Here is a 60,948-nt window from a genome sequence, read left to right as displayed (position 1 = left end):
GCCCTGAGGACAGACCCCCAGGGGAAGAGGCTGCGCTTCAGAACCGGGACTGCCCTCGTGTCACAGTCCCGCAGCTGGAACCGCCCCGGGAGATGGGGGGACACTGACTTAGGTGTGAGGGCCTTGCACGGTCTGAGGCAGGACAGGTCTCCTCATCCCCAAGCACCTCCGTCCCCCCAGAGGGTCCAGCGCATGCGCTCGCTCCCATACAGTTACTGGCTGATGATGCGGAGCGCACGCAGCCCTAAGTCCGATCCACTGTCCTTGGGCCGAAGGGTCGCCAACGCTGCCAGCTCCCCGGCTCATTGAGGGAAGGGGTCGGTCTCCGGTCCTTAATGGCACTTGATAGGTGTGAGAAAAAGATGATATGAACTTAACGCGACGGCCACAGAGTGATGTTCTAACACTTTCTCTTGGACTGTTACCTTTCTATTTTCATAATAAAAATGATGATTTTTATACTTTTGAGTATCCTGCCTCAAAACACAAGCCAGCAGCGTTCCCAGGTTCCTTTCCAAGGTTGTAACAAGAATCTTTGCTACTGTGATTTCTAAGGGCAAGCTTGGTCTCCAACCCCCCTCACAGTTAATGCGCCCACCGAAGCTCCTAGACGGCCAGGCCCTGTCTTCGTGCGGTTACTAATCTTCGCAGCCGCCCTGCGAGGCTTCAGTAGTACCCTCTGTTCTACTGATGAAGAAGCGGGGCCTCAAGAAAGCCAGAATGCCCTCCTCAAGGTCACATGGCTTCGAACCCAGTTGTGTCCAGAACTGTGTCAGCACTCGACTGTTTTAGACACGGTCTCATTTGAGCTAGGTGACTCTGTGAGGTAGGCTTACGTTTCAGAAAGCCGAAGAAATAGCTGAACTTCTAAGAGATTAAAAAGGGTAAAGCCGGGCGCCTGGGTGGCTCAGTCGTTAAGCGTCTGCCTTCGGCTCAGGTCATGGTCCCGGGGTCCTGGGATCGAGCCCCGCATCGGGCTCCCTGCTCTGCGGGGAGCCTGCTTCTCCCTCTGACCCTCCCCCCTCTCATGTGCTCTCTCTCTCTCAAATAAATAAATAAAATCTTTAAAAAAATAAAATAAAATAAAATAAATGAATGGGGGCACCTGGTTGGCTCAGTCGGTTAAGCGACTGCCTTCAGCTCAGGTCATGATCCCAGGGTCCTGGGTTCGAGTCCCGCATCGGGCTCCCTGCTCGGCGGGAAGCCTGCTTCTCCCTCTCCCACTCCCCCTGCTTGTGTTCCCTCTCTCGCTGTCCCTCTCTGTTAGATAAATGAATAAAATCTTTAAAAAAAGATTGTATTTATTTCTCCCTCTGCCTGCCGCTCCCCCTGCTCGTGCTCTCTTGCTCTTTCAAATAAATAAATACAATCTTTAAAAAAAAAAGTTATTAGAAAGGGTAAAGCCAGGCCGTGTTCCAACCTGGCGGAGGCAGGAGCACCCCTTCCGCGGGCAGCTCTGGTGGGCTGTCGCCCAGACCTTCCTCCCCTGGTTTCAGATGGGAATGCGGGCACCGCTTTCCCATGAGGAAGAGTCACACTTTTTTTTCCCCCTGCTATTACGAAGTTTAGTTTTCAACATTGTCAGGCAGCTTGCTGGGGCGGCTTCATCAGCATCCATGTACCAGGCACAAGGAGGCTCCCGCTGGGCACAGGTTCTGAAGAGCCTTATTTCAGATTTTTTTTTGACCTATATGGTGATACTCTGCATGGACTCCAGTATCAGCATTCTAGAAAGACACCACCTCACCAACTGTGTTCTCCTGCTTCACACCGGAGAAGGGCTGGAACAATGAAGGTAACCTTGAAAACACTGGGTTTATTTATTTAATTATTCCGGCAGGACTATTTTTTTGTACAACATGAGCTGTAGAAGATCAGAAATAAATACAGCTTAAGATTTGAACCACGTCCTGCTGTACTTTTTCTCAAGCCTGAAATAGAATTTTCTAACACCTTTTGTGGTTGGAAATACTGAATTTAAATAGGACTGCAGATATAAACAAAAAGAGCAAGATGTGGATTGATGTGCCTATTTCAGTAAAAATGCAGCCACATTATTTCTGAAATACAGATACAAAAATTGACAAAATGACAAGTGGAAAATACAAAAATCTGGAGATGTGCACTGTAGTGATAATAGACCTTTAAATAACGCTATTAGGTACTAATAAAAGACCTGAAAAACGAATAACTTATGTTGTTGAGCATCTCTTCAGGTCATGATTTTTTTTTTTTTTTAAGATTTTATTTTATTTATTTGACAGAGAGAGACACAGCGAGAGAGGGAACACAAGCAGGGGGAGTGGGAGAGGGAGAAGCAGGCTCCCCGCAGAGCAGGGAGCCCGATGTGGGACTCGATCCCAGGACCCTGGGATCATGACCTGAGCTGAAGGCAGTCGCTTAACCAACTGAGCCACCCAGGTGCCCCTAGGTCATGATTTTTAAGATTAATAATTAAAAACCCCATTTCATTATTATTGATACCAGTGCCAATGACATGGGTAAGTATTCATTTTTCTTTTTAACAAAAGATAAAGCTGAGAAATCAGAAAGATGAAATAACTAGGTAAGTCTGAGCTCATGGTCAAGATTCATTTTCTTCTGATTTGTGTTAAGTCAAATTCCCATCTACCTCTAACATGCAATGTCCTTTCCAAACAAAGGACCCAGGTACCTCAGTATTATTGTGGAAGTCCCTGACTTACATTCAGTTTTGCAAACCGTTACTCAATGGTGCCTTCACTATCTGGATTAGGTGACAATCGATGTAAATGTCGTTGAGTTAGGAAGCCAAAAGACAGCAACATTTGATAAATTTAGTTAGGTAATGGTAAGAATTTATATTAGATGCCTAAAATTAAACTCTTTAATTTTAACAAAGGAAGATCTACTATCATCTACTTTTGTAAGGCAAACAAGTGAAAGTGATTACCCATTAATGGAAAAAATACTCAGTAGACAAGAAAACCAAGTATGTCATCATCTTACAAACACTAGGGTTCAAATAGGAAAATGCAGCACCACAAAATGAGGTCTAGTCAAACTGGGTCTTGCTGCACAGATAGGAACCTGGAAATGGGTCAAGCACCTTACTTACAGTCATTTGGATTTTGAGCTATAAACCCAAACACACTACCTACGTAAGCCCGTCATATGGCTCAGGTCATATTACAAACTTTTCTAAGAACTTACAGGGCTGAAAATGTTCGTTTTACATCCTTGCCAGCGGATGTGGAAGACATCTAGGAAGGAAAGTACTGTGACTTTTTCTTCCCTCGGCCAGTTTGGTCAACAGATCTACACTGAAGCCAATTACAACCTCCGTGAATGTGGCTTTAGACTCAGACAAGCTATTATCCACCACAAAGAGGTGCATCAAAGACTCTCTTCTGTGTACCCTGGATTATTCCCTCAGCGGTCCCCAGGGTGAGGGGCGTGGCCTCCACAGTGACCCGGTTACCAGGTTACCAGGCACAGCGGTCGGGGGTGCGGGTAAAACAGCCACACCAGCTGAAGCGCCCGGGGCGCCCAAAGGGTGAAGCAGGCAGGGGACCGGCGACACTGTCGGGCTGTCGGGAGGAAAACAAGACAGGACTTTTTAGTGCAGCATTATTTTCTTATTTAATGGTGCACTGTTATTTTATTTATTTATTTGAGAGAGACAGAATGAGAGAGAGCACATGAGAGGGGGGAGGGTCATAGGGAGAAGCAGACTCCCCGCCGAGCAGGGAGCCCGATGCGGGACTCGATCCCGGGACTCCAGGATCATGACCTGAGCCGAAGGCAGTCGCTCAACCAACTGAGCCACCCAGGCGCCGGTGCACTGTTATTTTAAAAACAAATTATGTGTGGCTTTAAATAGCAGAGATGATGAAATAGGTTAAGTCATAAATTATTGATAAGGGCTGTGGAAGAACAGGAAGACTTTATAAAAATTACAGAGGGAGAAATAATACGATTTAGCTAGAAAACAGTGCTATAAAAAGCTTTTTCTAGAAAAAGCTTTTTTTTTTTTTTTTCTTTCTTTCTTTCTGGCAGCTTTAAAGCACGGGTCATACCATTGTTCCAGCTCAGAGGTCAGCCAACTTTTTCTCTGGAACTATTTACTATCTGACAAAGAGTACCTAATTCGGCCTTCGTGGGCCATATGGTCTCTGTCTCAACTCCTCGACGCCGCTGTTGTACCTTGAAAATAGCCACGTGCCACACGGAAACCCACGGGTATGGCTTTACTCCATTTACAAAAACAAGTGGCAGGCCAGGGCTGCAGTTTGGTCTTCTAGACCAGCACTGTCCCACAGGAAAATTACAACAGCCACATGTGTAATTCACAATCTTCTGGTAGCTACACTAGAAAAATCGAATCAGGTAAAATTATTTTAATAGTCTATTTTATTTAACCCCAAGTATCATTTCAACATGTAACGTAAAAACTATTAATAATACACTTTACCTTTTCTTGTACTAAGTTCTCAAAACTGTTGTGTGCTGTATGCTCAGAGCGCACTAGTCAGGTTTCAGGTGCTCGACAGCCGCACGTGGCTTGTGGCTGCCAAGTTGCAGCATTATGTTCTAGAACTTCCATGCTGGGATTTCTACAACCAGTCTGGTGTAGTGACGAAGTACTGGCATTTGCTTCTTCAAAGACAGGGGACAGAATTATGTTGCCTCGAGGGAGACAGGCCAAGGGATTACAGCTACTGGGAAGAGGTATGTGGCCTCAGACACTCTAAGCTGAGGTGGCCCAGGATGCTGGGGCACAAATGGGTAATTAGAGCTATGATACAGTCAGATGATGTTAGCTTCACGTGTCAATGCAACAAACAAATCGTATTCAAAAAAAGTATCTGATACAGACCACAAAATGATCAAGATGTGCACACATCACTCCAATTTTTGGCCTTCAATAAAGAATGCTAATTGTCCTTAACACAGCTGGTCTTCCGCACTGTCCCTGTATCAGAACTGAAAGTGTCTAAAAATGTGATTGGGAAGATAAAATGGAGAACCGTGTAGCAAGGGGAAAAAAAGCTTCGAAAGTAGACTGAATTTTTAAAATGATTAAAATGAACTAAGTGCTCTTCCATTTTTGTGTAACAGGGTTTAATGCTAGTTGGCGATAATTTAACAAGTTACCAAACGGTAATCTTTTTTTTTTTTTTAAGATTTTATTTATTTGACAGGGGGCAGGGAGGAGAGCGCACAAGCAAGGGGAGCAGCAGAGGGAGAGGGAGAAGCAGGCTTACCGCCAAGCAGGGAGCCCGATGTGGGACTCGATCCCAGGACCCTGGGATCACCTGAGCTGAAGGCAGGCACTTAACCAACTGCACCACCCAGGTGCCCCCCAAAGGGTAATCTTAAGCCATAATCGTAAATTCAACCCTTGGGAAGTTCGTCAGTATTTGAACCTAACTTTCCAAGTGACCAAATCAACATTTCTAAGATAAAACCGGATAGAACTTTTTGGTAATAAAACATAGAGGCAAGTGTTTTTAACAAAAAATTTATTACCAAAATACAATATTAAAGTCAATACATGACAAACTCCTGTAAAGCAAAATAAATTATTCTAACATTGTACAGTATTTCCAAAGGTAGTTAAAGAAGCACTATAGACCTTGCTTCACTGTTTGTTGAACAGATAAACTGTCCTACCATGAACACAATCCTAGAGTTTTAGGCTTTTAAGGCATGCAGCTCGATGTGCAGGATAATTTTACAAAATGCAAATCATCCTATTTTAATAAGATACAGTGTCAGAATTAACTGTAGTCTTTACATGTCAGTGTTCCAGAAATTTTTAGACTTTGGCTATAGAAGCAATGCCATAGTGTTACACAATACTCATTTTTTAAAAAAATACATGTATTCATGTCCATGAATATCAAACTCAAATTTCTATTAAATATATTTTATAGAATATTACTTAGAGCACCTTGCTGTACAATAAAAAAAGATTAAATAAGTGTCTATGAAAACTAAAAATATAATAAGTCTCAATAGAGAAGCCTGCTTGTCTTTGTCAAGCCAAGTACATTGTGGGAAGATACAATGTAAACATGGGTGCCCACCATCTGCTTTGTGAGAAAAGACAAAGAAAATAAAGAAGCCACCAAGAGCTACCTCGAATAGGATGAGAGATCTAGAACAAAGGCTTTTGTTCCGTCAGTCTCCGTATACCCCGCAGGCCGGACACGGAACTAAAATCTACAGGCAGGGCACTGGGAGAACACTGGGGCTGCCCACCATCTTCTGGGTTATTAGAGGAGGAGCGAAAATGTTGGCCCCCTGGAAAGTATTACTTATAATGATCAGAATGCATCGTCTTGCCCCCTCCCCACCTTTGCCTCACATCCAGTATGTTTCTTTTAAAAACTATTTTTACTATCAAATCTTAGAACTGTGTAAAGTGTTCAGAGTGGGAAACAAATACTATGAGCTTTATTATGGCAAAAGATCTACTACAAGTAAAATGTTATTCCTACAAAGATAATTCCTACTGATTAGTGTAATACCTATCTCTTCTACAATTAAAATTGCATACTTAGCCTTCATTATTACTTTTAGAAGTGTTCAATTGTTCTTGGTAGAGACAGTGGTCACTTAAGGCTTGCCACGAAATGGTAACAGGAAGGTACAGAACACCCATGGTATATGGTTCCTCCTACAGCCCCGGGGAAAGCGTTTGAGGATATTCTAGGCTAGGATCAGATGAATGTTTAAAGGTTTTGAACCTCTGGGTTAATTTTTTCTCCATGAGTTAGGTAAATTTTAAATCCATGATTCCAAATGGGAAATTTATGTAACAATCAATGGAAGTGGTTTAGGGAACTGAATGTAATTTAAAAAATTCACTATTGATGTTTTTGGGATTTTTTTGGTTATTAATATATTCCAACTGATTACATGAAATTAAAACCAAGGAAACTTTATAAAACAAAATCCTGCTACTAAGGTTGTTAATTTTTAGAATGAGTGATAAAAATGGAACCATTTAAAATATTTAAATTTGAAACGAAGTATAATTGTGTTTTAATTCTGAAAACAGGAGAAAATATATATCCACATGCAGTGAATTTGGGTGATATAATTTAGTGTATATATATAAATTCATTTTATCTTTTTTAAAAATCACCTATCAGAGTGGTATTAACTCCCATAAATAAATTAAAGCTACCTAAATCAAACAGCCACCAAGTTACAATCAATCGTTTGTTTAAATATCATCATCAACATTAGATTTAAAAAAAACCCTTAAACAATGTTTCAAGATGGCCTGGCCCCACTTAAGTAGTTCCTGATGCGACCTTAAAAATACTAATTCATTCAATCCGTACCTGGACTTTGGGAAGGGAATTCTATCCTAAAATATGTCTACAAAGTAGTCCACTCAAAAAATTCTGTTTTCAATGTCTTCTAAGTTTATCAGAGTCACAGCCTCAGCACTAGAAGATGTTAGAAATCAAGTTCAGAAAGAGCACCATGAAGATGGTGCACTGCATGGTGCACCGGCCTTTTGACTTGTACGCAGAATTTACTTTGACAAAACAATGCAAAAATAAATGATCAGTACAACAAAAGCCAAAACAAAAACAAAAACAAAAACACCCCTCGTCTCTTCGCTTTGAAACACATTATAATACAAACTGTGTAATTAATGAGAAGATCACATGTATGCGATGGCGAGTTTTAGTGTGAAAGCACTGGTAGTTGGTCTTCCATATGTCCTACTGCACACTGACAAAATGGAATAACCTAGATAGGAGAAACCCTGTGGGCTTGCCAAATGTTGTTTGTTATTAAAAGTTTTATAAACAACCTGAATTTTTACTATAGGTTAGCCACATTTGATTATACCTCTTATGCTAAGTACAACTAGATTAATAAACTCCCGGAAATAAAATCTCCACAGCAGTACTCATTCTAAGGGGCTTTTGAATTTCGCCCCTCTTCCCCCAAATGATTTTTATTTAAGAGTTCCAAGTACTTCCAAGGTCTGATGATCAAATGCAAATTTTCATACTTTGTTGCTTGAATAGACCTTTGCAATACCACGCTTGGTCTAGTTTGGGAGAGAGGACTATAAAGCATGTGTGGCTATGGAGAAAATTGCAGTGTTCTGTCAAACACTTTGAAAAGAGCCTTTGGGAATGTGCTGTGCTAAACGAGTCCCCATTTTCACGAACCTTCCGATTTGGTTTGAGGCAGGTGGGAACTCACCTATTTTCTCCTTTGCTCACAAGAAATTCACTGTAAATTTAAGACAAATAATGTACTTCTTAAATGCCTATTTATACTCTGGATTTGGATTCAGAGGTCTCTTTCTTTTTTAATAAGTAATGTATCTTAAAAAAAAAAGTACTGTACCTTAGACTGAGTATATGATTAAATCCTATCGATTTGGGGAAAGACTGATAGGTAGATCATTTCAAAGCCCTCTGGTATCTTATCCTTGTTGACTCTGTTGGTGATAGTGAAAACCCCTCAGACAGCAGCCCCCCACCCCTCACAAGAGGCCCGTCCCTCTAGAGTTGGCATGTCCAAGCTCAGAATGAAGAAGAAAACTAAGCTCTGTTTAAGACTGTGACACTTTTACAACAAGAAGTTTTAGAATAGTTCCAGAAAAGCTCTTTCTTAATTCTTTTGCTTGCATTTCTACACTATGATAAGCTTTGAATAATAAATACACTCAACACTAAGAAGAGGTAACAGGGTTAACACAGGGTTACATCTTTGCTTCCTCCTCAACCCACTTCCCCTCACTCAGAATATTTAAATATCATTACCGTGTATCCACTTGGAATTTTTTTATTACACTGCAAATTTGGTTCCAAAGTCACATGCATCTCTTCCTCAAAAAAAAAAAACCACCAAAAACCAAAACCCAAACACCACACCAACTATTTCTCCTGTGTCTAGTAAGTTACTTGATAGCGCAAAGGTGAAACCGTGGTTTAAAGGATTTCTCTTCTACCGTGTTCCTCTTCAAGTAGTTATTCAATCTAATTTGTGTTCAAAGTGGTGCTGTGGTCCTTATTGAGGATGATGTTTACGATCTCACCCTCATGCTCTTTCATATGATCCAAGAGATTTTCTTTGCTGGTAGATTCGAAGCCACAAATGCAACAACAGAAGAGTAAAACACAATACTCCATGCCGGGAGGCGCCAGACTGGAGTTTTTTTCTAAACTATATGAGGTATTACTTGTAGGGCTCAGTTTCTCATTGTCGTTGCAACCTGCAACTTCACCAGGAGCCTGGGAAATCAGCTCTGAGGATGATACCAAATTTCCCGAACTTCCAGTGACAGGATCGGCTCTTTCCTCACTGCTGTTTAAGAGCATCTTTGCAGGGGATCTCCCCAGAACCCTTAAAAACAAAACAAAGCACACCAAATCCTCAGTTGGTTATAATGTAAGGCTAGCAGGTTTAACCCTCACTTTGGTTTACGTACAAAAAGGGAAGGGGTAAGGATCAGATACCTGCCACTCTGTGAAATGGCATCATTGATAGCCTTGTTTACTTGTTCGTAGTTGTAATTTTGGTCACTTGCATGCTTCCACATGTGAGACTTCAAAGAAGGAGGATGGCTGCACACATACCCACACAGAGAGCATCTGAAAGACACAGGTGAGAGTCAGAGCGATCCTGTAGCCTCATCTGAAGAATTACAGTGATTCTGTAACGACTATGAAATTCCTTCTCCGGAAGCCTTATAAGACATCCTATTTCACTAAATCTAAGATGTTACTCATTGTAAAGAGACGTACTGATTTCGGAGGCTAAAGTGTCCTAGAAGAGGTATCCTAGCATCAATAAAATTAAGTATTTTCTGTCATAAAAAATTTATTAGCATCATGACAAACATCCCAGATTACCTGGGCTATCGCAGTATTTGGAAAGATTTCTAATATAGTAACATACAAAATCTTTGCTCTAAATTATTTAACCACACACAGGAAGAAAAATATACAAAATACATACTCTATACCACTTTTTTTTTTTTTAAAGATTTTATTTATTTATTTGACAGAGAGAGACACAGCGAGAGAGGGAACACAAGCAGGGGGAGGGGGAGAGGGAGAAGCAGGCTTCCCGCGGAGCAGGGAGCCCGATGCGGGGCTCGATCCCAGGACCCTGGGATCATGACCTGAGCTGAAGGCAGTCGCTTAACCAACTGAGCCACCCAGGCGCCCCTATACCACTCATTTTTAAAAAAATTTTTTAAGAGAGAGAAAGACAGCGAGAGAGGGAACAGAAGCAGGGGGAGGGGGAGAGGGAAAGGGAGAAGCAGGCGCCCCTATACCACTCATTTTTTAAGAAAGCAGAAAGGAGGGTGCTGGGGTGGCTCAGTCGGCTAAGCATTTGCCTTTTGGCTCAGGTCATGATCCCAGGGTCCTGGGATTGAGCCCTGCATCGGGCCCCCTGCTTAGTGGGGAGTGTGCTTCTCCCTCTCCTTCGACCCCTCCCCCCTGCTTTGTGCTCTCTTGCACTCTCTCAAATAAATAAAATCTTAAAAAAAAAGAAAGCAAAAAGGAATTAAATAATTTTAACATGAACTGTTTATTTACAGATCCACAGAAAATGTTAGTAGTCCTGAGAATAAATTAACAATTTAGATTTCATAAATAAAACTTAATAATCTTCAAAAAGTTTCTATTTAAAATAACATTTGTTTCACATAATTAGTTACACTTGGTAAAATCTGAACTGAATGAAGTATTTAAAAAAAAGTAAAAAAAAAAAAAAAGAATATACTTTTTTTGAATAGATTCTTTTAGCACTTTTAGGTTTATCTCCTTTCCCCTGCATCCAGTTCTCCCTCTTAGTTGTATCTTGCATCAGTGTGGAGTATCTGTTACAAATGTGAACCAAAATGGGTACATCATTATTAACAGCCGACTGTTCACCATTGGTGTTCCACAGTTCTGTGTTCTGACAATGCATAATGTCATGTATCTATCATGACAAATCATAAAGGATAATTTCCCTGCGTGAAATACCCTCTGTGCTCTATGTATTCACCCCTCACCCCCCCCAATCCCTGGCAATCACTGATTCTTTTACTGTCTCCACAGTTTTGCCTTTTGCAGAATGTCACACAGTTGGAATCACATAGTATGTAGCCTTCTGGACTGGTTTCGTTCATTTAGCCATATGCATTTAAAGCTCCTTCACGTCTTTTCATGGCCTGATAGCTCTTTTCTTATCACCAAATAATATTCCATCGCCTGGACGTACCACAATTTGTTTACCCATTCACCTACTGAAGGATATCTTGGCTGCTTCTACATTTTGGCTATCATGAATAAAGTTGCTGTAAACATATACATGCAGGTTTTTGGATGGATATGAATTTTCATCTTTTGGGTAAATACCTAGGAATATAATTGCTGGAGTGTATGGTAAAATTGTTTATTTTTTAATTTTTCTTTTTTTAAGATTTTATTTTTGGGCGCCTGGGTGGCTCAGTTGGTTAAGCGACTGCCTTCGGCTCAGGTCATGATCCTGGAGTCCCGGGATCGAGTCCCGCATCGGGCTCCCTGCTCGGCAGGGAGCCTGCTTCTGCCTCTGACCCTCCCCCCTCTCATGTGCTCTCTCTCTCTCATTCTCTCTGCCTCAAATAAATAAATAAAATCTTAAAAAAAAAAAAAAAAAAAAAAAAAAAAAAAGATTTAAAAAAAAGATTTTATTTTTAATTAATCTCTATAGCCAACGTGGGGCTCGAACTCCCAACCCCGAGACCAAGAGTCGCATGCTCTATCGAATGAGCTAGACAGGTGCCCTGCAAATGTACTTTGTAAAAGAAAATTTTGTTAAATACTTAAGTAGAAGCCTAAGAAATCAGGTAACTTATCTGAACTCTTCACAACAATAAGAGACATGGTCACTGATAATGGAGCACAAAGAAAATAAAAATGCATAAATAAATATGACAAATAAACAGGCAAGGTCTAAACTGTCCCTCCAATCCACCTTCAACTTTATGATGGATGCAGCAGTATTAGCTTTTTATTACATGTCCTGAGGCATCAGGTCCAAGGCCAGTGAAGGGCCTTTTACCTCAAGAAATACCAGGCCAGTTAAAGGCAATAAATGTGCAATTTTTGGAAGAACTTCCATAAATTCAAACATAAAAAAGATGTACAATTTTCATTAATAAGCAGAAAAATGCATCATGCACATAAGCCTGATAGAGATGAATAAGTCTGATAATGCCATTTTTGTATAGATGTGAAGAAATGGAAATGTATAAATTGCATGTATGTAAGTACAAGCACTCTGAAGAGTAATTCTGTTAAGACTGAAGAGGCACACATCTGTGACCTTATATTCTAGTTCTAGGGTGCTACCCTAAAGATATTCTTGTGCGTGTTCACAAGGGCACATGTACAAAAATCATGTAGCCATGACCAGTTAAGATTTTATTTATTTATTTGACAGAGAGAGACAGCGAGAGAGGGAACACAAGCAGGGGGAGCGGGAGAGGGAGAAGCAGGCTTCCGCGGAGCAGGGAGCCCGATGCGGGGCTCAATCCCAGGACCCTGGGATCATGACCTGAGCCGAAAGCAGACGCTTAATGACTGAGCCACCCAGGTGCCCCTAGCCATGACCAGTTTAAAAAAAAAAAAAAAAAGGGGAGGCAACTCACAACCACTGTTTTCCCACAGAAATATGGAAATAAAATGGTTTATTTTCATATAAAGGAACATTATACTGTGCCTAAAATGAAAGAACTAGATGTATACTTATCACATGAACCAATGATCAGTGAAAAGAAAAAGTAACAAAAATATTTATTTGGTGTATCATTTAAATAAATTGTGAAAATACCAAAACCAGTGTATATTAATACATTCAAATATGTACACACACACACACAGTAAAGTCTTGAAAAAATGCTAGGAAATGATACATATTAGTATCAGGACAATGGGAAGGAAGGGGAGAAGAAGTTTTACGTGTCCCTGTTTTATTTCTTCAAAATGTGGTAAGATGTTTGAAAGGTTTTATCATTTAAGATACTTTAAAACTGTTATACCAAACTGTTATACCATTCTCTTTAAGACTTTATAGACTGCATAATAATTTTATTACTGGCCACACACAGAAAACTAACCTTAAATCATTTTATTTTGCCTATTTATATCTGAGATGCAGTACTTTTTTTTTTTTTTTTCCCTGAGTAGGCTCTACACCCAGTGTGGAGCCCAATGAGGGGCTTGAACTCACGACCCTGAGATCAAGACCTGAGCTAAAGTCAAGTTGGACACTTAACCGACTGAGCCACCCAAGTGCCCCATGAGATGCAGTACTTTTTTGACACATCTCAATAAATCTGTTTCAGTAATATCTAGAAAAGGGCTGGCAGTTGGTGATCACTCCCATCTCCTTGCCATTAAGCTCAGTGTCCATATCTGACTATACTTGTTTGTCACACTGCGGGGTGAGTGTGCTCTGGGTACCGTCCCCGGCTCAAGTGTTTCTGGACTGGTCCCTTGAAAGGAGAGACTGCCCTGCACCACTGTGGCCTCGCACCCAGGTCTACACTGAGCAAGTGGGAGTGAAACAGCCAAGGCCAAGAGATGCCCACTCGTTCCCACCCAGTACTTTCACAAAGCACAATGCCTTTATGCAGGGCAAACACCTCCATGGTAATTTATAATATACACCTTTATATTTATCTTAGAAAAGGGGGATATATATACAAACTCTTGACTCTTCAGATTGCTTGTCTCCTTATATATATTACGACTCCTGCCCTGAAACCTCACCGGAAAATTCTGTACCCAGATGAACCACAGAATGCTGCACATCAAACGGTCCTCTGAATGGAAAGTCAGTCTCATGCAATGAGAATTTCATACTTTGAGAAAAATGGGTCAAAAAACAAATGTCAGAAATTGCAAATTTCTCCCATGGAGCATCTCCAATGTAACTCAAACCTTTTAAAAATAAGAGTGGTGAATTATTCAGTTAAATAATTGATTTTTTTTTTTTTTAAAGCAAACTAACTTTAGAATAGTTTTCCAGTTTTACAAAAAAGTTGAGTTCTTCCTATTGTTAACATCTTTTATTGCTAAGGTGTATCTATCATAAATAAGGAGCCAAAGTTGATACATTATTATTAACTAAAAGTTCATACTTTATTCAGATTTCCTTAGTTTTCTCCTTTTTCTATTCCAGGATCCTATCCAGGATACCACGTTACATTTAGTCATCATATATCCTTTGGATCTTCTAGACTTTAACAGTTCCTCAGACTGACTTTATTTTTAACGACCTTGACAGACTTTAAGAATACTGGTCAGGGGGGGCGCCTGGGTGGCTCAGTTGGTTAAGTGACTGCCTTCGGCTCAGGTCATGATCCTGGAGTCCCGGGATCGAGTCTCGCATCGGGCTCCCTGCTCAGCGGGGAGTCTGCTTCTCCCTCTGACCCTCCTCCCTCTCATGCTCTCTGTCTCTCATTCTCTCTGTCTCAAATAAATAAATAAAATCTTAAAAAAAAAAAAAAAAAAAGAATACTGGTCAGGTATTTTGTAGAATGTCCCTCAATTTGGGTATGTCTGATGTCTTTCTCATGTTTAGACTAGGGTAATGGGCTCCTGGGGGGGGAGGAAGACCAAGGGGTATAGTGCCATTCTCATCACATAATACTGTCACAACATGAACACTGTTGATGCTGACCTTGAGGCCAAGCTTCTCCACAGGAAAGTTATGCTTTCTTATCCCCTTTCCACACTGCACACTTCGGAAGAAAGTCACAACGTACAGCCTGTACTTCACTTAAGGAGTGGGAATTATAGTCCACCTCCTGACAGCAGAGTATCTATATAAATCATCGGGAATTTTGCACAGGAGCTTTCTCTATTCTCATCCATTTATTTATTCAGTCATTAATGTCAGTATGGACTGCTGGATATTTTATACTCCGGGATATAATTCAATACTGCACTATTTATTCTATTGCTGAAATCACTGAGGGCTCCTCCAAATGGCTCCCATGTTCTGTTGATATACTCCCATTGTTTTGTTTGTTGAGCACTTCCCTTACTTTCTGGCACCACAAGATGCTCCAGGCTTACTTATCTACCCATATAGATCAATCATTTCTCTAAGCCATTTCTCTTGTTCTTTTTATTGGTATTAGAAACCAAGATTTGGGTGCTGAATGAACTGCTCTCTTTCCTTTTTTTTTTTTTTTAAAGACTTATTTATTTTAGAGAGAGAGTGAGAGAGCTTGTAGGGTGGGGGTGGGGGGCTGAGGGAGAGGGAGAATCCAAGCAGACTCCCCGCTGAGCGTGGAGAGCCCAATGTGGGGCTCGATGATCTCATGACCCTGAGATCATGACCTGAGCTGAAATCAAGAGTCGGATGCTTAACTGACTGAGCCACTTAGGTGCCCCTGAACTGCTTTATTTCTATAAATAACTTATTTCCTGATTTCAAAAATTCACTGTAGGAAATTAGAAATAAACAAAAATATACAAAGAAAACAAAAATCACTTATAGCTTAACCACTAGATGTAACCAATATTATCATTTTGATGTGTGCTTACCAATCTTAAAATAACATATATTTGTAAAATTGGGATCATGCCGGTTAACTATTTTGTTAGTTACTTTAGATACTTTACCTATAAAGATACTTCACCTATAAAAGAGTGAAGGTAAGAATTATATCTGACTTCTCAAAAACCAGGCAAATGAGAATGGAGTGCAATATTTCAAGTATTGAGGGAAAAAACAACCAACCTAGAATTCTGTAGCCAGCAAACCAGCAAGAGATAGTCTTGCAAGAAATGTTAAAAAAGTTCCTCAGAAAGAAGGAAAATGATACAGGCCAGAAACCTGGATGTACATACGGAAAGAAAGAGCATCAGAGAAGGCATAGGAGATTTAAAAAACCTTCCACTTTTCTTATTCTTAATTGATCTAATAACAATTTGTTAAAAATAATAGCATATGCTTATGTATATGTGTACACACACACACACACATACACCCTTATGTATAAATGAAATTAATGACAGAAATGATACAAGGGGCGGGAGAGAAGAATTAGGATTATTTTATTATAAGGTACTTGTACTACCCATGAAGTTGGTATAATGTTATCTACGTGGATCTGGATTAGTTATAAATGTATATTCCAAAGTCTAGGGAAACCACTACTAAAAAGTAAAAAAAGAAGTGTAACTGATATGCTAAGAAAGGAAAGACAATGAAATCATACCATATCTTCAATCAAAAACACAAACAGCAGAAAAAAAGCAAAAGAAAAAAACAGGAACAAGGAACAAGGGCAACAAATAGAAAATAGTAACAAATATGGCAGATACAAATTCAATGTTATCAACAATAATTTTGAACATCAGTGGTCTAACAACACCAATTAAAAGACAGAGGTTGTTGGGAGTGGATTAAAAACAAGAATCAACCACATGTTGTCCATAAGAAACCCATTTTAAATACACATAGAGTTGAAAAGTAGATGGATGGACATACATATACCACACTAATACTAATTGAAAGAAAGAATACTATATTCATTTTAGACAAGGCAGACTTCAGAATAAAAAAAAGTGATCAAGGAAAAAGAGGGGCATTACATAATGATAAAGGGGGGTCAATTCTCTAAGACAGACGGTTGTGATGTGCCAAACAACAAAGGATAAAACTGTATGAGGCATGGGTAATCCAGGTTCTGTTGGGAGAAACCAAGCTTCCCAGAGAATGTCTCAGAAAGTTATGTGGAACAGGGGCGTTTCCCAGACTCCTAAGACCTCTCCCTCCTTAACTGCCTGTCAATAAGCTCCTGGCTAGTATGAGGCAAGGATTTCACAGAACTTGCAGCAAAAATCTCCCCTGCCATAGCTCTAAGCTGTGAAATTTTGAGGGAGCTGTAGGAAGGGGAAAAAGAGACTTTCAAAGAAGACATGGCTTCCAGAGAAGAGAACACGAAAAGGACAGAGTGCTAAGAATAAGGCAGTTGGATGCACTTGAACTGAACAAGGCCCTGGAGCAGCTAGTTTGGTCCCAGTTTTCTCAGTGCTTTCATGGATTTAAGCCAGGGCTGTTAGCCCACTTTGAACCAGAGGTGAAAGCGTTCTTGTGGCTTTTCTTGTGGCGATTCACCGTCTACTCTAAAAATGCCACCGTGGGACAATCGTTTTGTACAAAAATGATTTTTCCCCAAAGCTGAGTAAGAATCAGAAGCTGTGGTATGCTCTGTGTACGACTGGTGGGACGTGGCTGGAAGAGCGCTGCTATGACCTGTTTCGAAACTGTCATTTGGCATCATTTGGGAAAGCCAGGCAGTGTGTGAATATCATAGTTGGACTTTTGAAATTAGGTGGGCTGATTAATTTCCTGATTTTCCTTCAGAGGGGCAAGTTTGCAACTTTGACAGAACGTCTCCTAGGCATTCGTTCTGTATTTTGCAAGCCCCAAAACATACGTGAAGTTGGCTTTGGGTATATGAATAGGGAACTTCTCTGGCATGGTTTTGCTGAGTTCCTGATTCTGCTCTTACCACTTATTAATATCCAGAAGTTGAAAGCTAAGTTGTCTTCATGGTGTATTCCTCTTCCTGGTGCTCCTAATAGTGACAATACATTAGCCACCAGCGGCAAACAGTGTTCTCTGTGTGGAGAGTGGCCCACCATGCCTCACACCATAGGATTTAAGCGTATCTTCTGTTACTACTGCGTGAAGAGTAGTTTCTTATCTGACATGTACTTTACTGGTCCTAAGTGTGACGCAGAGGTACACAGTGGGCAGCCACTGAAATCAGGAATCGAGATGTCAGAAGTCAACGCTCTTTAGAAACTAAGATTGTTTCCTTTGAGGAAAACTGTATTATGTTCAAATCCTTAATATTAGTCATCCTAAGCATAGTGTTTAGGTGTCTTTTATGAGGGGATGTGCTTCTCAGCCACCATCATCTGTTCCTTTCCAAGCATGATGAAATTCTAATCACTAGAAACCACATGATTCTGAACATATTAGGTAAACAATAATGTGTTACTTTTCTTTAAATCATTGCATTCAATTTTTAATGTTGAGAATAATGGACAGCTTTTGTCAGACTACTAAAAATGCTTTCATTTTGCTACTTCCTAGAGAGAGGTTAGATTCTAAAATGATTTCGGAGACTCTGGGATAAGTGTGTATTTATTTTCAGAGATGGCGTTATAACATCATAATCTGACAATGATAAAACCCTATTGTTTTGAGCCTTAAGATCTGGTGCCCCAGTTGTAATTTTAAACTTCTCTCTAAAACCTGTTTTTGAGGGGTTCAGTTCACTTCATTCTCAGGCAAAATGATGGCCACCAGGAGCTCCAGACTGATGTTCTGCCAGCTTTCTGATCCCCTGGGAATGAGAGCTTCTTGAGTAATAGTTCCGGCTAAGTCCAGGACCTCATTGTCTTTGGTCTGCCTGGGATTACACATTTGTGAACCAGGACAGAAAAGTACTACTCTTGATTACTAGATGTGTACCTCGTGGACCCATAGTAGGAGAGCAGGCAGTTCACCACAGGAACTCAGGTGCAATTATAAGAATAGTGGATGGTGGGCAGCTAAAAACAACAGATCCCTGCTGGAGTCCACATTTGCCTTATTAGTATCAAAAGTCTGTATGCATTCTTTAATTTTACCATTGATCTGAGTTGATGAGGATATAAGTAACTGAATGGTTAACTTAGATTGCAGATTTAAAAGGATTAAATAAACATTTTATTATACCAAAAAAAAAAAAAACAACTGTATGAGGCAAAAACTGACAGAACTGCAAGGAGGAAGAGATGAATCCACTATTGTACTTGAAAACTTAAGCACCTCTATATCATAAATAGATCCAGCAGACATAATTGAACTCAATACCACCATCAATCAGCTGGATATAACTGACACCTATAGATTACTTCACCCAACAACAGCAGAATACAGATTCTCAAACTCACATGGAATATTCACCAAGACAGATCACATTTTTGGCCATAACACCTGACAAATTTAACAGAAGAGAAATCATGCAATGTCTGCTCTCAAACCACAATGGGATTAAGGTAGAATAACAAAAATAGTGGAGAATCTCAAAATATTTGGAGATTAAACAACACACTTATAAATAACACAAAGGAGAAATGTGAAGAAAAATTTTATAGTATTTTGAACTACTGAAAAAGCAATTTATCAAAATGTGTGGAATCCAGCAAAAGCAGTGCTTGGGAAATTGACAGCACTGAATGCATATATTAGAAAAGAAAAATCTAAAATCAATCATCTAAGTTTTCACCTTCGGAAACTAGAAAAAAAACCCCGAGCATATTAAATCCAAATAAATAGGAAAAAAACAATAAAATTAGAGCAGAAATCAGTGAAACTGAAATCAGGAAATCAATAGAGAATACAACAAAACCAAGAGCTGGTTCTTTGAAAAGATCAAAAAGCCAGTAAGTAACCAGGCTACTTAACAGGGTAAGAGAGGACACAAGTGATTAATATCAGATATGAAAGAGAGGATATCACCACAGATCTTACAGACATTAAAGGGTAATCAAGAAATAATATGAACAACTCTATGTTCATAAATTTGATAACCTAGGTGAAACAGACCTTTCCTTGAAAGACACAATCTGCCAAAACTCACATAAGAAAGACAATTTGAAGAGGCCCTGTATCTATTAAAGAGATTAAATTAATAATTTGTGGAGTGCCTGGCTGGCCCGGTTGGTAGAGCATGTGACTCTTAATCTCAGGGTCATGAGTTCAAGTCCCACATTGTGCATGGAGCCTACTTAAAAAAATAATATAAAACGAAAAAAAAAAGAAATTAAATCAATAATTAATAACCCTTCAAAAAAAGAAAGCACTGTGTCCAGATGGGTTCACTGGTGAATTCTATCAAATATTTAGAAAGAAATTATACCAATTCTCTACAATTTCTTTCAGAAGATAGAAGAAGAAGGAATACTTCTTAACTCATTCTGTGAGGCCGGCATTACTCTAATACCCAAACCAGACAAAGACGTTACAAGAAAAAAACAAAACTATAGTCTAATACCTCTCATGAATGCAGATGCAAAAGTTCCTCAACAAAATATTAGTAAATTGAATCCAACAATGTATAAAAGAAATTCTATACCACAACCAAGTGAGATTTATCCCAGGTACACAAGCCTGGTTCAATATTCGAAAATCAATGTAATCGACTTCATTAACAGGTAAAGAAAAATTATAAGATCCTATTAATAGATGCTGAAAAAGCATTTTACAAAATCCAACACTCATTCATGATAAAAACCTTCAGCAAACTAGGAACCTCTTCAAATGGATAAAGAATATCTACAGTAAACATACAGCTAACACCATACTCAGTGAGAAACTAGAAGCTTTCCTGCTAAGTTTAGGAACAAGAGATGGATGTCCCCTCTCACCACTCCTTTTCAACACTGTACTTGAAGTCCTAGCTAATGTAATATGGCAAGAAAAAGAAATAAAAGATAACAGACTGGGAAAGAAAAAAAAAACTGTCTTTGAAGATGACATTATGGTCTATATAGAGAATCCAAAAGAATGGACCAAAAAACTCCTGGAACTAATAAGCAATTATAGCAAGACTGCAGGATACAAGGTTAATATACATAAAAGTCAATCACTTTTCTATATTCCTGTAATGAACAGGTGGTATTTGAAATTAAAAACACAATACCATTTACATTAGCACCCCCCAAATGAAATACTTAATTTTAACAAAATATGTATAAAATCTCTATGAGGACAACTACAAAACTCTGATAAAGAAATCAAAGATCTAAATAGATGGAGAGATACTCTATAGTCATGGATAGGAGGACTCAATATCATCAACATGTAAGTTCTTCCCAACTTGATCTATATATTCAATGTGATCCCAATAAAAATCCCAGCAAGTTATTTTGTTGTTTTTGCCTCTCAAGTTTATATGGCTAGGCAAAAGATCTAGAATAGCCAACACATATTGAAGGAGAACAAAGTTGAAGAAGTGACACTATACAACTATGGAATCAGTTAAGAGATCAGTGGTCACTAGGGGTTTGGTGTGTGTGTGTGTGGGGGGGGGGGACGACAAAGAGGTGGAGCACAGGGGATTTTTAGGGCTGTGAAACTATTCTGCATGATACTGTATTACTATAATGGTGGATACATGTCATTATAAATTTGTTCAAAACACACAGAATGTACAGCACCAAGAGTGAACCCTAATGTAAACTATGGTCTTTGGATGATAGTGATTTGTCATTGCAGGTTCATCAGTTGTAATGAAAAATATGACTCCTGTGGAGAATGTTGATAATGGAAGAGGCTATAAATGTGTGGGACTGGGAGTATATGGGAAGTCTGTACTTCTCCTTAATATTACAGTGATCCCAAACTGCTTTAAAAAATAAAGACTATTAAAAAAGGTTGACAGTCATATATTAAGAATTTTAGGCACTTAAGGCTTTTGATGCAAAAAGTCACTGAGAACACTGCCCATAAACTCTAATGTTTGCACCAGTATACGTTCACTCTTTTAGAAGATACTTAGAGTAGGAATTAGGAAAAGAAATGAAATATCAATATTCTTTTCAAAGGACTACCAGGTCCAATGTCTAAAGTCAATAGAAAATAGCCAGTTTCTTTGTATTCAAATTAGTTGTGCCTTCAAGTTCCAGAAAGTTTTTAAAAAAGTTGTTCAAAGTCTTTTTACAAAGTCAGAATCACACTGATACTGAAACTTGGCAAGGGCAACTGAAAAAAAAACTACATACCAAATCTCAGTTACGGATATCAATGCAGATTATCCTGAATAAAATGCTGGCAAAGAGATTCCCACAGTGCATTAAAAGAATAATATACCATGACGAGGGAGGCTTATTTTAGGAATACAGAGAATTCAGTATCAGGAAATTTATTATTATCACTCACCATTTGAAAGGATCAAAGAAGAAGTCATATTTTCACTGTTGTTGCTGAAACTTAATCTAAAGAAATTCAGTATCCATTTAAACAAAATTTTTTACTATGGAAATCTTTTTTTTTTTTTCCCTGAGAGAGTGCGCTTATGTGGGGGGGCGGGCAGGAGGTTGAGGGAAAGGGAGAGAGAGAATCCCAAGTAGGCTCCACACCCAGTGCAGAGCCCGATGCAGAGCTCGAGACCCTGAAATCATAACCTAAGCCTAAATTAAGAGTTGGACGCTTAACCCACTGGAGCCATCCAGGTGCCCCTTCAATTTCTTTTAATATGAAGTCCTTAAAATCTTCTCTAAGAGAGGAAGAGAGAGACAGAAAGCAAGAGCAGTGTATGGAATAACCAAGCCCTAATCCTAGGAGCATCGACCTTAGGTCAGCAGGAAGGTTATTCTGAAGGGACATGCACAATGGTAAATATTCATAGAAAGATCTAAATATGAAAAAAATGGGAAAATATTGGTTAATCGGTAAATATTATTACAACAATTTTCAACTGATTAGAGGAGAGGAATACTATAGGAGAACGTCAACTTCAAAATAATGTACCTATACTATCTGCTTTTATTAGAACAGGTTTCCTTTAGCTAAATCACTACTCTCCCACTTTCCATTCCTTCTGCATTCTCCCTACACAACTCCATGGAGCAAACCAAATTCTCTTAGTTTACAAAAATGAGAGTGAACTATTATTATACTATCATCTTGTTTTATTCACCTTGCTTACTATACACTTATTTTCTGAAATTATGTTGTTTACTTATTGTCTATCTTCTTTCATGAGGGTATTTTTTTTTGTTTTTTTAAGATTTTATTTATTTGACAGAGAGAGAGACAGAGAGGGAACACAAGCAGGGGGAATGGGAGAGGGAGAAGCAGGCTTCCCGCTGAGCAGGGAGCCTGATGGGGGGCTCGATCCTTCAGCTTGATCTGAGCTGAAGGCAGAGACTGAGCCACCCAGGCGCCCCCATTAAGGTATTGTTAACCCAAAAAAAGTAAAGCTGCCAGTTATTTATCAGGAAAAAAATGGGTTTATCTGGGAGTAACAGAGAACTGCAATCCAGGGCAAAGGAACTTTGGCAAAACCAAGTCTCCTGAACAAAGGATAGGGATGCCCTTTTACAGAGGAAAGCAGGAAGTTAGGAAGGCTGTTATAAACAAAAAATCCATTGGGGTAAATTGGGAGCTGGAAACATAGTGGCTTCTCATTGGCTGAGCTGTGACCATCTCTCACTGCCTGTGCTGTTGGGGGCTGGGAGTGGTGGTAAGGAGGTTAGCCTTTCTTCCTCCTGCTGGGATAGTAAAGTAGTATCCATCTGCAAGGTCAGTAAATCTCTATGAGATTTTTTTTTTCCCTGAGAGAGTGTGCTTCTCTTCCTGCTGGGGTCTGCAACTGACAATGAGTAGCAGGGCGTGAGAGCTCCCCCTGATGAACCTGCAACTCCACTCTAGTGAAGCTTCCCTTTATTAATCTTCATAGTATAAATGCCACGAGTCAGAAAATGAATGGGTGACCCTATACCAACCTGACCAAAATACATGTAGTATCTCAAAAAAGCATAAAAAATATGTTTTGAAACAGAGGGCTATCTATATCTAACAGATCATTTCTAACCATGTTACCAGCAGACTATCAACATCCCTATTTCCAATTACCCCGTATATACTGGGAGAAGAGAAAAAAAAAAAAAAAGAATAAAACCCCAAACAAAACCCTATTGACACAAGAATAGCAGGAGCACATTTACATGACATCACTTATCACAATTTTGTTTTGCTTTTTTAGTGGACCAGCCTGATGCTCTGATAATAATCCCATTTGGTACTTCAATTATTCACATCTATTAAGGCAAAGTATACGTGCGACATGAGGAAAGAAGCGAACACCCTAACAGATCAATTGCTGGTGTAGCCTCTGAATAAAGCTGGACCAAAGCTTTGGAATACCAGAATGAACCCTATTTCTCTGTCAACCATTAAAGTCACATCCATATCTGTATGAAAAATGAGATTTCTTCCCATTGCCAAGAAAGCTATTTTGGCAACCAAAAGAAAGCCAATGGAGAAACCCATGACACTGTTATTTCTAATAAGAAATACATATTTGGTCTTTGTCCCCATTCCTGGCACAGAGCTCCAAAACCCCTGGAATTTCCTAAGTGAGGAGAGCGATCACCGTCTTTTTTTTTTTTTTAAAGTTGGACAATGTTTTGTGTCTTATGGTATTTCCTATAACAATATTAGATGCTGACATTTTTATTATTTTTTAAAGATTTTATTTACTTATTTGACAGAGAGATCGATCACAAGTAGGCAGACAGGCAGGCAGAGGGGGAAGGAGAAGCAGGCTCCCCGCCAAGCAGGCTTGATCCCAAGGCAGAGGCTTGACTGAGCCCCCCAGGCACCCCCACTGTGTCTTTTGTTATGTTAATGAGGCGACCTTCTGAACCTTTCCAAGTAACCTAAGGATGGGGGCTGGCTGCCAGAGGAACCAACCATGGGACTGGAAGGTTGGAACTTTCAGTCTCTCCTTCCTGGGGAGGAGAGGGGCTGGTGATCGAACCAATCCTGACTGTGTAATGAAGACTCTATAAAAACCCAAAAGGATGTTCTGAGAGCTTCCGGGTTGGTGACCACATGAAAGTGCTGGGAGAGTGGTACCCAGAGAGGGCACGGAAGTTCTGCCCCTCTGGGGCCTTGCCCTGTGAACCTCCTCATCTGGCTGCTCATCTGTATCCTTTATAATAGGCTTCAAAATAAACTGGTAAATGTGGGCGCCTAGGTGGCTCAGTTGGTTAAGCGACTGCCTTCGGCTCAGGTCGTGATCCTGGAGTCCTGGGATCGAGTCCCACATCAGGCTCCCTGCTCAGCAGGGAGTCTGCTTCTCCCTCTGACTCTCTTCCCTCTCGTGCTCTCTCATTCTCTCTTTCGCAAATAAATAAATAAAATCTTAAAAAAACAAAACAAAACTGGTAAATGTAAGTAAACTGGTTTCCTGAGTTTTGTGAGCTGGTCTAGCAAACCTCTGATTTATGGTCAGTTGGTTAGGAGCACAGGTGACAACGTGGAAGTGGGGACAGTCTTAACCCTTAACCAGTGGGATCTGATGCTATCTCCAAGATTCAATTTGTAGGATCCCTCACCTAGTCAGTATCTGCTGAGAATTGAGTTAACTGCTTGGTGTAGACAAAAACACACATCATCGGGGTGCCTGGGTCGCTCAGTTCGTTAAGGGGCTGCCTTCGGCTCAGGTCATGATCCCAGGGTCCTGGGATCGAGCCCCGCATTGGCCTCCTTCCTCAGCGGGGAGCCTGCTTCTCCCTCTCCCTCTGCCTGCCACTCCACCTACTTGTGCTCTCTAATTCTGTTAAATAAATAAATAAAAAATCTTAAAAAAAAGAAAAAACACACATAAGAAAACCCAATGCTTCTCACGATCTGGCTAAAAAACCAAAGACTGAATTTTTCTATAGGCTTTCTTCTATTGCTCGTGGGTCAGTTACTTTAGTCCCAGAACCCCAGGAAAATAAGAATGTGGTTCAAACACCCTATTTCCCTGGTCTTGGATTCTACTTGGACCTCACTCCAGGTCTGATTCAACTAGGAACAACTGCCTTGAGGGATTAGGCAGAAGAAAGCAGAACCTGGATGTTCTACAAGATTTGAAGTGACATGAGTAGGATTTGAATATGCACAAAAAGATTTCGATAAAAAAATTCTGCAGTAGGGTTTGTCTTACCACATTTGTTTCCTATGTTTTCAAAGGAATAACTAAGGTTCAGAGAAGTGGCCAAATTTTGTGAAGAACCCAAGAAGTCTTTATACCGCTGTGAAAAACAAACTCCTTTGGTCCAACCCTTTAAAACAAAACATATTGTTTTCCTTCAAATTAAACTATCTGCTATGTTTCCTTAAAAGACTTGAGTTTTTCCCCAAGCCAAGAAAACTGACTGAACTTCATTCAACATGCCTTCAGATTAAGAGAGACTGAAGAAGTCTATAACTGGTGGAAGTGATGGTCTGTGACTTCTAAGGGTAGGTCATAAAAGGTAATACAGTGCTTGCCTACTTGTAATCTGAGCATTCATTCACTTTGGGGCACTACCACAGCTGGGATGTCCTCATGGAGAAATCGTGCACGTGTTCCAGCTGAGAGCCCTGGCTGAGGCCCCAGCCAACAGCCAGCATCAACCACTAGACTGGTGAGGGAGCCCTCAGATGGAGTCAACTCTAGCCTTTAAGTCTGCGCTGCTAAGGCCCCAGGCCCAATGGAACACAGACAAGCCATTTCTACAGTGCTCTTCCTGAATCCCTGAGCTTAATAAAACTGCAGCTGTTCTGTACCACTAAATTGGGGGTGGTTTGGCATGCAGTGGTGGTAGGCCTCACAGTTTTCTGGCATACCTGAGACTTGAGAGACCTGGGGAAAGTTTTATCTACCCAGTTCCTCTTTGCACATCTATGAAATTGGTAATATTTCTAAGTACTGGGCTATTATAAGGATTAAAAGTGAGCTGACAAAAATCAAGTGCTTAGCACACTGCTTGGCCCATGAAAAATGTTCTAAAAAAATGTTAACCGTTACTATACTTTCTAATATTTTTAGATTTATAAAAAGACCAGGTTTTATTCAATGACTGAAGTGGTAACCTCATCATTCCAAAATGTCACTCCCATTGCTTAAAACTTTCCTGGATTTTTTTTTTTTTTTGGTATTTTTAGTTTTATTGCCATATTAGAAAACTAGGCTCATTAATACAAAAATACACAATATTTTAGACCCAGCTGATGTGCACCCCTGAAAATCAGAATCATTATTCTATGAGCACACATTTTCACAAAAACACTGACATCAGTTTCAGAGTATAAGGACACAGAAGTCCTAACTATAAAAAAAAAGATTAATAAATTTGACTACATTAAAGTTTGTCAAAAACATCACCGAGAGAGCAGAAAAACAAGCCGTAGTTTAGAAGATATCAGCAATATACATAACAAAGAACTTGTATTCAGAACACAGAACTGCTGCAAATCAGTAAGAAAAAGGCAGACAACCCAATAAAGAAATAGACAATAGCACACAAACAAATGAAAAGATACTCAACCCCATAAATCATCAGGGAAATGCAAATCAGAACCATAACATACCTCTACACATCTACCAGAATGATCAAAATTAAAGACTAACAATATGAAGTGTTGGTGAGAATATGGACTGGTACAGCCACTGTACATTTTGGATAATTGCTGAGAGTATCTACCAAAGTGGAACATATATGCATGCCCTATTACCCAGATATTCTGCTCCTAGGCATAAACCCAATGAAAATGGCCTCGTTTTATATATACACCGAGAACCATGTAAAACAATGTTCGGGGGCACCTGGGTGGCTCAGCTGGTTAAGTGTCTGCCTTCGGCTCAGGTCATGATCCCAGGGTCCTGGGATTGAGCCCCTCCATCGGACTCCTTGCTCAATGGGGAGTCTGCTTCTTCCTCTCCCTCTGCCCCTTGCCCCTGCTCATGCTCTATCTCAAATAAATCAAGAAATCTTATATATATATATATATATATAAATGTTCAAAAGGCATTATTTGCAATAAGGGGAAAATATGGCAATAATCCAAATATCACTAGTAGAATGAATAAATTGCTAGTCTTACAATGGAATATCATATAGCAATGAAAAGGAATGCATTTATACCACATTAAATTATACACAGTGATGATGAGTTAAAAAAAGCCAGACATAAAAGAATGTGCACTGGGGCGTTGGGCTGACGCAGTCAAAAGAATCTTTTTTTTTTTTTAATATTTTATTTATTTTCAGAGAGAGAGAGAGAAAGAGAGAGCACAATAAGGGGAGCAGCAGAGGGAGAGGGAGAAGCAGGCTCCCCACTGAGCAGGGAGGCCGATGAGAGACTCGATCCCAGGACCCTGGGATCATGACCTGAGCTGAAGGCAGACGCTTAACCCTCTGAGCCACCCAGGTGCCCTCAGTCAAAAGAATCTTGAGGTTGTGAGTTCCAGCCCCATGCTGGGTGTAGAGCTTACTTAAATAAACTTAAAAAAAAAAAAAAAAAAAAAAAAAGAATATGTACTGTATGATTTCATTTCTATTAAGTTCAAAAAAAGGGCAAAACTAATTTATGATGTTAAAAGTCAACTGAACGCCTGGGTGGGTCTGTCAGTTAAAGCACCTGACTCTTTTTTTTTTTTCCTCTTTTTTTTTTATTCTTATGTTAATCCCCATACATTAATCATTAGTTTTAGATGAAGTGTTCATTGTTTGTGCATAACACCCAGTGCTCCATGCAGAATGTGCCCTCCTCAATACCCACCACCAGGCTAACCCATCCTCCCACCCCCCTCCCCTCCAGAACCCTGTTTGTTTTTCAGAGTCCATCATCTCTCATGGTTCATCTACCCCTCCGATTTCCCCCGCTTCATTCTTCCCCTCCTGCTACCTTCTTCTTTTTTTTTTCTTAACATATATTGCATTATTTGTTTCAGAGGTACAGATCTGAGATTCAACAGTCTTGCACAATTCACAGCGCTTACCAGAGCACATACCCTCCCCAGTGTCTATCACCCAGTCACCCCATCCCTCCCACCCCACCCCCCACTCCAGCAACCCTCAGTTTGTTTCCTGCAATTAAGAATTCCTCATATCAGTGAGATCATATGATACATGTCTTTCTCTGTTTGACTTATTTCACTCAACATAATACCCTCCAGTTCCATCCACGTCGTTGCAAATGGCAAGATCTCATTCCTTTTGATGGCTGCATAATATTCCATTGTATATATATATACCACATCTTCTTTATCCATTCATCTGTCGATGGACATCTTGGCTCTTTCCACAGTTTGGCTATTGTGGACATTGCTGCTATAAACATCGGGGTGCACGTACCCCTTCGGATCCCTACTTTTGTCTCTTTGGGGTAAATACCCAGTAGTGCAATTGCTGGATCATATGGTAGCTCTATTTTCAACTCTTTGAGGAACCTCCATACAGTTTTCCAGAGTGGCTGCACCAGCTTGCATTCCCACCAACAGTGTAGGAGGGTTCCCCTTTCTCCGCATCCCTGCCAACATCTGTCGTTTCCTGACTTGTTAATTTTAGCCATTCTGACTGGTGTGAGGTGGTATCTCATTGAGGTTTTGATTTGGATTTCCCTGATGCCGAGCGATATTGAGCACTTTTTCATGTGTCTGTTGGCCATTTGGATGTCTTCTTTGGAAAAATGTCTGTTCATGTCTTCTGCCCATTTCTTGATTGGATTCTTTGTTCTTTGGGTGTTGAGTTTGATGAGTTCTTTATAGATTTTGGATACTAGCCCTTTATCTGATATGTCATTTGCAAATATCTTCTCCCATTCTGTCGGTTGTCTTTTGGTTTTGTTGACTGTTTCCTTTGCTTTGCAAAAGCTTTTTATCTTGATGAAGTCCCAATAGTTCATTTTTGCCCTTGCTTCCCTTGCCTTTGGCGATGTTTCTAGGAAGAAGTTGCTTCGGCTGAGGTCAAAGAGGTTGCTGCCTGTGTTCTCCTTTAGGATGTTGATGGACTCCTGTCTCACATTGAGGTCTTTCAACCATTTGGAGTCTATTTTTGTGTGTGGTGTAAGGAAATGGTCCAGTTTCATTCTTCTGCATGTGGCTATCCAATTTTCCCAACACCATTTGTTGAAGAGACTGTCTTTGTTCCATTGGACATTCTTTCCTGCTTTGTCAAAGATGAGTTGACCATAGAGTTGAGGATCCATTTCTGGGCTCTCTATTCTGTTCCATTGATCTATGTGTCTGTTTTTGTGCGAGTACCATGCTGTCTTGATGATGACAGCTTTGTAATAGAGCTAGAAGTCCGGAATTGTGATGCCGCCAGCTTTGCTTTTCTTTGTCAACATTCCTCTGGCTATGCGGGGTCTCTTCTGGTTCCATACAAATTTTAGGATGATTTGTTCCATTTCTTTGAAAAAAGTGGATGGTATTTTGATGGGGATTGCATTGAATATGTAGATAAAGCACCTGACTCTTGATAGCAGCTCAGGTCTTGATCTCAGGGTTGTGACCCAAGTGAAGATGATTAGGGGGTAGAGGGTGAGGGAGTAGGGGAGGAGAAAGGCTGTTAGTGCCTGGAAGGTCCCAAGGCCCCAAGAAGACGGCGCCGCAGAGGAACTGGCAAGGGCTTATTTCTTGGTCTGAGTAGTTAAAAGGAGCAGTTTAATTTGTGACCCATCCATCAAGCTGTACACTTACAGTTTATGTAATTTTCAGGATATATACTACCTTAAATTATAATGTATTAAAAATTTTAAAGAGAGAAAGACTTAAGAGCCTTATCAATCAAATGCATTGGACCTTGTTTAGCTCCTGATTTGAACAAACTAACTTTGAAAGTATATTTGAAACATTTAGGGAAATATTGGGTATTTTTGGCCTAGGTACTAAAACTGGACTCAAAAAATTCAACATACCTATCTGGGCAGCTCTTCTCCTTAAGAAGAAAAAGCATAGTAACACCACTATACATTTATTTTCAAAACACAATCAACTTAATAGAACCAGAGCCATTTCATAGGTAAGAAAAACTGAGGTTTACAGATAACTATCAGTCAATACTTACTGAGAACCTAATACACGCCAGGTAGTGTACCGAGTACTTTAGTCCAAAGACCATTCCTTGTCATGTTGCCCCTACCACCTCTCACCATGCCATGGTGTAGTTTCAAAACATAAAGACCAATACAAGTGTGTTTATTTTTTTATTTTAATTTTTAATTTTTTGGGGGGGGGGAGGGCAGTGGGAGAGGGAGAATCTTAAGCAGGCTCCATGCCCAGTGCAGAGCCCGACGTGGGCTCGATCTCACAACCCTGAGATAATGACCCAAGCTGAAATCAGGAGTCAAGATGCTCAACTGACTGAGCCACCCAGGTACCCCTCAAGTATGTTTCCAAGGGAGAAAAGCTCAAAGTTAGACAGTTAGAAGGAAACTTGGTAACTTCAGGAGAATGTGTTGTCATCCCATCTTCCATCTCCAGCCAGTCAGTCACAAAAGTGATATTGGGGGATGTAAACCAGGGGGAATTCTAAAACTGCTATATTAAACTAAACATGATGATGTTCTATTTGAAAATTCTGAATGGAGCCCTTCAACTGTGGGGTCAATGTTATAAACATCAGGTATGTGGTTTACACAGAAGTTCCTTAATGAAGCACTGAAAAACCAAGTTTGCTGCATTTGGTAGGACTGGGGTGGGATGATGCCTTTTTCATCTTTCCCTGTCCTCACACACAGGATGGCAAATAGCTCTCTTCCTTCTGTGACAAGGACAAGAGTTTCCGAGATAACCATACAGGCGCAGGAGCAGCAGGAGAAAACCAGTCCCTTTGACGCACTAGGAAACATGCTGGTGTGTTTAATACATATGACCTCATTCAGTCCTCACAAAGCTTTATGAGGTAGGCAGTATTCCCGCCAGTGTCAAATGGGAAAGTAAGGCTAAGCCTGGAATAACATCCACAAGGTCACCCAGCTAGGCATAGGCGTGTGACCCAGGCCTGAGGCTCTAAACTAAAGCATGAGCACTACCCAAGACACTGGGCTGCCTCTAAGACAGGTAACACAGCACGAGGACCTCAGCTGTGACAGCATTTCTACCTGGGTGTAGCATCTCTCTTGTAAAAGAAATAAGCTGTGCCTGTCTATCCAGAAACAAGATTACTCTTTGCTTCTGAAATGAGAGGTCAATAGCATTTTGGGGGGGGGGTAGGGGAGGTGATGTTACGCAATGAATTAGTGAGAGGACGAGGACTGAAACTGGGCCCAATGAGTATTAGATGGCCACCACTTACTGAGCGCTTAGTCTGCGCCAGTATGTTACACATAGTATTTAATTTAGTCCTCATGCCTGTCCTGTAAAGAAGGTGCCTTAATTACCCTCATTTTAGAAAAGATAGGACCAAGCATAGCAGGGTGAAATAGCTTCCCCAAGGTAATAAATGGCATAAGTCAGAGAGCTCAGATTCAATCCCAGGACTATCTGCCCCTGGAACCAGGGCTCTTAACCAGTACTTGAAGCTGAACTGCCCAGATCACACAAATGGGTTCCGTGAAGGACTGGAATGGAAACATAAAAAGGAAAGGCAAGAGCAAAGAATAGTTATACATACTGCAGAAAATCTGTTACCTAACAGGCACATTAAAATACCAATGCACCTGTTCTGCCCTTGTGCAAAGACTAGAAGTTGTGCAACAAGGCACTCTAACTCTGGAAGAAATTCATCATTGCTCCTGGTGAGCATGTTTCTTAACAAAAAGTAGGTAATCAGAAATGTGTAGGGCATGGATTCTGAGAAAAGAAGCCCAAACTCTGACCAGTAAGTGTACAGGTGGCAAAACTGAATGAAGCATATATGCAATTAGCTAGAAAGACTATGGTGATTACTTAGATTAAATTAGATCTCAAGAAGGTGATGCTAACTAGCTTAACTTAAGGCAAGCAGTATTGCCAAGGAAGAGAAAGTCCTAGAAGCATACCAGAATACAGTGTGTTAATTCACAATCTCATGTGGATTTAAAGTATTTAAAGAAGGTCAAAAAAAGAGTCACAAGATTTGACAGTTTGAAAATAAGACTTATGAGAAAATGTTGGGTATAACTACAGGGAGGGGGACATATGACATTTCTCCTAAGACGTAAGCACTCAGGCCAAACCCAGTGACGAAGTGTAGTGTGAATAAACCTGGAAAGTAACACACGGAAGTCGCTCTGTTGTAAGAGGAAGAGGGTTCTCATCGTGCGTTGCCCACTGGTAGGAAGACCCTAGGACAATCACAACCAATCCTAGGAATCTGTGAATATTTTAAGAACATAAGAAAACATGAACTCTAGGACACCGAAAACTATCAAATTTCATCTTTAAGCTATAAGAGTAATCTACTCAGGTAGATGTGGAACTCTCCCCTATAAACCCAGAATCTTTCATAAACTTATCATAATTGTATACTTGAGAGTTCACCTATTTACTGTTTATCTATAAACTTCATGAAAGAGGCATAATATCCCTTTTTTTTTTTTTTGAAGATTTTATTTATTCATTTGAGAGAGAGAGAGAGCATGAGAGGGGAGAGGGTCAGAGAGAGAAGCAGACTCCCCACTGAGCGGGGAGCCCGATGCGGGACTCGATCCCGGGACCCCAGGATCATGACCTGAGCCGAAGGCAGTCGCTCAACCAACAGAGCCACCCAGGCGCCCGGCATAATATCCTTTTTATCATGACTAAATTCTAAGAGCCTAACACAGCTCCTGGAACATAGTATTTGTTCAATAAATACTTCTCAATGAATCTAAATGAAGAGTCTAATTCTAGACCCCAAAAATGTTATTTTATTCTTGCCTGGATCACATGAATTTGGCACGGTATGTAATTGCATTTAAAAATAAAGATACCCGGGCGCTTGGGTGGCTCAGTCGGTTAAGCAACTGCCTTCGGCTCAGGTCATGATCCTGGAGTCCCGGGATCGAGTCCCGCATCGGGCTCCCTGCTCAGCGGGGAGTCTGCTTCTCCCTCTGACCCTCCCCCCTCTCATGTGCTCGCTCTCATTCTTGCTCTCTCAAATAAATATATAAAATCTTTAAAAAAAAAAAAAAAAAGATACCCAAAATATAAAGGCAAAACTTTCTCCTCTTATCAGATGAACTAGTGTTCCCTGTTTCCATCATGTTCTTCTAAATACTTCCTAGTGTAAATCATAAATGATACATGCTAAGTACCCCCTATCACTCCTCAGCTGTAATTTCTGGCATGGAGTTATTATTAATAATGGTTAATGGCCTTCATTGTATTCTGGGGAAAAATCTTTCTTAGGGATCCTAGTTTTAAAAATGTTTGAAATAAAAACAAACACACCCAGGCAAGGCCAAACACCTTCCATAGAGCAATGAGACTCTGCAAATGAATATACTGTCTGAAGAGTGATTATAAATAAGTTTGCAAACTAAACAAATGTTATAAATTTAAAACCATACATATACAGACATACAACATCAAATAACAAATAACATACAGCATCAAAGAACAGCATTTTCAGGCACAGTCTGTCGAGCTTTCACTTAGCTACTAATACAAGGGAATCTCCCACACTCACTCGTGTCATACCTATATAAAGACTGAGGAGAGAAGTTAAAAAGCGAAACAGGTTTTGATAAGCCATTAAAAAAGTTCATGTCCGTGGCCTAGCGCAATTAGTCATGGTGACGGGCTCAGCTTTGAGCAGGAACCTGGTATTCCGTCACGGCTGCAAGTGGAACAGATTGCTCTGTGACAGCTGGACAAACTTCTGCAAAAATGTTTGTACCTTTACTACATGAACACGCAGCTTATTCTCAAGAGCTGAAGTGTACTTAAGAAATAATGGTTTCTATCTTGATCACCTGAGAATGTCTTTTTTTTATATTTATTTTATTTTATTTTTTTATTCTTATGTTAATCCCCATACATCATTAGTTTTAGATGAAGTGTTCCATGATTCATTGTTTGTGCATAACACCCAGTGCTCCATTCAGAACGTGCCCTCTTTAATACCCATCACCAGGCTAACCCATCCTCCCACCCCCTCCCCTCTAGAACCCTCAGTTTGTTTCTCAGAGTCCATCGTCTCTCATGGGAGAATGTCTTTATTTCCTGAAAAGAAGTATTAGACTTGGCTTTTGTGAAAAATCAAGTAACGAAATTAAATTAAATGATAGCTTAATTTTCAAAAAGAGTCTTTCATGGGGAATTTTATTGCTTTTAAGTTTTTAAGCATCTTTTGTTGGAATATGGAGTAGTTAAACCACCAAATTACTGAAATGTACTCTAAGCACTGAAGATTACTATGATAATTTATACCCACGTGAAACCGAGAACATCAAACTGACAGATGTAGGTATCTTCCTATATTTCAACTAGATGAAATATAGTTGTCCTAAGACTCAAGCTTAAAGTTCATATTCCTGAACAAACTAAACAACACTCATGAAACCAGCAGCGAGTTTCTTTGCACCTAACTTGTGTTTAAACAAATGTTATGAATCTTTAATTATTTGTTTTTTTCTTTACTGTAAAATATTCTAATACAAGCATTAAAACCCTAGGATCATCACACTTACCTGTATGGCTTGTCAGAGTTATGGATTCGTCTGTGGTTTCTAACACCGACGTATGTTGTACTTGTATAATCGCACACATCACATCTATACTGTTTCTGGACTGAAGACTTAGTCCCTAGGCAAGGGATTGGAGAGCTTTAGCGACATACACTGATTAGATACAAATGACATAATTTCCACTGTAAATGAGTATTTATAACACATACTATTAACATTTCAATCAAGGCTTTCTCATTTAATAAAATTAACAAGTTTGAACATGGCTTTCCAGGTTCTCCTGCAACTGGACTATCAGCAGATAGAAACTGAACATCACCTGACCTGTAAACATAGATACATTGGGTTAGTTTCTGCATAACCTTGTACAAAATGCTAAAATATAATAAACTTGAAGCCAGCTGCCCTGCTGACTGTGTAGCAGCTGAGTTAACCAGAGATATACTGTTAATCTGAAAGGTGTTGATCTAATTGACACTGGATACACTGTCTTAAGGAAACAGTGATTTGCCAACAAGCTGTGATTTAATACTATAAGACAATATTATACAGTACGGCTACAAAGCCTCCATAACAAACTCCAGATAAAAAGACTAAAGCTTTTTTATCCTGTGGGTTTCCTTTGTTTATAACTGAAAGTCAGCTGTTGGTGCAACAATGGAAGGAAAAACCACTGCAAATTATTCAGTGCTAAATAATGTTGTATAATCATAACTAGCAAACTGGCAGGTGACAAGGACAAGTGTTATCACTAATGTGAATACACGACTCTCTGAAATCCAGAATACGTGGATCCAATGGAAAAGAGGCCATGTTACCACCCTCACTCTGCAGCAACAGGGATGGGTAATTTTAATGAGGGTAAGCCTGATTAAATACAAGCTGGATGCCTTGATCATGTAAAACTGTTCCTGAACACTCTCTTTAGTCTTCTGTAAGCACAAAGACCGCAGGCCATTCACAGCCTGACGGCTTTATATTCAGAAACAAAGCAAGCATGGAAAGCTGGAGAATAAGGCAGAGCAGGAAGGAAGCTTAGGTAGAACACTAGCACACAGTGCGGAATCGTAAAATTGGTGGCACAGAAGAAACCCAGGCTGAAATTTTAACAAAACAAAGAAAATCCTTAAGTTAAATTTAAGCTTTCTAAAACTGAAATTTTCTTTTGCCTGTAACTACTTTTGCCAGGCAGAAAAAAATGTCCTAATTTCCTGGTGTAGGTCTACAACATTAATATATACACTAATCATAATTATAATGTAAGTATTACTCTTAATTGGTAGGTTAAAAACTCGGACTTGATTGTAAGTGGCATTGTTCCAAATTCAGTTTTTTAAAAAACCCTGAAAAAATGAAGTGTGAAATACTGGATAATGGTTTTGTGTGAGAAATATTACAGATCAATGACAACTAATAAAAACGACAGATGGAAAAAACTTAACATAGCACAGAATGAGAGCCCATGCTACTTCAAGCAACTGTTTCCAACGGAAAGAATATTAGATTTGAAGTTCAAAACTCTGGGCTTTGTCCTTGCTCTTCCACCTAGTACCAGGGTGATCATGGACAAAGCAATTTATCTTGTGAGGACTCAGTTTTCTGATCTACAAAATGGAAATTCTAGAACCTTTCAGCATGGTTTACTTAGTGAGCAGAGAACTCTCTATTCTTCCTTCACCGCAGTCTGTGTGTCACCTGCATGTTTGTGTCAGATCTCTGACCTGTCCCTAGCTGCAGACTCCCCTGAGGGCAGAGATCTGTTTTGTTTATGCTGAACTTCCAGGGCTTCGCGAACTGTATGTTTGCAATGAAGAACGATTTAATTCAATTTCACAAAGGAGCACCATATGAAAGTGCTTTGGCCGTGGCTCTAGTAGAGCACCCGTGCCGTCGCCTGACATCCCCGTCAGTACAATTCTGTCTGCCTCCCCAGCTGCGGTCCTTACAGGCACTGATGCCTTCACTGGACTCCTGGCAGCTAGCTCAGGATGGGCACTCCATGCCTTTTGGCAGAACGAATGTCTGAAACACCATTACGCTGGGTCTCGGAGTCAAAAACATGTCCCAAGTTATCTGTGCCATCAGAGTGGGCAGAGGCTGGGGACCACTAAGGCACACATCCCCCAACTTGTTCATTAACTTTACTAAATGGCTGAAGAAGTTTTAGTAAAACATGAATTTCTTTGACCTTCTTTGTGAGCTAAACACTTGTTTCTTGGCCTGACAACCAGATTTCCAGAGATCTAATAGTGAATTAATAAAGTATCAGCATAAGTATGCAGGAGGTTATCAGTCATCTGAAGTGTTATACTACTATGACAGAGAAAAGTAAATGGAGCAAAGTGAGGGAAAAACAGACATGGCAAAAGCAATTTAAAATCCATATATTTAACCCCAAAAATAGAGTAGAATGTACAAAGAAAAGATGCTGTAAAATGGAATATGATGGACAGATGCTGTTGCCGTAAAGCTCAAACTGGTTACTTTAATTCTGAGCTGACATTTTTAATCCTTTTTATTAAAATTGTGAGTTCTAATTTGTTAACCCATTTGGACAGTTTTATTAGTTACTGCTTTTGAAGATGGTGCTAGAAAAGACATATTCCACCACTAGTATTAACCGCAGGTGGTGCCACTGAGTAGTATTTACTTTATTCCTTCATTAGGGATTTATGGTCCAATGACATCAAATGTTTTAATGTCTCCTTTAAAGGGGGATATGGAAACATAATGAATTAAAATAAAAGGAGGCACTTAGGGCTATTTTGTTAAAAGGAAACAAAACTGTTTTAGCTCAGCCATCTATTGCAGAAACAGATGCTATGTCATAAACTCCTTTTGTTTTGGATAGTTTTACAGGGATGACATCTGTTTGACAAGGGAATTTTGGTGCTACAGTGGTGTCAAAATCAGTTCTTTCAGAAACATTCTTGAATCAGTTATGCTTTCTGGGGTATAATTTAATGAAACATTATGGTAAAACATTTTACTCTGCAGTTGTTTCTAACTTTAATTCTTAGGAAATCTAAAAAGGAAAGTCACCCCAATATGTTTTATTTCCCATAAACACTATGTATCGCACTTGAGACATTTAAAGTATATCAATTTAAGAGAGCTGATGCGAGGAAGCACAGTTTATTACGCTTTATCCCTAATTCTCCGGATGTGGCATCCGCCTTTTCATGGAACTCTAATTAAATCTTTTGATTCTAATATTCCTATTAGCAGAAACTTGGCCGACTGGTACCTAACTAGTACATAAAAAGATCTTGTGCTTTTTTGTGTTTTTTTAAAATAATGCAGATGAAATCTGGCAGTCATACTTGGGTAAGAAGAAGATCACAGCAGGAAGCCTCACTTAAAGTTTGAGGTGGGGGCCTGTCATCTGCAAAAGCTGCTATGTTCTCAGTGGGTTAACTGGTACTGAGAGAGGGAAGGGCTTGCTTTCCATGCTGCGGCTTCCCCAGCTTGCTCGTATGTCACCCAAGGGTTTATGCTGGAACTTGGCTCTTACAGGAGAGCATAAAATTTCAACCTATTATCGACCCACACTGTCGAAGCTGAGTACTTACTAATACAGTATTGCATTCAGTACCTCAGGATATCCTCAGGAACACAGGTAAGATTCACTCCGCAGTGTGAAAAGAGAGAATATATGCAGCTTTAGTCCTGAAATTAACCCACATGACAACTAAGGGCTTTTTATGAAAACTTCATATGCTGGTCATGCAGCCTGTACAAAAAAAATGCACGATACCTTCTTGAACACATTTTCCATCAGCTGTATCACCGGCAATTCTCGACTCATTAGAACTTGCTACTGACAAGGTATCTGGAAGACTATGTTGCTCTCTCTCATGGTTCCTCAGCTGACTCTAAAAAATTGAGAAATATTCACATGTAACCTTCAATAAATGTACTTGCACTGTTACTAAGAGACTGTAGAAGCAGTTAATTGCTTTCACGGCCTAGTACCTAGAACACATTACCAATATTTTAAAATCAAATGTGCTAAAAGATTACCTGACTTATTTGACAGTTTATGAGAAGAAATACACCAGGGAAATCACAATCTCATCAAAAAGGCAGTTCTTCTCGCATACTCTGAGAGGAATCCCTTGCTATCCCCTGCTTATGAATGGCATGTGCATACTTACTTACATACCGGCCTGCCAGCGGAGGGAAGAGCAGGGAACTCAGAATAACCCAATACTTTTACAAAAATAAATCCAAACAGTAACTGCTGGACTCCTGCTAATTTTTGCCTTTCAATATCAACTAAATGTGTAAGAGAGACCTAAGTGGAACCTCTCCTCCACGGTATCTTCTTCCTCCACCCCCACCAATCAAAAATGCAGGAGCTGAAGAAACTTCGGGAACTTGCTTTTGCTGCCCGTTTGGATGCACTGCTTGTCAAGTAGCCTGAGGCCACTTTAGAATTCCATGAGGGCAATCCAGGTAGGCAGTGAATCTCAGACTCAAAGGCTTTTTTATTCCTGATTACCTTTTTACTACCAGCTAGCCCCCAACTCTGGGAAATGAGGGAAAAAGTCTACATCCTGGTTACCCTCTTAGGACATTCCCCCCCCAACCCCCCCCCCCCAATAGTCAACTGGCACACTGGAGAAGAAAAGTTCAAAACTAATGATTCAATTAATCCAGTTTCCTTTACCAAAACAGTATCTCATGCTGGTTGTTGGTTTTAAGGTAGCATATAAGATGAAAAGCAGTCAAAATAATCCTTGAAAGTCCCTTAAACTGCCCATAAAACAACACATGTGGCTCTATTTCCACTTTGCTGTCTTTCATTAAGTCCAACACAGGTTATTTTTCCTCCTGCAATGACACAGATTGCTATTGGCTGGTTGTGTCGCTGAAATGAATGACCTATATTTTGGGGCCACGGAAGATGAAAAAAAGCTATTTTTTTGCACTGAAGATGTCGGATTACATTTGTGTAAATCAAAGGTGTGTACATTCCTCCATTGTACACTCCCTTATAATTACCCTGTAATTTAAAATCAACACATTTTTAAAAAAAGATATCCACGCTAAAACTAAAGCAGTAAACACAGAAACTGTTGAGGCGGTAGGCAGGGAAAACAATCCTACACCAGAAATTCTGATGACCCAGATTTCAGTCCCAATTTTAATACTAATTCAGTTGGGATCCCCTGGGCAAATTATCCAACTTTTCTGGGTCTCAGTTTCCTTATCTATAAAATGAGGTGATTGGGCTCTCTCTACTGGGTTCCCTCCTGGCTCTAAAAATTCTCAGGTCCTCGGAGTGATTTCATAACTGATGCTCACCTTATAATGAAAAGATTCTTCACACCGCTTGCACTGGTATATTCTTGCTTTACAGTGGTTGATCATGTGGTTCTCCAGATCTTTGCTGTTGTCAGCTATGTGCTCACAGATGGGACACTGATATGGCTGTCTCTGCCGATGGACTCTCAAGTGCTGCTTGATGTAGCCCTTGTTTCCACTGGCGTAATGACAAAGGCGGCAACGGTAGGGCCGATCGGCATTGGGGATATATTCCACCACACTGCTTCCCGACAAGCTCGTGTCGCTGTTGGGTTGGCACTGGGCATTGTCCTGCAACTCTTTCAAAATGTCATCATCTGAAGCATTTTGGTCTGTCCTTTCCCGCAGCTTTTCAATGACAGTCAGTAAGGACATGCTGATGCCTGTCTTAACTTGCCCATCTGACAATTCCTGCCTACCCTCCGGGAGTGCTACCAACGTAGAGTTGCTTTGGTTAAAAGTAGTTAATCCATCTGCAGAGTTTTTGAGTGGTGACATCATTTTAGAATATGCTGCCAATGTACTATCTACTTGCCTTTGTCCGGTGTCTGGATCTAAAAGGTTTATATTCCCGTAGTGCCCGAGGTTGGCCCTTGTCAGTTCTGCAGCTCTTATAGGCATCGTCACGAGGGCTTCTGCAGCTAATGAGTGTAGTCTGAGAGACTCAGAATTTGTTCTTCTTCGGCCTGGTGGGGCATTCTCATCAGCAGCCAGTCCTTTGTTTATTAACTCACTGTCTTTCTTCTCTGGGCTACTCCAGCCTATGATCAGCCCCCCGATATCAACAGTACATTTATCAGCACGATAAACTTCATCTCTTCCTTCACACCCAATCTGGGATTCTGTCGGGCTCAGGTTTTTTCCCTCTTCGATTTCAGCATTCATGAGGAAATGTTTCTGTGAAAGAGTTTCTTCAGCACTTGGCAGACGCTCCACGATCACATTAACATGACCTTTTTTATTTGGGCTGCTACTAATGATCTTCTGTGCAGATGAAAGTAGACTATCAGCAATCAGATTCTCCTCCACATCAGAAATCACCTCTAGCATTTCTTCCTCGTTAGGGTCAAGAGTAACTGACTGACCAAGATGAACTCCTCCTTCTGCACTCTGTTCTAAAGGAGACGAAGAGGATAGTGTTTCTGAGCTGCAAATCTGCACTTGTACTGAAGGCCCATTGTGGATACTCAGTTCATTGTCTCCAATAGCAATGACTACTGCATCTAGCCCACCAGGGTCAGCAGCCACTGAGGAGTCCAGCAAGCCTAGGGGCTCGTTTTCATTTTCAAAGATTGGATAGGAGCAATCAACCTCCCCAGCATGCTTCCAAGCATGTGTTTTCAACATTCTCTGCTGGCCACAGGTATAACTACAAAATAAGCATCGGTACATGCCATACTGTTCATATGCATACCATTTCCTCTTACCCATCTCCTTCACGGATGCATTTTGGGCAGTATGAGTTTGCAGACTGTCCGCACTCAAGGCGATATCAGAAGTGGTTTCATTCTTTCTTTCTGTGGGTCTCTGAGAGTTGGAGGGGCTTACACAATGTTGGGCTTTGGACTGAGTGCGACTGTTGGCAACGTTTTCGTGGTCATTTACCACATGAGCTTCAAGTTCCTCTTGGCTTTTAGATGTAATATGGCACTCTGAGCACATTAATATCACTTCATTCTGCTGACCATGCTGCTTGATATGATCTTTTAACACAGAGAACGATGACGACAGAAACTTGCAAAGGCTACACTGGTAGGACATAGCCTTCCCATCATTCTGGGCAAGAGAGCCAGGGGTAAAATGTATCTGTGACATCTCAGCCCTTCTAATCTCGGCAGCAGGTGACTGGGTTACTTTAGCTGGAATCTCACAAAGTTCCTGGGCTTCAAGAGAGTGCGCTGTAGCACTTGAACGTGAGCGCTTTTTCCCAATTAAAAGACATTTTTGTGACTTTTCATGTTCTACTATCTTGCTTAACTTCTGGATTACATGGATCAATGGATCTGTTTTAACTTTTCTTTGTTCATCAATTTCCAATGATGAACTGATGACCGTTTCAGCAGTCAATATAGCTTCCTGTTCTCCAATATCTGGCACCAACATGGCAACACTGCTGCTTTCTTCCATATCTAGAAAGGATAATATAAAACAAAAAGAAATGACCAGGTTATAGGTATCCCAGGTATGTAATTACAGGAAATCAAAGCTAATCCTAAGAGTTTAAGCCAATCTCCGTATTCTCTGACCTGGGAGCTCCGTTATCAGTACACCTGGCTATCCCCAACAGAGACTTCAATTGTTTACAACTTCTCTTTGGAGTGCCCTATATCAAGACTGATGATGATCTTTCCATCCATTTCTTTCTTTGGAAATGACTAACAATTTGCATCTCCTTTTTCTTCACTTTCTTTCCCCTAGACATCTAACTGGGCCCAATCAGTACTCCCTCTCTTTTGCCCAATGCCAAAATCAGGACTCCTATTCCTTGACTGAAGGAACACAGGCATTACCAGGGCATGTGGAACCACCTCAAGTTACTACAAAATACCACTCTGTAAAGCCAACACATGATCGACACAACTCTTGGGAGACAACTTCTTATACCAAGTATAATTGTAGTTTTATTATTAAAATCATAAATTTGTTTTTTCCTCCCCAAATCTTTGGAATTATGAAAATATAGTCATGAACCTCTTGCAAAGGGCAGAGTGAATTTTGAGAAGTACTATGCAAACGAAACTACATAAAAGCAATGATCTAGTTCCTTCTTTTACTTCCTTCGATTTATCTTCCTGAAGATAAACCACAAACTATGCTGTGGTTTTTTCCTAGAGGCCATATTAGTGGTCAACTACTATTCATACGCATGTATTTTTTTTTTTTTTTCTGAAAGGGAAAGGGGCATCAGAGAAGGAAAACAACTGATATCGTAGTTGCGTTTCAGGTCTAAATATTCAAAGTCCTTAAAAGGGGTTCTCTGTAAGTTCTAGCAATGCATTACAGCCAAGGAAGTTACAAAACAAAAAATACTCACAATATCTTTCTGCCTAAATCTTGAATCCTCTATTTCCTGGCAGTACTTTCATTTCAAACATTTCCTTTGGCTCAAAGTGAGATTAATTTGTTGACTTGGATCACATTTTTCAGTTTAGGCTTTTTTCCAGCAACAAGTTTTGTTTTTCCACATTTTAGGTGCATTCTGGAGTCTTACTCACAACATTCAATAAATGCCAGCAAAATTTTTAGTGGCACCAGCTATAGACCAAAGACCATACTATTCTTAAACTTCAGTTGCAGGCTCTGAATTCTTATTTTAGGAGGTGAATAATGGCTTCTCTCCCCCCAGGTGGCTGAATCAACATGGAAGGGCCCTTCAGCCCCTGCCAAGATCAAACCTAACTCCTGCTAGACCCTACCAGCACTCTGACCAGCTGTGGTGCCAGTCCTCCCATATCTACTCTTGGCAACAGTGATGGCTTTTCCTCTCTGATTTTCTGCTCTTTCTGGCACACAAACTTTCTATATCTAGGTCCACATCAGGCAAAAATGCAAACATTTTATTCTCGGTTTCTTTAGTACTACTTCTTCCCTCCTTCCCCCATAATCTGTCCAGTGTGATCAGCTTTCTTTTCTTTTCCATGTCCAACTGCACTCATGGCAGGGAATGCATTCTATAGCCATTACAACAGTGACTGTTACCCCAGCACCCAGACCACTGGCCCTTTAGCCACTCTCTCCCTTAAACAGCCTGAGGGCATTACCTCTAAAAAGACTATGGAGTTCCTTTCCATCTTTGTCAAGTAGGAAGATCAGTATTTTTAAATCTCTACACTCAATCTTAAGTCACTAAAGAAGGGACCAGTACGGGAACAATTTGTTTCTTTAGGAAAATCCTTTGTGACTTCGTAAGTCATTTTACTGCCTGAGAGTTTCACATTTTTAGGCCAAAGGGCACTGTGGCTCTTTCTGTGACTACTGATTTCCCTTTAAGGTCACTCACTTAAGGCTTTATTTCTTTCATAACAATTGTCAAATGCAAATTGGTTAAGTAATTGTTAATAACAGGAATCCTTGGACATTTAATTTCTTGCACAAGATCTGGTAGTCTACTGTAGATCTAAGGTCTCCTTCTCCATGAAATGTGACATCCATGTAGGCTGATTGATAGTCTGCAGGTTAACAAGTGACTATTTGCTCAACAGACTGCATACCCACAGGGTTACAAAGTTGATTCATGTTATCCCTCTTCTACTTAATGACAGAATAGGAAAGAGAGCAGTGCAAATTGCTCCCTGTGGATATTTCAGTGTGTAACCTTAAAAAGAAAGTGAAATGAAGAGGAGAAGGAGTTCATCTTATCTGAAGAAAAAGACTAATACAAAAGAAACTGACAAAACATTCAGATTTTAAAAGCTGTGTCTGCTCAGGCATTAAGAGCTAATGGAAATTTGCAGCAGATGCTCCAATTTTCCCTGAACATTTATGTAAGTACCTCATTTTGGAGGCTGCATACATTTGGGGATAAGTACAGAAATGGCAGCTATAAAACAGATATGACAACATAAAATACATTAAGAAACACCTGAAAAACCAGTTTGAGTCCACATGGCAGAATCAATATACAAGTTAAGTCTCGTTAAAACAAAAGTCTCTGTTAGAAAGGTTAGATAAACAGTTCATAATAGAGTATACACAGGGAGGGAGTTAAGCTGACCTTAAGGCCCAACCTTTTAAATTTTCACAAAAATTTCACTTAGGTCACCCATGTGCACATATATATGGGTTTCCATGTCAAGTGAAGTAAAATTTGGGGGGGGAAAAAAAAGAGATGAAAATAAGGAGTACAAATACAATCCCAGTGGCTCAATAATGACGACAACATGGATTATGAACATCTGCATACTATCCATGGCCTTCAAGAGATCAATGTAAATGCAACTTTAAAAACTATGGTCAAGGAGGTCGGGGAGGGAAGGGGGGATACAGTAGGATTGGTAAATTTTGTAACTGAAGTTGAGTGATGAGTATCTAGGAATTCCTTATACTATTCTTTCTACTGTATGTTTAAAACTTTTCATAATAAAAAGTTATAGTAAAAATTGTTATGTACAAGGCATTAAGCAAAATACAGTATGGGAAAAAAAATCACAGTACTCATGGTTTAAAACTGGGTTGACTGGATAGGACAAACATATTTAGAAGTTAAAAAGAATTAACAGCTTTTAAATAATGAAACAGTATACAAGGTAAAATAGTCGGAAGGCAACAGTCAATGACCAAATCCTAATAAGAACTGAAGAGCTAATTTTGGTCTAGGAAGGTAAGAAAAGACTTTTTGAAGAGGTAAGAGGTGCACTGTATTCCAAAAGACGGCTATGCCAGAGGTCAACCATTTGCCCCTCTGGGCTCACTGTCTCCTTTTCTCCACTGTGCTCTCTTCCCCAGGAGGTATTACATCATTAGACTAACATGCCCTCTGGTTTCTGGTTGCCAATGTAGAGCCATGACAGGCGATCAGAGGGAGGTAGCAGAGTGAGATCAGGATATTCATGTCCTTGATTCCCTCCCTCTAGGTCACCTGGGATTGGCCATGTTCCTCAATGGAAGGCCATTCTCTCTAGGCGAGGGGGCTCTACAAGACTCTCCTGGTTCTGGTACCTCTTCCTTCTCCTGATGTTGCTAGCTTCAAGTAACTGCACTGTCCCTGTGGTTTGCCGATACAAGTCCTACATCTTTATTAAGAGTAACTTTGTAAATACATCCCCCTTGAACTGTCCTAATTAGAGTGCTTCAGTTGCTCTTCTGGAATTCTGTTAACACAAGGGTAAGACCGACAAGGAAAAGAACCGCAACATTATTATATTTTCATAAATGAGAATAAACCTGCTATCTAGTGGTTAGAGAAAAGATCAATATGGCTGAACGGGAAAGGTTTACAGAAAGAGGAAAGACTAGAGGCATCACCAAAGTAGGGAGCTTCTTGTTTGGAATCTTTAGACATAACATTAGACAAAATATACCAAATTGTTACAAATAAGTAACTGTAAGTTGTATCCCCAACCAGAAAAGTTCAACAATCCTTCCCACCCAGTCTCAAATCTTTCCTAGGCAACAGGACAGGTTTCCCCGGCTATCCGAAAGTAGAACCTTCCTATGAAATCTTTTAGAAGCCGAAATGATGTAAAGTGCATAAGGAATTACCATTAATTTATATGGAAGAAGTTTTGCGTGTTCCCCAAACCAAAAAATAACCTCTCTTAGGCTTTCCTGATACCTCAGGACACACCTTGCTAAAGAATGCACAAAATAAATCAAGATAAAGCACAGATGCTCACAGACACAGTTCGAAGCTGTGCCGCCTTGATGCTGAGACGCTGAGTGCAGTTCCCGGGCAGGGAAGGAGCTTGGCGGGGCCACTCTTGCCGCTTGGGGTATGTGCTGCCTCTATTAATGGCTCACTGCAAAACAAAGATTGAAAACTACTTTCACTTTTTGTCTTTTTTTTTGTATAAATGAAATCTTCGGGTTTCTTTCAGTACTTTCAGTTAGAGAAAGTAGGTACTATTGTGGGTCTTTCATAAAAGCAAAGTGGCAGAAAGCAAACTGAGAAGTGGGGGAGACCTGTATTCCACAGGCAAAAGCTTCTAATTAATGTCTTTCCCAAGAAAAGAACCAAATTATTTCAGTTATCTTTCTTTCCTTATAATTTACTGCTTGGTTTCTTTGTACATCTAATTAGTTCCTTTCAGTTCTAGAGTAGGGTTAGGATAAGTAAAATCAAGTTGAACAATTCCTGTGGGCCTGAGGGGTACTGGAGAAAGGCTGTCATTTTCTGTGCGTGTGCAAAGGCAGTTTGCTATTTTATAAAGAAACTTTTCTTTCAAATGAAGAATTTGTTCTTTTCCAACTAGACAAAGATTGTGTGAAGTATGGCCAATTTCCTATTCTTCTAGATTATCCCAATTCTAAAATACAAAACATTTTGCTCCAGCCAAATGGCAGAAGTTTCTGATCTAGAATACCCTGTTAGTTGCGTGACCTTAGGCAAGTCACTGTTTCTGTGGGTTTTATTCAGATTCCCCAGATGTAAAACAAGAGACTGGTACTGGATGAACTTTCATGTCCCCGAATTGTAAACTGTCTATAAAAAATTACCTCGAGATTGCTTACACATTATTTATAGATTTATCTTACTGTCAGCTATAATTTATTTGAATCAAAATCTCCTTAGCGGGGCGCCTGAGTGGCTCAGTTGGTTAAGCGACTGCCTTCGGCTCAGGTCATGATCCTGGAGTCCCGGGATCGAGTCCCGCATCGGGCTCCCTGCTCAGCAGGGAGTCTGCTTCTCCCTCTGACCCTCCCCCCTCTCATGTTCTCTCTCTCTCTCTGTCATTCTCTCTCTCAAATAAATAAATAAATAAATAAAATCTTAAAAAAAAAAAATCTCCTTAGCTTCATCTGATTAATTGCCACTAAGAAAAAACAGTATAAATATCGCAAGTACATGAATTTCATAATCTACAATTTCTTAGCTGGCATCTAGCCTGAGAGAATATTCTAATTTGGCAGCCACGGTGAAGACATAAAGTCTAACTAGCATTAACCAATATTAAGATTTAACATTTATTGGGCACCTATAATGTGCCAAGCACAGTGCTGGAGACTACAAAAGTAAGTAAGAAGAAATCCTTGCCCTTGAAGTGCTCACCATCCAGGGGGCAGTGCCTATGTAGACTTTGTGTATTATTCATGTTATTTCTGGTAATAGTAGCCTCTTTTTTGCAGGTAAGGAATCTGAGGCTCACAGATGTATGGTAGTAACTGGCTTAAGAATTGGAATCCAGGCCTATCTGATTCTAAATCCCCTTTCTTAATACACCAATTTCCCTCTTACATCTCAGCGACAACAAATATGTATAAAGAATCAATAATGAAAAGAGTAACAGCCCCTTACAGCTAGGTTGTATCAAACATGTTAGCGTGTTTGATCTTCATAACGCTTTGGAACAGGCCAGGTGGGTGTTACACAATTTTACACATAAGGAAACACTCAGTGTGGTTTAAGCGACTTACCCAAGGTTACATGGCTGTTAAGTGGCAGAGCCAATGTCTTTCAAATCAATTCCTGAAATTAACACAGTCCCCCTTGGATCAATCTTCAGAATTCAGCTGTGGCCAAGAATGAAAGTATATAGTATCAAACATTTCTCTTTCTTGGTGAAACAAAGTAATGATTTCTTTTGGCACTGAAAAATTTCCCAATATTCTATGTCAAAAAGAAATTCAGAGGAATGTTCATGCAACCCAATCATGTGATGCAAATTTACATAATTTCTCTAACAAGAAGACTATGATTTTGCACAAGTTAGAAAAAAACTGCTCTGGAAACTTCTCCCAATAATTGTGTATTTTGTTTTAGCTCAGAATTTAACTAATTGACTCAAAATACTATTGGTTTTACTGATATCACTTTCTAATGAATAAGGAACAATAAACTGTATATTCCTATTTTAATCTTAACCAAAAATAAATCTAAAGGATGATTCTGCAAACTTCAAACAGTTCTGCAAGCACAGTGGGCATGAAAAGAGAAGACACAGTTGATTGACCTATATATCTTGTAATGCAGTTTCCTGCCCTGGTCTTACATTTCTTTGCTACTGTTCCTTATACTAGCTAGGCTGAATCTCAAAAATCAAATAATGCCTATTCATTTCTCCTAGAACGCAGCTACCTTATCGATTGTGGTTAATAGTTCGTTGCCAGGGCAGAAAGCACGTCTTTGGTCCCTTCCCTGAAGTTAATTTTAAACGAGTTAGTGAGGTAAAGAAATGAACGGCCAGGCTTTCTCTTTTAATCAATAACGCAACCCATACACCGAGTCAAGGCAGAGTACTGAAGAAAGTACAAGCTCAAGGAGGTGATAAATCCTGTAATTGCCTGATAAAAGAGATGCAGACTGATAGTAAATTACAACCCACCGCAGTAACTAAAAAGATCGCCTACGGGCTGGGATGACGGCCTCCGCCTAATTAATCATCCAGGCCTTCCACACAAACCATTCCCTCCGGATGCCCGCAGCTCTTAAAAGGTAGGAGCTTTTCCCACTGATCTCAGTGATCTCTGGGGACACCAGTTCACCGAAAAGGTTCGTAATAGGGGCAGAAGGCTAGGCTTTCCTGTACTAGCTTTTTCTACACCAAGAATTGGCTAAAGGGCTGGGGAGATGGGGCGTGAGAACAGCAATCAGGAGATGCGGTGAGGACACCGTCGTGAGCTTTATCCCGGCTGGCCTAAAGCAGTTTCACATCTGCAGAAGGGAGGGAAGCAACCAACGCCTCGCAGGCCCGCCTGCAGACCAGGCTGGTGACAGTATGCGGAGAGCGGCAGGTTTCCCCCCCACCCCCCTCGTCAGGGCAAGCCCGGGGTCTCCGCAGGCCTTGCTGTGGGCGGCGCAGAGCGCTGGAAGAGGACGCGGAACTTGGGGCGTGTGGCGAGCACCGGGCGGTGTTAGCCCGCTGAACAGGAAGCGGGCGCCGGTAGAGGCCTGAGGGGAGGACGCACATGGCCGGCGGCGGCGCTACCTGCGGGCGGAGGGGCGGCCCCGGGGCGCGGTACCTGCGGTCGGGCGGCGGCTGCTGCTTCCGCGAGCCTCCTTTGGCCGGCCAAGAGCCCGGCCGTGCCCTCGCCCTCGTCCTCGCCCACCTCTCTCCCGGCTGTTTTCCCTCTTTTCCCCCGCTTTTCCCCTCCTCATCCGGAGCTCCAAAATGGCGGCGCTGGGGACGGATCACGTGAGCCGCGGGCAGGTCAGGTGACCCGAGTGGCGGGCGGCGGGGCGGGGCGATGCTCAGGCCCCGCCCACGGGCATCCTAGGGCACTCCGGCTGGGCGGGCGCGAGGAAGGTACCCTGGCGGGGCGGGGTAGCCTCGGTCCCGGGTGGGTTCGGGTCTGGGTCGTCGGCCTCCCAAGGCGTGTACGTTGCCCTCTCAGTGGTCGCCTAGGCCTAGAAGTCGGTGTGTCTTCCCACGTCGCTGCTGTCTGCTGTGGGCTAGCTTCATCACTCCATCTCCTCCCCAGTTGGCTTTTCACCATGAGCACTGGCACTCTTTTCAGCCCTATGCTTATGAATTTGTACCTGCGCTTATTGGACTATGTTTTTTTGTGGTATTCTTGGCTAAAATGGAGAGGCCCCAGCTAGGTTTGTGGCTGGACTTAAGGTGTGACTGGTGAGGGGCAGGGCTAGCCCTGGGTAATCTATTTGCTTGAAAGACAGAAGATTTTCAGGGAAAGAACTCATCGTAGGGGTTATGGCCTGACTTGGTAGCTCCACACGGTAACACAACCTCAGTGTTTCTGAGGGCACCATGGTGTTTGTCATTTGGCTCTGTTTTTATTCATGACATATACACCAGGGTTATAAGCAGCCTTGTTTTGTTCCCCTGCGAACAGAGTAAAATACAAAGGGAGTGAAGCACTTCATCCAACTTCACAGAGAATGCTGGACTGTTTTGGTACATTAGGAACTACACAGCAGGGTGTTTGGGTCTGGACTCAGTAGGTGGGCCAGGAGAAGTAGGAAGGGAGCAAACCTAAGATTCCCTGCACGGTAATGGATTGGACTTGTTCATTGAGATAGCCCTTGGGGACTTCCAGATATATTTAGAAGTCTTTGCAGCAGGCTGGGCTCTCAATTATCAAGTGGGAGAAATATCTAGCAAAACTTAGGAACCTTTCAGACAGGTCAGTAATTCTCCTTACTGTATCTCAGGATACAAATTCACCTGAATTGGGGGGGTTAGGAAACCAGGAAAGTTAGATTTCTGCTAATCTACAGACTCCTTTGCCAGTTGGACCAAATAGCTAAGAAGAAGGAGAAATAAAGTGTTGAACAGTTTTTTTCAAGAAAAGAGATTGAGCAGGAGATGACCCTGGAAGAGGGGAAGGAAAAAAAAATAAGGAAAACCAGAAATACACGAAAAGGAGAAAACGAGAACAATGTGCAAATTTCTTTCCTTTTTTTGCGCTATATGAATAATCCTAGTTTATAACTATCTGAAGAGAAAATTTAGTAATAACTGTAATGTACATGAATCTGAAAGTGGATAGAAGTCAGAGAATTATTTGATCAGGAAAGAGGGCAAAAACAAAGTGGAGAAATTGTGATCTAGGGAAAATAAGGGACTTCTCAACAAGAGAAAGAAGATAAGCTTACCTGTCTGAAGTTTCTGTAGAATTCTGAAGAATTCTGTGGAATACACCGTTATTTTCCAACGTCCCTCTTGCAGGACAACGTTAGATAAAACTTCCTGGCCCTCTTCCTGGCTCCGAGGTGTGGCCTGTGACTGGTCCTGGCTCATGAATTGTGTGTGGTGGAGGTGTCATCTCCATCCTGGAGTATTTGATCGCCAGTGACGTTGCTTCCAGAGTACTGTCTTCCTGCTGCTGACTTGATGACTGGCAATGTTCAAAATGGTGGCCATCCCGTCAGCCCCCATCTTAGAGTATCAACGGTGAGCCAGGCCCCCAGCTGTCCCACCATGGATATGAAGGGTGAGGAAGTCACTGACCCTTGGAGCTGTTTGTTACTGCAGCATGGCATGGCCCCTGCTGACTGACATTCCTCCTCCCTACACTGATGTAACAGGAAGAGGCAGAACCAATAGAAAGAAACCAGTCAGATAGTGATGTTAATGAATTAGAACCTTCATTCCTGAAGACAGAGAAGGTAGAAGACCCAGAACCAATAGGAAAACATTAGCAACTTCAAAAAGCCGGTGGAGCAAAACCTCAGTATTTTTCTTTCCTGTACGAGAGTTCTCCAGAGAATTACAGTAAATATTTTTAAGTCAGAGGAATGCAGAGACACTCAGATGTAGTGAATGTCTTTGAGCCACTGAGTTTGTGGTCATCCCACTGAACTCTTCTGAGCGCCTTCCACTTGCCACAGAATGTTATTTATCATGATTTAATTAACTGGTCATAGTAAGATTTAGTGTCACATATAGGAAATTTGCTTACTCAGTTCTCTTGCACCTACTCACTGGAATCTGATTCTGTCTCCAGATGAGAGATGGCTGGATCCCTATCTCCACGTATCTCATTATTCCACTTTGTGATCATTAATTAGTGGATGAGGTTAAAAGTTTTGCTTCTACAAGTATCATGGGTCTGTATCTTCTAAAATGACCAGGGAGTCTGATAATACGTGGTATGTGCTTGATGACTTCAACAAGAACCCTGTTTAAATTTTGGGAACGCTAAGGGCAGTGCAGTGAGTGAGTTGCCACGGTGATGACTGGCTGTAAACTAAATGAGACACTGAACCAGTCGAAACTTGAGAAGACCAACTTGTTCCCAGCCACGATACTTATAAAGGACACCTTGTCTTTGGTGTAATAAGATTAGATTAGATTTCTTTTGACAGGATTAATCGTGTAAGTCTTTGGCACAGCATGGAAAATTGGAGGAGACATGTTAGCCTGTATTTCTTTTAGTTGTAATTTTTATCTTGACCTTTAAAAAAATATCCTTTGAATATACTGCCTCAAAAAAGGAAAGATGGTGGAGGGGTGGCAGGAGGGGGGAGGGGGACTAAAAGGAGAGAAAAAAAGAAGAGTAGTGGTGTGAACTGCGAAGATAAACACAAACATTTCCCCTGACTTTCTGTTTAGCTCCAGTGGGACTGTGAGCAGGTGGGCTCCATCTTTCTGATGTTTTTTCATCCTGCCTGTAAAACAAGAAGTTCATTCAATTTATCTTTTTTTTTTTTTGAGCTTCAGATGTCTGGTATATGGAAGTACAGAGTTTAATTATAGGAGCCCTCCAGATTCAAAATGTGACTTTATCATTAAGAATAATGGCAAGGCTTGATTTTATTAATGAATGAAAGGATTGCTTGATGTAAGTCAGAAGGCATGTAAGATTAAAAGACATGATATATTATTATACATACAGCTGTCAGTAATAAATTAACATTAGCTCTAGGTTCCTTACACTTTGCATCCTGAATATACACCTAGAAATACTTCATAATTACAGTTCAGATCTCGAGAATCATCATAAATTATCTATCTGTCATTCATTCTCTGCTAAAAGCCACAGACCTACATTATTTCCGCAGCGCATTGACATCTAAAATCTCTGGTGCTATGAGGCCCACATATTAATATATTTCTTACCGAGGACCTGAATAAAGCCAGAAGGATACCCAATGGCCAGTGATGGCTAGGACGGATTGGAGGGGGCACCCGTTGTGAGAGTTAGGGGCTACTCCAGCTAACATTGCTCACACTTACTTTCAGCTCAGCTGTTTGGGGTCTGAGCCACCGACTGGTTTAGAAGAGGCCTGCGAGGAGCTCAGACCGTCCTAGCACCTAAGGCAGCCCCGCATTCCAGGTGGTGATGGAATTCTGTGTAGGCTTCCCTTAGCCCCTGGGACTGGCTTGTATGCAGGACCTGGGAATAAGGACAGGAATCCATGGTGGGGACACCTAGTGGCTTACCTGGAAGGTGCAGTCAAGCCACAGAGCACTCCCGTGGGAAGTGGGACATTAGCCTTGTCCAGCTCACCCAGGTCCGACCTCTGGGCCCCAAATCAGCCTACGAGTTTGGTTTCTGGCAGAGATTCCCTGAATTCATGTTGACTTATGGTTGGGATCCAGGAAAGGCAACAGCAGGCTGGGAGTGGAGGTGAAGAGGGGCTGCTTTTGAGGACGTCGGGAGGCTCCTTCCAGTCTGGTCTGCATATGCACAGGCGGCGGCACAGCGTGGCTCAGTGGAGCTGCCGCGGAGCAGGGAGCTCGCCTCCGCCAGACTGTCTCTCTGCTTCAACGCAGACTGGTTATTGGAACGCTCAAGCAATTTTCAGTCGTCTTTGTCAATAAAGTCAGTCTCTTTTCCACAAGGGGAATGGAAATGAGATTCTGAGGCCTTCGGAGGGCTGTCTCCTTTGGTCACTTTATCTGCCTGGGAGCCTCAGCTGAGGTGGGTGGCAGCTATTTGCAACGTCCAAAACCCCGCTGACAGGTAATACCACCTGCTTCTGAGCAGGACAACGTGATTATAATAGGATACTGTTAAATTCTTCTCAGGGAAGCGATTTCCTTAACGCAGTGACCTTTATTGATGAGAGGGGCAGAGGAAGAAAATGAAAAGAAGGAGAAGAAGATGAAGAAGGACACTAAGAGGAAAAGTAACTGCTAATCAAACCAGGAGGGCCTGGCTAAGGGGTAATCCTGTGACCGGAAAGTGTGTCCTTTGTTATTTTGACAGATCCTTTTGAGGTGATAGACTAGGAGAGGCCACTGGCATGATCATTAGCTGGCTGAGAGCTCCTCTTCTTGCTTCCTGAAGACGTCAGTAAATGGACACCCATAGATAGCAAGTCATCCCCCTTTGAGGGTCTTCCAGCTCCAAGCTCCTCACATACCATGGGAAACCAAGCATAAAAAACATTGCTTAGTTTTTGACCTTGCGGGAGGCTTCTTTTTTTTTTTTTTTTTTTTAAAGATTTTATTTATTTATTTGAGACAGAGAGCATGAGAGGGAGGAGGGTCAGAGGGAGAAGCAGACTCCCCGCCAAGCAGGGAGCCCGATGCGGGACTCGATCCCGGGACTCCAGGATCATGACCTGAGCCGAAGGCAGTCACTTAACCAACTGAGCTACCCAGGCGCCCCGTGGGAGGCTTCTTTCATTGACAAAGAAACAATAGCGAGAAAAGAAAGGGAAAATGTGTGTGGCTCCCAGAGATCGTCCATGCTGTGGTTTTTATGCCCTTTCTGGCCATGAAGCTCCAGCAAGTCGTAAGGTTGGGAAGGCCCAGTTGCGATCCGTTGTGAGTTGGAAGTGGCACCTTCAGAATCAGGCACGAGTGGAGTGAGCTTCCTGAGCAGGTAGCAAGACTCCCACGTCATCCACCTCTCTTGCATCCGGGCCACACGGAAGGAGATCCCCATGACCAGCTGATGGGAGGGAAAAAGCTGGCTGAGCTAAGTTTCTGAATGGATCCGCTTAGTGTGTGGAAGGAAATGGACCAACATGAATGGAGGTGTGAAGTGGGAGTGGATGCAGGGCATCTGTCTGGGTCATGGAGACAGCTCTGCCTGGTATGGGGGGCTTGCAGTGGGGAGCAGGGAGAGCTTTGGCTAGAAAGGCACACTGGGGCCGGGGCTGCCCAGGCACAGGCAGGCATCGAGCATCTGTCGAGGGCCTTCCTGGGCCAGGGCCCTGTGTTAGGGACTCCGTTTGTCTTATTTCACACATCTTTGTGGACTGAGCTCTGTGGTCATTAATTACATATGTAATCCCTGCTTTACCATCTGTCTACCCTGGTGGAGAATGAGTTCCAAGAGCCCAGGGAGCTTGTTAGTCTTGTTCATTGATATTCCCCCCCTGGCTTAGAATAGGGCTTGGAATATAGGTACACTCAATACCCATTCATTGATTGAATGAAAAAAAGTGACTTCATTCAGCAGACACACTCCTAGGACTTTATTTGAGGAGCTACTCGAGAGCCGTCTTTTGGGAAGATCCCGCATGAAATTGAGAACCAAGGGCTTGGGAGAGAGAAGAAAGACAGCATCCAGTTAGGGACCTGAGAGCTGGCTTCAGAGAAGCCCTAAGAATCCAGGCTGTACCCTGGGTTTCACCCTGAACTTCAAAACCTATTAAGTGTTCACTAGCTGTGTGAGCTAGGGCAAGTTACTTAACCTCTCTGTGCCTCTGTTACTTCATCTGTAAAATGGGGATAGTGACACCTATTTCACAGGGGTGTTGAAAAGTTTAAAGGACAGAATGCATAGGAAACCCTGATACACCTGACCCCTAGTAAATGATTAGTAAACAATAAGTATTATTGTTGCAAAGGTTCAGATTGGAATGATACTAAATGGGAAGGGAGAGACAGAGACAAGGGACACTGAATGAAGAACATGTTGCATTCAAGGCAAATTGGAAACAGGGTGTGAAGTGGAGGGCCAGTGAGCATCTCTGTTCACTCAGTGCACCCTCAGTGGGAAGCACAGACAGCTCTTGGCTCCAGCACCAATAACAGAGTCAAGCACAGAAGTCGGGGGACACACGGAAAGAAGAGGCCAGAATCATCCAGCTACTCTAAAATCAGCTCATCAGTTGTAGAAGTTGATGTGAGCCCAGTTAGTCATGTCACATATGACTACGTGGGTTTTAAGCCTATTTTTCCTAAACGCGGATTTTCTTGGCAACGGAATGCGTGCTAACACCCTAAGATTTAGTTACATTTTGGTTAAGAAGTCCAGAAGACTTTGGACTTGGCTTTGAAAAATTGAAAGTGAATTGAATTTGCATTATTTAAGTGGCTTATTCAGATTAACACTGCTATCTCTTCAGATTTAAAATTTCAAAGACTCAAAGATTTGATATTTCAGCAGCAACAATGACATCTAGGGGTTGGTTTCTACAGGTTTAATCTTAGATATATAGCCTCTGCATTTTGAAGAATGAGGGTGCTAACATGTTGATTCAATCCAAAATGATGTTGATTCAATCCAAAATGTCTGGACTGTGTGAACTTGGCTGATGGCTAGGGCAACATTGATGGATCAGAGAAAAGAAAAATCTGGAAGTGGTTTCTGCTGTCATCTAAGAAACCTACTTTTCTTCTAAAATTGCAAAACCTCTCATTTTGCTTAATATACTCATTTATATATTCATTCCCCTCCCTGACCTTTTAACCAGAAATACACTGTGTTCCACTTTTCCCTGTGGAAGACAGAATTGCCTTCCCTGCATGGGGAGGGGCTGGGGCCCCAGGTTTTAGCTCCTTCCAGCTTTTTCTGTTCCCATTCTTTGATGAGCCAGTGGAAGGAGTCTTTGACAGTTCACCTCATCTCTACCCTATATTTTTACCAGATTCTTTTAATATATTTTTTAAAGATTTATTTATTTATTTTAGAGAGAGAGAGAGAGAGAGAGAGAGTGCGTGCATAAGTGGGAGGGGCAGAGGGAGAGGCAGAGAGACTCTCAATCAGACTCTGGGCTGAGCATGGAGCCGATGCAGGGCCCAATCTCATGACTCTGGGATCATGACCTGAGCTGAAATCAAGAGTTGGATGCTTAACCGACTGTGCCCCCCAGGTGCCCCGTTTACCAGATTTTTTTTAAGTGAGGGCTGGATCATTCTCTCGACTTTATGGCTTTAATTGTCAGGTTTTTGCAGCCTTTGGTCTGTTGTCAGTTAGTCAGTCAACTAACAGTATTGATTGAGCGCCTTCTGGGTACACTCGTGTGTGTGTGTGTGTGTGTGTGTGTGTGTAGTTTGCATGTGTCCTACTGGGGTTCAGGTGGGAATGAGAGGGACCTACAAGGCAATATACATAGGTTAAGCCCATGAAAAACAATTTATTTAAGGGACACCAAACATACATGTTAATAGGAAATAAATTATACATGAAAACATCTATGAACACATTGGAAAAATTCTGGTTGAGTATGAGTTGACCCTCAATGTTACCAAGCTGTGAGGGTCGTTTCTGGTTTGCAGAACTGTACAGGGTGGCCGGAGGGTAGTGAGTCCTAACTGTCCCCCTGTGGGGATACAATGCCCCACCCGCCGTTTAACTTTCTGATGATGTGAAGATGGGCCGGAAAACCCTTTTTGTTTCAACCCTTGCTGTTGACCTTTTCTTTTCTCTCTTAGTGTCTCCACTGCGTTTCCTGCCTTAAGTGAGTAGAGCGAACAGAAGTGATGCATTCCCTGGGCTGTCAGTGGAACCTTCTGACAGTCCTTGGTTCTTTTCCTTTCCGGCGGTGCCCTAGATCTCCAACGGCTTCTAACAAAGATCCAGACCTTTATCCAGCCTTGGGGGTCCGACCTGATGTTCCCGGCCGCTGCCCCAGCCTCAGTCCCTCACAGCCCCCCATTCTCAGGGGTGTTTTTTGGTTTCCCAGCTGCACCAAGCCTGGTGTCCTCCTACCTCTTCCCTGTCCTCTCCTGTCTTGGCAAAGAGCCAGTGTCTCAGGCAAGCCTTCCCTGACCTCCGTGACAGGTGAAATGCATTTGCCCTCTCTTTGGTGCCTCGTGCCCTTTGACTGCAGCTCTTACCATAGCTATAGTTGATCTGTGTGGATGTTGCGTTCACGTCAACCCCCTTCCATAAATGGCAAATTCGGTGAGGTCATCTGACGTGTTGGTGTGGTGCCTGGTGCTAGTAGATGCCAATGAAGAAACAATGAATGAATGAATGAATAAGTGAATGAATGATGAGTGTAGTGGAGTCTGTCTTAGGTGACTGAGATTCTTGTGGTGCTTTGGGTTCCTCAGCCCATTTTGATTTAAATGAACACTTCACATTATGTTACCGGGCCTCAATGTTGAGTATAGAAGGTTCCAGTTCTTTCAGTAGTCTCATTAATCAAAGGTCCTCCTGCACATTAACGCTGAAATGATGTAGAAGAAAAGGGCCCCTGGTATGGCCAGTTTTGCATCGATGGGGAAATTCATCTGTGTTAGCTGAGCATTCTCGTAATCCAAACCCAGGCAGAGCCCCAGATGGGCTTGCCTTCTCAGCTCTAGGGAAGAACTGCATTCCACTCCCTCACAGAAAGAATTTTCTGAATCATTTGCCTTGCTATCCTCAGGTTAAGTATAGTCTTGATGTTTAATCTATAAGGGAAAGATTATCAAGTGACATCTTGATTTGGAGCAGAGGTTTGTAATTTGTAATCTAGTTTGAATGAAAAATAGGTGTCAACTCAAGGAAACGTAGTGTTAGTGCCCAGAGACTTCCCATGGGGTATCTTTCTAATTATTTTTTTGTATTTATCCTAGATTTTAAAGTCAAGAGAAATGGCATAACAGGGAGCTCAGAGTCTGGGCTGGACTGCCTACATCTCCTCCCTGACTCCATCACTTACTTAGCTGTGTGACCTTGGGCACATCACTTTACTTCTCTGTGCCCCAATTCCTGACCTTTGAACGGTGCCCCTGCAGAAAGCACTATTTCCATGTTGGCTATGATGATTCCTTGAGAAGTGGTAGGAGATGTGCTTTTGCCTATTCTGATGCATGGATTAGATTTGTGGTTTGCAAGCTCTCTCGTTCACTTGGGTAAGTTCTAAAGCATCTAAGGTGTACGCGGTGCTGAGTAAGATGCTAAGGGGAGCATCTCTGCTTTCAGGGACATTATCTAGTTGAAGAGAGGAGGACCCTCTCAGCACAACCTCTGAGCAGAATATATCGTCTCCATTTATTCATTCAACAAATACTTCTTGGGTGAATCTACTGCGTGCCAGGGGCTGTGCTAGGCACTAGGAACATGGCGGTGGGAAGGGCAGACCAGATCTCTCTTCTTGTGGACCTTGGAATTGAGTGAGGGAGATGGAAGCAGACAGGCAATCAGGCAGACCAGTAAGTAGCATGGCCACAGCACGAGGAAGGGGAGAGAGCAGTGGGAGGGTAGAAGGCACGGGGAGTGGGAGTCAGTCACTGTTTTTGAGAAATGGCGTGTTCATGAGGGCCTGCCCGGAGGAAGACCAGAAGGATGAAATCCAGGAATTGGGGGAGCGCAAAGTGAAAGAGCCCAGGCTGAGCTACACCCAGCTCAGGAAGGCCACGAGGCAACCCGGCGAGTCTTGAAGAAAATTACAGGCATGTCTGCTCGTGCAGTCCGCCCCCACTTTTGTGAAGGGTGTTGTGGGGGCTGCAAGAGGTGCCTACAGCTCAGGCCCTGGCGCCCAGCACTTGCCAGTTTCTGCAGCTGGTGCCATATCAAGCTAAACCCCTTCTCCTCTCCCTTTTGGTATTGGGAGGCTGAAGCAGGTGTGGTGATGCCAGGTGAGAGCCCAAGAGCAAATGGGATTTTAAAGTTGTTAGGGCGTTTTGGCATCCAGTTCCCCGAGATGAACAAAGTGTCTTGTCTGGTAATTGCAATTAATGGCTCTGCTATTCAAGCATATCCGTCAATAAATCTCCTCTAATAACCGATTGGGCACAGTCGTTGCCATAGTTATGTCTCTAAATTGAGCCCAGGGTAGTTGGCCACGACACTGACCTTCCTAGGGTCAGGCCTACTTCCTGACTGTATGACTCCATATCCCAGGAATTAAAGTTACCCTCCAAATGCTTGGCTTTGAGCCAGCTGAAAGACACACTCAGCCCCTTGCCTTAACTGCCTGGAGATTTCCTGTAAGTCTCTTAAATGCTGAATAAAAGTCTTCAAAACCCCACAACGTCAACAGTTGCAGTAATTAGTCCTGTCCAATCCACTTTTGTGCAAGGCTGGGATGTAGTCAGCAGGGGGCCCACACGTCAGATCTGTGATCCGCAGTGTTATTTATGACAGGCCTCACCTTGGATTTCCTGGCTGATGGGGTCAGTGCCTCACCAAGGAGTCCTTGACTTCAGTTCCTCCCTTCTAGAGAATTCCTTCCCTCAACCCCAAGTTCTGTCTTCAGGAGCCTTTCCCTTCTCCCAGGGACCCTAATTCCACAGTCACCACGCTGGCTCA

At 41.4% G+C, this 60,948-nt stretch overlaps 1 protein-coding gene and 1 pseudogene across 7 annotated transcripts; one reads left to right on the top strand and one right to left on the bottom strand.

Annotated features, from left to right (window-relative positions):
* Nucleotides 1-5,729: 5,729 nt before the first annotated feature.
* ZNF507 (zinc finger protein 507) lies at nucleotides 5,730-50,256 on the bottom strand. 7 transcript variants are annotated; one of them, XM_064581249.1, is made up of 8 exons: nucleotides 50,083-50,222; nucleotides 48,538-48,633; nucleotides 46,751-46,922; nucleotides 40,465-42,593; nucleotides 38,912-39,029; nucleotides 35,158-35,272; nucleotides 9,483-9,617; nucleotides 5,730-9,369 (listed from the first exon to the last, which is right to left on the bottom strand). In XM_064581249.1, the coding sequence occupies exons 4-8, from the start codon at nucleotides 42,589-42,591 to the stop codon at nucleotides 9,003-9,005; spliced, it is 2,862 nt and encodes a 953-aa protein (XP_064437319.1). In that variant the 5' UTR covers nucleotides 42,592-42,593; nucleotides 46,751-46,922; nucleotides 48,538-48,633; nucleotides 50,083-50,222; the 3' UTR covers nucleotides 5,730-9,002. The 7 variants fall into 7 exon arrangements, with proteins under 7 accessions (XP_064437319.1, XP_045747155.1, XP_064437320.1 ...); XM_045891199.3 differs by having other exon boundaries at nucleotides 46,800-46,922; XM_064581250.1 differs by having other exon boundaries at nucleotides 46,800-46,922; nucleotides 50,049-50,177.
* Nucleotides 16,941-17,829, top strand: LOC123855509 (peroxisome biogenesis factor 2-like; annotated as a pseudogene).
* Nucleotides 50,257-60,948: the final 10,692 nt, after the last annotated feature.

Source organism: Mirounga angustirostris, unplaced genomic scaffold (assembly GCF_029215605.1).
Source record: "Mirounga angustirostris isolate CCGP_5_RB_7025 unplaced genomic scaffold, mMirAng1.0.hap1 SCAF_16, whole genome shotgun sequence".
NCBI lineage: Eukaryota > Metazoa > Chordata > Mammalia > Carnivora > Phocidae > Mirounga > Mirounga angustirostris.
The sequence above is the reverse complement of the archived record's forward strand: the minus strand, read 5'-3'. Positions and strand labels throughout refer to the sequence as shown.

Excerpts from the sequence above, each read along its gene's own strand:
- ZNF507 (XM_045891197.3), bottom strand. The coding sequence starts at position 50,218 with ATGAGGAGGGGAAAAGCGGGGGAAAAGAGGGAAAACAGCCGGGAGAGA. Across the intron at positions 42,594-50,082 it reads CAGCCGCCGCCCGACCGCAG|ATATGGAAGAAAGCAGCAGT; the intron begins GTACCGCGCCCC and ends TATCCTTTCTAG. Across the intron at positions 9,370-9,482 it reads GCCATTTCACAGAGTGGCAG|GGTTCTGGGGAGATCCCCTG; the intron begins GTATCTGATCCT and ends TTTGTTTTTAAG.